The sequence below is a fragment of the Taudactylus pleione genome, unplaced genomic scaffold (genome assembly GCF_031769625.1).
Source record: "Taudactylus pleione unplaced genomic scaffold, aTauple2 ptg000223l, whole genome shotgun sequence".
NCBI classification, from domain to species: Eukaryota; Metazoa; Chordata; class Amphibia; order Anura; family Myobatrachidae; genus Taudactylus; species Taudactylus pleione.
Window position 1 is genome coordinate 1,710,263 of NW_028284625.1, and position 72,089 is coordinate 1,782,351.

Genomic DNA, 72,089 nt, shown 5'->3' on the forward strand with positions numbered 1-72,089 from the left:
ATATAGAGGCTAGCTTAGCTGCTTTAGTTGTGACATATTCACAAATTATATAATTCATAACACATTTATAAAGGTGTATGTACTTATTTTTTCTGTTTGTGTATGATGCAGCTAGTGATTGGTTGAGGAAGTACATGTGATACACGGAAGTGAAGTACTCCACTGCTGGAACAAGCACAAACAGCAATAAATCTCCTGTCAATTAACTCATTTAGTTTGTGATATATGATGATGCTCTGAGGATCCAGTCTGTATGCTACCTGTGTCCGCTGACATATCTCCTTTGACATGTCTTGAAAAAGACCCTTTGGGGCCGAAACATCAACTACTGTGTTAGTATATCAATAGGCATATTCTTTGTATTGGATGATCTGGTGAGTGCCCTCATTTGGCTGTGAATATGTGTGTAATATATATATATATATATATATATATATATACATACATACATATACACAGTATATATATTAGAGATGAGCGGGTTAGGATATCAGAGATCCTAACCCACCCAACCTTAGCAATCCGAGCTGAGATCTGAGTGGGCTTGGATTTTCCCGGGTTTCATATATCAAGGGGCTGCTGCCTCCTTCAGTGGTGCTCTCCACATATCTGTGCTGGTTAAGTGAGACCACTAACTAACTATGCTATTTTTAATGTCCCTGTACAGTTTGTGAAATACTTTTCATGTGGAAGCTTTGCAAAGGATTTTTTAACAGTCAATTGTTTTTTAAAGTACTAATAGTAGTCTTCCTGGTCCCCTTCTGGGATGCAAATCCTCTCCCAGCAGCAGCATGTATAGTGCTCAAGGATTCTTCTGGGGCAAGGACTGATGTGAATGATTTAAATATTTTTTTGTAAATGCCTCCCCTCCTCCCCTTCCATTTTCCCTCCCCATCTCCCTCATAAATTTACTTAATTAAATTAAATTTACTACCAATCAACCCTTTCTGTCCCTGCCTTCAACTACATACATAATCCAACTCCCTTAGGCCTCTCTTGAATATTAAATATATTTGATCCTGATGTACCATGTTGGAAGTTGAACTGCCACGTGTTTATGCCACCCACTGCAGCCGCTTAGCTTAGTCAGCCAGCTAGCTTGGTGCAAATTTTGGGTGTAAACTGGATGAAAGCAATCGGTCTACTAATAAGGGAATAGGGTTAAGGGATGATAGGACACACCAAGCCTAATATCGATGCAGAATTACCCTGATTATAGTCAATATAAATCTCAATTTCATATCAAATACAGGGGTGCGACTCATGGATATATCATAACCATACTCAAAAACAGAAAAAAGAATCCCCATATGAGTGCACAAATTCTCGCAATGATAAACATAAAATATGGTAATTGCATTTTTTACACAATCTATATAACTTTATTATATATTTTTATTACTATTTTTTTACACAACTCAATATATTTGTTTTTTGTCACTTAATAGTTTAGCACCACATTTACTGGGCACCATTTCACTTTGATAAATTAATATATACAGTCAGGTCCATAAATATTGGGACATTGACAGAATTTTCAGATTTTGGCCTCTATTCACAACCACAATGGTTTTGAAATGAAACAAACAAGATGTGCTTTAACTGCAGACTTTCAGATTTAATTTGAGGGTAATTACATCCAAATTGGGTGAACGGTGTAGGAATTACAATGGTTTCAATATGTGCCTCCCACTTTTTAAGGGGCCAAAAGTAATTGGACTATCAACTCAAAAGCTATTTCATGGACAGGTGTGGGCTATTCCCTCATTATTTCATTATCAATTAAGCAGGTAAAAGGTCTGGAGTTGATTCTAGGTGTCACATTTGCATTTGGAATCAGTTGATGTCGACTCTCAATATGACATCCAAAGAGCTGTCACTATCAGTGAAGCAAGCCATCATTAGGCTGAAAAATCAAAACAAACCCATCAGAGAGATAGCAAAAACATTAGGTGTGGCCAAATCAACTGTTTGGAACATTCTTAAAAAGAAAGAATGCACCGGAGAGCTCAGCAACACCAAAGGACCCGGAAGACCACGGAAAACAACTGTGGTGGATGACAGAAGAATTATTTCCCTGGTGAAGAAAAACCCCTTCACAACAGTTGGCCAAATCAAGAACACTCTCCAGGAGGTAGATGTATATGTGTCAAAGTCAACAATCAAGAGAAGACTTCACAAGAGTGAGAGGGTTCACGACAAGATGCAAACCATTGGTGAGCTACAAAAACAGGAAGACCAGATTAGAGTTTGCCAAACAACATCTAAAAAAGCCATTACAGTTCTGGAACAACATCCTATGGACAGATGAGACAAAGATCAACTTGTACCAGAGTGATGGGAAGAGAAGAGTACGAAGAAGGAAAGGAACTGCTCATGATCCAAAACATACCACCTCATCAGTGAAGCATGATGGTGGTAGTGTCATGGCGTGGGCATTTATGGCTACCAATGGAACTGGTTCCCTTGTATTTATTGATGATGTGACTGCTGACAAAAACAGCAGAATGAATTCTGAAGTGTTTCGGGCAATATTATATGCTTATATTCAGTTCAATGCTTCAGAGCTCATTGGACAGCGCTTCACAGTGCAGATGGACAATGACCCGAAGCATACTGCAAAAGTAACCAAAGAGTTTGTTAAGGCTAAAAAGTGGAATGTTATGCAATGGCCAAGTCAATTCCCTTACCTGAATCCATTTGAGCATGCATTTCACTTGATGAAGGCAAAACTGAAGGGAAAATGCCCCAAGAACAAGCAGGAACTGAAGACATTTGCAGTAGAGGCCTGGCAGAGCATCACCAGGGATGAAACCCAGCGTCTGGTGATGTCTATGCGTTCCAGACTTCAGGCCGTATTTGCCTGCAAAGGATTTGCAACAAAGTATTAAAAAGTGAATGTTAGATTTAGGATTGTTAAGTTTGTCCCATTACTTTTGGCCCTTTAAAAAGTGGGAGGCACATGTAGAAACCGTTGTAATTCCTACACCGTTCACCTGATTTGGATGTAATTACCATCAAATTAAATCTGAAAGTCTGCAGTTAAATCACATCTTGTTTGTTTCATTTCAAAGCCATTGTGGTGGTGAATAGAGGCCAAAATATGAAAATTCTGTCAATGTCCCAATATTTATTGACCCGACTGTATATACACATATACAAGTTGGAGTGAATATACACGTTAATCATTATATGGTATACATTTTAGTTACATCAATTTATTTATTAATTAGAGTAAATACACTTTTATTATTATATGGTATACACTTTTAATCACTATAAGGAACATCAGCAATATTAATTGGGTGAGAATAGTTACTAGCACGTATGGAGACATTATGAGAATGTATATACACATATTATACTATTATTTGATTATAATAGAATAAACATATCACAACAAATGTAGTATTATATACATTTATTGTTTTTTTATAAAATAATTTGTATACATTATAGTTATTTATTTATATGAGGAGATAGCAGATTATGTGGACCTTTATTTGGCTATGGGAATTTTAGGTTAATTATATATGTACTTTGATAATACTATATCTAAACTTGTAACATTTTCCCATTTAAATGGATACATAGGGCCAAATGTAATATGGTGGGAGTTTAGAAAAGTGAGAGTTTCTGACACTTTTTAAACTTTGCCAATGTAATAGAGTCCAAAAACAAAGTAACAGAGCGAACTTGCATGTTTTTTCAGACTTAAAAAACTCTCACAATTTAAAATCTCATTCAGATGTTTTCCCATTTTGAAGATAAAACTCAATCTATGTGAGAGTTTACTGCTAAACTCTCACATTTTCTAAACTCTCACCCTATTACATTTGGCCCATAGTATCCAGATTCACAACAGAGATATATTCCCCCATTCTATTGGAGGTATAACATGTCAATCATCTTGATTGACACTGGTATTTAAGGTGTGTCTTGATGGCTGCTTCAGTCTGCCTTGTGAGAAAGCACTGCGAAACATGCCTCAGGCATTCATTGTGCCAGTCTGATATGTTGTTGAAATAAGCTGTGTGTTAGATATGAGTCAAATGTGCAGTAGAGAGACAACATTGTGTCCCGGTCAGTACTCTTAGCGGCTGACAAGAGTGGAGCTGTAAGCCACACGATGCTGCAGAGTCAATGCTGGCAACAGCTGACAGCTGCCCGCCGCTATTTAGCACGCTGTAGCCCAGCATCAATTTCAAAGGACTATAGCTCTGTTACATCTAAGTGAATGTTAAACACTTCCACAGGGGATAATATGTTAGCATTTAAGAGATTTATTATGTATTTGTTATACTCACATATCCTATGTGTAGAACTCTAGACCAATGGTGTGAAATAGTATTAACACTGGAGGATTTAGCCTGTGTGAACAGTGCGGATTAACACTTGATGGCACAGGGTATATAAATAACGAGAAGACACAATATATGGAGACTCTTGTCATAAGCATATGTATACAATGCTTTAGAGTATAACCTGAATATATTCTCCATTTGGTATTAAAGGGACACTGTTGTATCATTATATGGTTGCCTATTTAAATATTTACAAGAATAAAAGGCTCATACCTGTATATTGGAATATACTGTTGAACTCAACTCACATTTTGTATATATCCATGTGATATTTGACTTCTATAAGATAATTATACATACATAACAGCACACTATAAAGTGTATATATATTGGAGACATAATGACTGAGCACCAATTAGTATTTTAAACTCTTTATTTCTTATTCTTTGTTTATATTTTGTTGTGTTTTAACTGTACCACCTACATGGTTATTAAAATAAATATTAATAAAAGTTATATTTTATGTTTACTATTGCGAGAATTTGTGCACTTGTATGGGAATTATTTTTGCTGTTTTTGAGTATGGATGAAAACAATATAGTGAGCTGTGAGGTAATCAAAATTTACTTTAAATGAGTGTAAATAAATGTTATTGAGGTTATTAATACTGTAGGAACCAAAAACAGACCCATTTTATGTGATTTTAGCTGTTTTTATGATTTTTTAAGAAAAAATCCAGATCCAAAACTACGAAACAAAAACACAGAACGGAGGTTTTGGCAAAACCAATCCAGATCCAAAACAAGGGTAGATACAGATCCGAAACCAAAACATGGGGGTCAGTGCACATCTCTAATATATACGGGGTATATATATATATATATATATATTCCCTAAAACCTGGCACTCAAATCCTTCTTGTGTATATCCTGCCTGGGTGCCCTCCCCGCTGTGTAGTAGCCAACAGCCACAACTCAGGTATGTGTATCGTTTTCACCGGCGGCACTCACAGGACTTAGTTACAGCGATGATAAATAAGGAGACACTACTCCATAGATACGATTAACGTTTCAGTTGTTTTATCAACTTTCATCAGAATTAAACCAAGCAATACAAAAAAGCTTACCTTTGTAGTGATACCCCATCACCAACATGCGTTGACCGCGTCCTCCCGGGTCCGGGCGCCACCAGATGACGTCACCAGCTGGCAAAGCGTGCTCCCTGGTGCCTCACATTCCCAGGAGGTTGCCAGGCAACCAATCATATACAAACACTATAAAGTGACAGATCTAAGAAAAATAAGTAGATCATAACAATTAGGCAGATATGGACAATCTTATATGAAACATCGATGGTATGTACAAATAAACGATCACTAACAGGACTATCCTATTAAAACATTAACCCATAAAGTCATAAGAGATATATATATATATATATATATATATATATATATATATATATATATATATATATATATATATACTGGACACCAGGTTATTTATAAGGCACAATTAATGCACCACATGTCTCAATGTTCTAATAGGCAAGGACTGTGCTTGATATAATATCCCTAAGGTATATATCAACAAATATAGATAATGCAATATACCTAAGACTTGTATCAAAAGATAATAACATATAATGATATTAACTATTGTGCATACCCTAAAACAATAAATCACAATTATATCCATAATACTGACATCTGATTGTATCCTGGAAAGAAACAGTACATCAATTTACAAAAAACTGTTTAAATTCAACTGCTCATTCAGCCCGTGGGGTGCTACAGTATTCAGGTGGTGTAGCCACCTTGCCTCCATTTTGAGGAGTAATTTATCTCTGTCACCACCTCTAATCTGTTTAGGCACCTGGTCTATCATCTTGTATCTTAAAGACGAAAGGTTATGTTTATACTGTTTAAAATGCTATGCCACAGGCTGTTCCTGCTCCCGTCCCCCCAGGGCCAAAATGTATTGATGATCTATGTAGGGCCATGCATTCTCTGAATTGCCGTGTGGTCTTCTCAATATATAGAAGACCACATGGGCACTGAATGAAATAAATAACATGTACTTAGACAGGTTAATATATGTCTAACAGCAATGCGTCTGCCGGTATGTGGATGTACAAACGAGTCACCACTCTCCAGGTGGCCACAAGTTGTACACCCTGTACACTTGTAGCACCCTGGTTTACGTGAAAGAAAATTTTCTGTCACTGGCTTCTTGATGCCTATTACATCATTATGAACAAGGTAATCCCTCAGATTTATATTCCGGGAATAACTTGGTAGCAATTTGTACTCTTTAAATATCGGTAAATCAGGATCAGTCGTTGGCTGTTTGCTGTCCGGGTGGCCATGGAACTTGATGCATTAAAACGTTGGACAATCGGAATTCTTTTTCCCAATTTCTTGTTAGCATTAGGCAACAAAGTATCGCTCCGTGGTATTTTCAGTACTTTGTTCTTAACTTTAATCAAATACTCATAATCATAACCCCTTGCTTGGAACTGTTCAATCATAGAGTCCATTTCCTTGACTGTCTCATCCAGGTTATCAGATATCCTATGTATGCGCAAGAGTTGTGAATAAGGCAAACCTCTTATTGTCGCTGGAGGATGTTGACTGGAGGAATGCAAAATCGTATTTCTATCTGTTGGTTTCTTGTATAAGCTCTTGCATATAGATCTTCCCTCCAATGTCACAAGTACATCTAAGTAATTTACTTGACTTTCACTGATGTTCATCGTAAATTTGATAGCATCATCTAACGTGTTGATGTGGGAAACTATATGTTCTAACTATGTTTTAGTCCCACTCCAAATTAAAAACACGTCACCTATGTACCTTGTATAATAGATGATTTTGGAGGCAATAGTGGGGTCAGAGAAGAAGAGAACTTGTTCTACTTCAAACATATAAGCATTCACCAGGGCTGGTGCCACGCATGAGCCCATGGCACAGCCCTGTACTTGCAGATACCATTTTCCGTCGAATAGAAAATAATTTCTCGTTAATGTTAATTTTAGAAGTTGCAGAAAAAAAGATAATTCTGGACCCACATATTCGTTACTTACTGACAGTAACCTATATATTGCCTCTAGCCCTTTTTCGTGGGGAATATTCGTATATAAGCTCATGATGTCAAGTGTACCGAGGATACATCCCTCCGGCAATAGAGGCAGATGTTGTAGGTTACAAATAAAGGTGGTAGCATCCTTTAAGTAGGTTTTTTGGGCCTGAACGACTGGTTGAAAATATGAATCTAAATATTGGGAAACATTATAGCACACTGAATTGCGGGCCGAGACGATAGGGCGACCAGGGGGCTGTATGGGATGTTTATGAATTTTGGGTAATGTATATAATACTGTGGCAATTGGATGATTCTGGAATAATGCCCTATGTATATAGTTAGAAATAATCTTATCCTCCTCTGCTTGCTTCAATAGAGTTTCCAATTCCTTATTGAATTGTGCAGTTGGATCCAGTTCAAAAGTCTATAGACTTGTCTGTCATTCAGTTGGCGATATATTTCAGCCTTATACTTTATCAGGTCCTGGACCACTATTCCGCCCCCTTTATCAGTGGGGCGGATAACTATATTGGTGTCTTTGCCCAATTTTAGATATTAGCCCTTTAGACATGATATATTCGTTTTTTTGGTTTTTTAGGGTGTTTTTTGTTTATGTATTTATTCTCTTATTAGGTTTATTTAGGTTTATTTAGTTTAAGTATTTGTTATTTATGACATCTTTAGTTGAATCACTCACCTTAGAGACATTACATATGTGTGCTTCAGGGGGTGGCTATCGCTTTGTGTTGTGGCTTTCTATTACATTGGCCTTTTGACTAGTGTGCTAGGATGTAGAAAGCACGATTAGGTCACAGTGACACCGCATGCGCAGGATGCGGATGATTTATGGGCATACACCGTTGTGACTGGGTCTCAGCCTAGTGGTGGAACGCAAAGGTGAAATGCATGACGTCACAAGGGAAGTTAGGGAACCCTGGTGTGGTCCGGCTGTAACGCACGCAGTGTCTGTTTAGCACTGCAACACAGGTGGTGCCCAGATTGCCTCGTGGAGCATGGATTTGAGTGTCGTGAGGTGAGTGATTCATTTGGTTTACATCAGAAGCGACATTTGGAGTGATTATGCTGCAGGTCTTTAACGGCCCTGGATGGGACCGAGGTCGACAGACCACTTGAGTATATGTTGGGCTCTGTGCTGAAAAATCATCTTTTATGCAAATTTATGATATTGAAATCATGTTTCATTGTGGTGTTGTCATCTGACTGGCACTTTACCAACATGTGCCAGGAGTTAAACATTTCTTTCACTGGGTAGTGATGAAGATGTACTGTTTGTTAGAACAATTAAAAGGATTGCATTTTTCCTACAAGTGTTTTGTTTGAAGAGTGTGCCCTCTGGTACTGGACTTATATTAATGGCCGCAGGTGTTCTGTGATCCCTTGGAGTGAGCACCTTACTGATGGAAATTAATGGAGGTGTGCATTCATTTTAGTGGATATACAGTAAGGTCCATAAATATTGGGACATTGACAGAACTTTCAGATTTTGGCCTCTATTCACCACCACAATGGTTTTGAAATGAAACAAACAAGATGTGCTTTTACTGCAGACTTTTAGATTTAATTGGACTGTAATTACATCCAAATCAGGTGAACGGTGTAGGAATTACAACAGTTTCAATATGTGCCTCCCACTTTTTAAGGGGCCAAAAGTAATGGGACTATCAACTGAAAAGCTATTTCATGGACAGGTGTGGGCTATTCCCTCGTTATTTCATTATCAATCAAGCAGGTAAAAGGTCTGGAGTTGATTCTAGGTGTGACATTTGCATTTGGAATCAGTTGCTGTCAACTCTCAATATCAGATCCAAAGAGCTGTCACTATCAATGAAGCAAGCCATCATTAGGCTGAAAAATCAAAACAAACCCATCAGAGAGATAGCAAAAACATTAGGTGTGGCCAAATCAACTGTTTGGAACAGTCTTAAAAAGAAAGAACGCACCGGAGAGCTCAGCAACACCAAAAGACATGGAATACCACGGAAAACAACTGTGGTGGATGACAAAAGAATTATTTCCCTGGTGAAGAAAAACCCCTTCACAACAGTTGGCCAAATCAAGAACACTCTCCAGGAGGTCAACAATCAAGAGAAGACTTCACAAGACTGAATATAGAGGGTTTACCTCAAGATGTAAACCATTGGTGAGCCACAAAATCAGGAAGACCAGATTAGAGTTTGCCAAACAACATCTAAAAAAGCCATTACAGTTCTGGAACAACATCCTATGGACAGATGAGACAAAGATCAACTTGTACCAGAGTGATGGGAAGAGAAGAGTACGAAGAAGGAAAGGAACTGCTCATGATCCAAAATATACCACCTCATCAGTGAAGCATGGTGGTGGTAGTGTCATGGCATGGGCATGTATGGCTACCAATGGAACTGGATCCCTTGTATTTATTGATGATGTGACTGCTGACAAAAGCAGCAGAATGAATTCTGAAGTGTTTCGGGCAATATTATATGCTTATATTCAGTTCAATGCTTCAGAGCTCATTGGACGGCGCTTCACAGTGCAGATGGACAATGACCCGAAGCATACTGCAAAAGTAACCAAAGAGTTTGTTAAGGCTAAAAAGTGGAATGTTATGCAATGGCCAAGTCAATTCCCTTACCTGAATCCATTTGAGCATGCATTTCACTTGATGAAGGCAAAACTGAAGGGAAAATGCCCCAAGAACAAGCAGGAACTGAAGACATTTGCAGTAGAGGCCTGGCAGAGCATCACCAGGGATGAAACCCAGCGTCTGGTGATGTCTATGCGTTCCAGACTTCAGGCTGTAATTGCCTGCAAAGGATTTGCAACAAAGTATTAAAAAGTGAAAGTTAGAGTTAGGATTGTTTAGTTTGTCCCATTACTTTTGGCCCCTTAAAAAGTGGGAGGCACATGTAGAAACCGTTGTAATTCCTACACCGTTCACCTGATTAGGATGTAATTACCCTCAAATTAAATCTGAAAGTCTGCAGGTAAAGCACATCTTGTTTGTTTCATTTCAAAGCCATTGTGGTGGTGAATAGAGGCCAAAATATTAAAATTCTGTCAATGTCCCAATATTTATGGACCTGACTGTATATGTGTATATATATATATATATATATATATATATACACATATACACACACATGGAGTGCACATAATATATGGCAGACCACCCAAGGGTCGGAGACCCTAGTTGTGAATTTATCAGACTATGAATTGAGCAACAGTGAAGTGAAAGTATTGTCTAAGGGATTCTCTTTTTTACCTACATACAACCAAGATCGGTTACAATGGGAAGTAGAGAAATACCATCTCCATAGACAATTGAAATGAAAAGAATGCTTTGCAAAAAAATCCATCACCACCTTCGATTCAGAATGAGGTGCCCGCACAGGTTAAAAAATTATTACCTAAATCTTCTTTTGTACCACAGTCACATAATTCGTCAATATGCACTTTTATGAGACTTCTTCATAATGGAACGGACAGTCATATTTCACATCTTGCTGGGAAACACAATAATTTGACTATTCAGGAATAGAGAGCACTAGATAATTTGGCGTCCAACAGGGATTTGATATTTAGACCGCAGATAAAGGCGGTGCCTTGGTTATTCAGAACATCCAAGACTACAAGGAAGAAATTGAAAAACAGCTGGCCGATTCAGCCACCTATAGCCAATTACCACGTGATCCATCAAAACTCAATAAGCAATAACTCATTGATATCTTGGATATTGCAGTACAAAGGAATATGATTTAAAATGTAGTTAAGGAGGCATTGGTTCCATCATGCCCTATAGTACCACTGCTGTACACTATTCCTAAGATTCACAAATATCTTGAACAACCACTGGAACGTCCTATTATAGCTGCTAGGAACTCATTGTTCCAACCAGTAGCTTTATTCCTGGACTCACATCTACAACCCTGCATTCAGTCCAACCCCAGATTTTTGCTCAGTACAACTAGCCTTCTTAGGAAATTAAATGCATTATCTAGTTTTGATTCAGATATAATTATATGTAGTATCGATATACAGAGTTTATACACTGTGATCCCACATGATGTGGGTTTATCTGCTGTTGCTAAATACCTATCTGGGCATCCTGAATATAAAGGTCCGAATATTGAGCTTTGCATTGAAATGTTACATTTGGTTTTGTTTTGACAAAAAATTTATTTTACTATGATGGCCCCTGCCTACTCAAACATTTTTATGTTTGAAGTAGAACAAGACATCTGCTAAGGAAATGTATATAGGAAAGGTATATATATTGTTAGACTGTATTGTTAGACTGTATAAGCCCAATTAAAGAGTCAGTGCTTTGATAATTGCTGGTTATTGTAGTGCCACATGAGTAAATATTTTGACACTATTGAAAACACAATGTGGCACAAGTAAACTAGGGAAATTTGTTCCTGTGTGTATTGTGAAAAAACAAATCAATTGCAAGATTTTTTAAGCCCTCTTTAATAGGAAGGTTTTTTTTGGTGTGTTGCGCCTCTTTAGAAAGTAATACACAGTGGCTTCTGACAGTTAGATTATATAAGCATCAAAATAGTTGCTGGCTGGTGTATGATAAGAGAGGCCCAATTTCGCTGCTCAGTCAGCTCACACAGAAAGATAGAAGATATCCTCCAAGCCTTAACTAATGTAGCTGCAGCACAACAGGCTCAGCAAACTCAGTTGCTAGCAGTCACTGAGGCCCAGGTGGAGAGCAACAAACTGTTGTGGGTAGAGCTCAGTCAGCTGTGACTGGGTGAATCCAGTCCTGCTGTGAAGAAGATCATACTATTAGATGATGTTGAGGCATTTCTGTTGTCCTTTGAGAGGACAGCAACCCAGCTTAAATGGCCAGTAAAGGAGTGGGTGGCATAATTGGATCCTTATTTGATGGGCAAAGCCCAATGGGCCTATGTGGAAATGCTCAAAGCCCAGGCAGTGAATATCAGCAGCTAGATGCTGCAAATCTAAAAAGAGTTGGGGTGACAGTGCCTGGGAAATCACAGCATTTCTATGAATGGCGATATAGACCTGGGTCCGCATTATGTGCTCAGCTAGCTGATCTGGTGAAGTTAAGCCATTAGAGCCTGGATGAAACCCGCAGGACATGATCCTGGAAATCCTGGCAATTGACCATGGTGTGTGGAACATAAAGCTGCATAGAGTCATTTTAGGAGGTTACGGTAGCCTTTGACCGATATTACTCCCCAGGAAATATTGCCCAGACAGTGAGAAGGTTGTCAGGCCATTATTCAGAAAAGAATCAGCCCAAGGTGTTGGCACAGACCAGAGAGTAACCCCAGACGGGTGCTTTAAAGTGTGGCGAACCAAGGCACTTTCAGAGGAATTGTCCAAATTGGCAGTAACTGATGGATTTTTCAGTGGGGCGATGGGGCCCCACATTCCCTGTCTGTGTGACCATGTCCATATCCCTGGATAGCCCCTTGCTTTTTTTGAGTGCCAGTCCTGATAGATCAACAGGCCGTGTTGGCCTTGATGTATTTGGGCAGTGAAGTCAACCTGGTGTCTAGCACTCTGGTTCCAGAAAGACTGATGGACCAACTGCAAGCCTGTGTGTCCATGGGGACAATGAGAAATATGACCATGAGGTGACAAATGGTGCAAGTGATAGCAGCAATAGCACCAAGGTTGCTGTATTCCCTTATTCTGGGGAAATACTTAGACCTGTTCTCAGAGATCATACTCAACCGGACCGGTCTGGATATGCCGGCAACTGAATTACTGGCACACCTGCAAACCCAGGGCAGGCTGAGGACAGGGATTAGACAGTCACAGCACAGATGCCCTACTTAACCACCAGCCAAGAGAAGCAGAATAGCAGCCCTCCGACTCTGGACATGGCTGGAGGCCATTGCAACAAACAGAAGGGCTGGGCCAGGACCTCTGGCCACTGCTGTGGTGCATGCCCATTCTTCCCAGACACCTACAGTAGCAGGTCAATAGGCTGAGGTGGAGGGACTGGAGTAGCAGCAAGAACTCCTGTGTTACTATCCTCAGCATGATAGTGAGCAATGGTCTGAGGTGATTGCTTGGGGCTGGGCATTGTGGCCACAAAAATGTAAAGAGAAATAGATGCAATAGAAGAAAAAACATTTAAAATAACAAAGGGTTGACAGACAAAGACAGGAAGGATTAAAATAATGAGAAAGAAAAGCAAAGAGAGGTAGAATACAAAGCAATGCAATAATAGTCATAACGCAGATTTCCAGCACAGCCCTCATCAGATTCTAAAGTCAGCCCTCATCAGATCCCAGTCTCCCAAAGTCCTAAAATATGCCTAAATTCTACGGGTTCCCGACTATAGATAGATAGTAATTAGCTAGACAATGTCTAGATACTGTAGACACCAGATGTTAGACAGTCAATAGTTAGAAAAGGATAAAAGTTCGACATGGAAAAAAGTCAGATACACTAAAGTTAGACATGTAAAAATGTCGACAGGTACAAAAGGTCAACAGGGTCAGAAGTTCGACATGACAGTTGACACATTTTTTTCTTTTTTTAGGATTAGGGTTAGGGTTAGGGGCTAGGGTTAGACACTTACCCCCACAGTTAGGGTTAGGCACTTACCCAGACAGTTAGGGTTAGGCACCAGGATGGAGGGTTAGGGTTAGGCACCAAGGGGAGGGTAAGGGTAAAGATTAGGGCTAAAAAAATGAAAAAAATTGTCGACCATTTTTTTGTCGATCATTTCCATGTTTAATTTTTGACCCTTTCGACCTTTTGTACTTGTCAAAATTTTTACATGTCTAAGTTTAGTGTGTCTTACTTTTGTCTTTGTCTAACTTTTTTCCCTGTCTAAGTATTGACTGTCTAACATCTGGTGTCTATCTATACATTGTCTAACTAATTACTGTCTATCTCTTATACCACACCTGACTGCAGTTATATTTGCATGTGAAATGCTACATGTAGAACAGAGGGTCACAAACTCTGCCATTTACAGTATAAATTATTGAGCACTGGTGACTTAATTAACACCTCAGTCAATTTGATTTAATCATCTAGCTCAAGCATAGATATATTCAAAACCTGGACTGCAATGGCAGAGTTTGTGACCCTCTGTTCTACATGTAGCATCTCATATGGAGATATAACTGCAGTCACACATAGAATAAACTCATGCCACATATCATTTTAATCAGCAGAAGCTGTATGTACATCCTATTCATAGTGCTTTGCTAATAAGGGGAAAATGTTGCACGAAAGGTGACTACTGAGTCGATACACGTCATGGCGCTCCTAGAAGGGCTGTATAACATGTAAGGAGGCTAGATATATGTAGACACATCTTTATATGGAAAAACATGTACAGTTTATATATACAAAATATAGATGTAAATTAATTATTAAAATAAGCATGCTTCATCTTCACAACTGGCAAACAATTCCACACTGCACAGATGGAATAGAACATTAATGTGCCTCTGAAGACAGTCCTGTTGTCAATTACCTGTCATTATAATTTCAAGTATAAAACTTTTATAACCTAGGGTCCAAGAGTCAAAGCTGGCTGAAAATTAAGTTTTACTCATAGTTTAGTTTAGTTCATACATCATGCAAATAATTTTCAAAAGAGGCACTTCCAAACATTGTAATGAGATATATATATATATATATATATATATATATATGTTTATGCAAGTCTGTCAGCAATCAAATTTGTGTTATATGTCCACATTTTTTTCTAATATGTAAATACTCTTATTCGATAACACAGAATGTGTAATGAGACCTGTAGTGCAAAGAGAATATAAGTTTGTGTACATATCTGTATAGTATATATCTGTATAGGTCACTTTACTAGTGTGAAAGGGACCTCCCAACATGTAGGTGCAATGAATCATCGCTGTTGGGGTAAGGCAATGCTAAGACCCAGGTTGTGCCCAATATAATTGATTTAAAGAGCTCGAGAGTGTTGGTGACAGTAAAAAACAGCATGTATATATGTGATTTCAGTGTGTAGGGAAAGAATTAAGGAGCTGCAGCTTGTGGCCATTTCATATGCAGAACTGAAAAAAGCAATGCAACTAGGGAAAATGTGTCAGATACTGTACTGCAATTCATTTTACAAAAAAAACATAGAAAGACCATAAAAGAGAATGTTTGTGTTTGAACAGTTTCTTACACAACATGCTTGCTGACTGTAAGGTTTGTAGATATAATTCTCTTTAAACTGTCTGAATACCATGTTGTGCTTCAGGAGAATTCTTTAATTGAATGTCAAAGAACTAAAAGAAGAGATAAGACCACATAGCTGCTGCATTAGAGCAGTACTTGATGTAGAAACATGAACACTATTACCATCAGGCTCTTGGTTTCCAGATTCTTGACTATTTTGCTAAATTGATGAATGATGACTAGATGTCCATGCAGTAAAGGAACACAAAAATACTGGCTGCAAAGAGACACAGATAAGTCTATAATAGTTTAATTTGATATTTGGTGCAAACCCACTTGTATGAGCACTTTGCTCTTTTCAGTCATTTACTAAAATACTACACCTAATAGGCACCTCTCCTACCTTTTAGAACATTTTTTTCTAAAAGGACAATTGGTCATTTTGAAGATTTGCTACAGTACAACCCATCATTAAGTGAAGGTGTAGAGTATTTTTTAAACTATCATTGGAAAATCTGTACCAATGTCAACATTGAAACTATACTATTTATGGTTCCTCTGTTGTATATTTGAGAATAGAATGACAGATTGATCTGGTAGGTATTGTATTTGTTTATAACTCTTTGTCATTACAATTATACCATATATTTAATTGACTATATAAACCACATCCACAGTAGACAAACTACACCTGCAGGGTTTTTGTCATGGCCATTTTTTGCTCACTTATATTTACCCCCAAGGCCAAAATTTGCAGCCAGCCCCTTCTAAACTGCACTTCAACAGCACTATTCCTGGAGTACAACAGCCATACAGTCTCCTAGGTTCAGGGGAAAAACAGGGGAAAAGTCCTATAAGACCCCATTGCTAACAGTGGTGAGTTGCATACACTCTTAAGTTATGAACAATTTGATATTAAAGAAAAATGCAGTAGGCAATCAAAAAATTCTGAAACACACCCACACCTAAATTGTACTACATTACTTCCTCCATTAGTGTTTACACCCATCAGATTTCCATCAACGAAGAGCTTTGATCTCAGAAGTTGAAAACCTCAATGATGCCGCAGTAGTCGCAGCCTAAATCCTCAAGGAATGGGTGCCATACTTACTAGGGGATAAGCCAAGTGACAGGATACACTGCTGAAAAATCTATTTGAATAGATACACCATGAATGGAGATCCATCAAGGTGTTTCAACCATGCGCCTTCCATGGGAGGCCTTAACAAAATATATTCCTTTGTCAAACTCACCAGACAGTGATGGGCATCTGAGCAAGGTACCAAGGATTCTCATCTACCCCAACCCACCTGATCGATTTTGGAGTGGTGAATCTAGCAGAGAACCGTCTTAGAAACAAAACCAAAAGATTTTTACAAAGGGGGTTCATCACACTGATATGACATCACCAGCTAGCCAATGTGAAAAGCCCCACGAATGGCTTTCATAATGGAGAGCCAAAACAAAACTGACTGGCAATGAGAAGAACAAGTAGACAGAACATTAAACAATAAATGATCCAACAACGCCAATGAAATAAAATGCCTGCTATCAGCAGGAGCCGGGGGCAAATGTGCCCAGCCTTAAAGGGCTTTATGGACCAAACAACTTTTAGTGAAATCACAATGCACAAATGCATAAAACAAGAGATACCCAGCAAGCTTGTGCGCAATGACAGCACAAGATTTACCAGCATTATAGAGCTTCCAAATTAAAAACAATTGCTGCATTGCCTTACCTCTATCCTGCTTATGCAAAATAAGGTCCTCTCTCATTGGTTCCATGCAGAGCAATACATCCTAAACATTTCTGGATCAATAGACTACTTAGTTACTTTTGCTCTACTCATTGTTTATAGGTTATATGGCCTGAATGGAGATATTAACTGACTAAAACTGCTGCTTAGGACAGTTGTCTAAACTTATCCCATTGAAAACATAAAAGCACATCTTCAGTGGAGTTATCAAAACCTAGAACATGCTGCAACACAAAGCAGATGTTAAGAGTCAAGCAACAAAACATGAGATACCCCAATAAGAACAAAACAGGAATGGATGAATAACACTGACTACCAATGACATGACCCATCCCCTGATTATCACACCAAAACACCATGTTTCAATCCTGCAATTCTTCACCTATAATTCAATGGCCACTATGATAGAGAACAACTCCAAAAGCAAATCATTCCTGGTAATCCATCTTGCAATGCAATCGGATGACCAGAAAGGCCATCAAGGAATTTTGCACATAAGTGGAGTACCCCATGGAGCCTGCTGCATCAATAAAGGGGCACTAATGGAAGCACTATATAAGGGGAACTAATGGGGGCACTATATATTTGGCATTTCTGGGGAACTATATAAGGGGCACTACTGGGGGCACTGCATAAGGGGTACTACTGGGGGCACTGTATTAGGGGCAATATATATTGGGCACTACTGGGGGCACTGCATAAGGGGTAATACTGGGGGCACTGTATATTGTGGCACTACTGGGGGTACTGTATAAGGGGCACTATTGGGGACACTATATAAGGGGCACTATAGGGGCACTATATAAGGGGCACTTTATATGGGGCATTACTGGGGGCACTATATATTGGGCACTATTAGGGGCACTACTGGTGGCACTGTATAAGGGGCACTATATATTGGGCACTGCTGGAGGCACTGCATAAGGGGCACTACATAATGGGAACTACAACATGGGGCATTTCATAAGGGGCACTCAGAGCCGGCCCTATGCATTTGCTTAGGCATTAGGAATTCCTGGGGGCATTCCACGCTCTGCTGGCTGCTGCAGAGATTGATAGGAGCTCAGCTCTCTGATCAGGCCAGTGGAGGGGGTGTTGAGGTTAATTCCTCCTCTTTGTACTCTTCAGGATTCATGCAATTTACAAGGAAGTACATTGTTCTTCAGCAACCTCCTCGAGGGCCCCCCAGCACCAGCAGTGTCTGACTACAGCTTCCTGGCTGAACAGTGAGTGGAGTGCAGTACTGCTGGGGAAACTTTAATGCTGCTGATTCTGCTTTTGTGATGCAGTGTATCCACTACCCTCATTTAACCCCTCACTACCTGGGGAAATGGGCATGCATTTCAGTCACTGTGCCAGCTGTTGCAACCAGCAACAAATTACATTATACAGGTACCAGCAACAACTTATATTGTCATGTATGAGAATAGGAGGCTGTGTGCAGGATGTCAGAGGTCTGTTATGTGTGTCGGTCTGGAAAGACCACACAGTGCAAGGTGGGTTAATAGAACTGCACTCTAAGGGGGTGCAGAGGGGGTTAAATGTATTGTAGCAGAACTGTCAGATCTTCTTGACAGTGACAGCTGTATATATGGGCAGAGGGGAGATCAGAGAATGCTGCAAGGAATGGACACTCACCTACACATGCACAATGTTCCAAAAGCTGCTTGAATCCCCAGTTTGTTGTACTTCTATGGCTGACATTACTGTAGTCCTATGTCAGGGTGCAGAGGAGGGCTCTCTGTCATGTGCTATAATAATGTGCACTGTGTGTGCTGTATGGTAGGTGCAGAGCCTTTAGTGCCAGCTGCAGGACAATGAGCCATGAGGTTCTGCAGATATGACTTTTCCTGGTGTTTTTGGACTGCTGCAAGGACTGATCTGGTCCCCATTCTCAGAGGCTTCTCCAGCACCAAGAATGTCCCTGTTCTTAGTTAAAGGTGCATATGTATGTACTGTGTCACGGCATGTGTATTATGGAGCATGTGTATGTACTGTGACATTAAACAAATAGAGACATCACACATTTTAAATGTTAATTTCAGCATTGTGAAGCAGGGGGCGGGGCCACGATGATGCAATTCAGCGCAAATCGCATCACCGCCCTCTCCTCCTAGCTGCGAGGGTTTTTATCATTACTGCAGAGTGGGCTGGGCGGGAGGCTTGATATCTGCTAGAGGGCACCAGACAAAATTTTGCCTAGGACACCAGATTAGCTGGGGCCGGCTCTGGGGGCACTACTACTGGGGACACTGCATAAGGGGCACTAATGGGGGTACTGCAAAATGTGCACTACAACAGGGGGCATTGCATAAGGGGCACTACTACTGGGGGCACTGCATAAGGGGCACTACTACAGGAGGCATTGCCTAAGGGACACTGCTACTGGGGACATTGCATAAGGGACACTACTACAGTGGGCATTGCATGAGGAGCAATACTACTGGGGGCATTGCATAAGGGGCACTACTACTTGGGCACTGCATAAGGGGCATTGCCTAAGGGGTACTGCTACTGGGGACATTGCATGATGGGTGCGGCCACTGGGGGTATTGCATAAGGGGCATTACTAATGGGGGCAATAAGATTTATATGGAATGGAATGTTCCCAGAGTGATGAGAAATGGTGATGTGTCATGTTGACATGCCCCCAATTTCAGTGGCCACGACCCTTGTGGTAAGTGGCCACACCCACTTTTCCGGCACACACACACACACACACATGGGGATGCTCCATTTTTCATCTTGCCCTGGGCTACAAATACCCTAGTTACGCCACTGAACATAGGCTGTGACAACCAAAATCACACACCATTAAATTCAGACAAAAAAGACATCTCAAAACTGTAGGTACAGTACCTTCAGATTGCATGACTAAATAAAATGTGGCAGCAAAGAACATCAGGTGTCACATGTTTCAGTCTGCAACAGTAAACCCTGCCCATAAGTTTGACTCTTTTTTTTCAAACAGAAACTTACAACAGTTCGAGACTATCAATACCAATGCTGGTAAAAGACACACAAATGCAAAGCATAAGTCAGATTCCACATTAACCTTCATTAACAGCACTCTTGGGCCAGCAGATTTTGCCATTGCCAAGGCCGCATCAAAGGACTGATAGCAGACCCTGGAAAGTGACTCTGAGATGGCATCATTAACTGACATGCCAGGTGGGTGAGTAAGGGGCTGAATGAGACAATATTCCCAGGCAACTTCTTAGTCACTACACTAACAGGGGAAACAAACCAAAAGCAGCAATGGAGGTTCAGTAAAGGGCCCAATCAAGCTCCCCAAATTAACCTCCTTCATCACATTGTCTTTACCAATCTGGGGCATCTCCACCACTGACCGTAAGTTCCTAGGGGAACCCACTGACACTGTATTCCTACCAATTCCACAAGGCACCCACTCAAACTGAAGACAAGAGGGTTTGGCTGCGGTGCAGGTTCTTGAAAAATTGGAGCAATACATGACTGGATGTGCAACCCCACAATGCAAGCAGATGTGTTGAAACCAAAACTGGGACCCAGAAGAGCAACTGCTGTTGTTAAAGGAATAACAAGGTCTTTAATTCTGGTCACCCCAATGAAGGCTGTGAGGACAAAGTTAAATGCACAGCTGGATCCTCAGCTGCAGATGCAGAAGCAGGCTGAGTAATGTCCAACCAAACCTAAACATCTTACAAGCCATGTGCCACTGTATGGACTCTAAACTGCATATAACATAACTCCTCATTTTTGCACTTCAATCTGTCCTCTTGGATGAATGGAAAAGACCATGATCCAGGTGCAAGTAATACACCACAATCATGGCCTCTGTCAGTCTTGTCTTGAGGTAACAGATAGCAAAGAATCCATTTAACCAATTCACATATGAATGGTGCACATCTTCTACACCACATTTCTTCTTCAGCACAGCCATGTTACTGTAGCACAGTGCGAGACCAACAGCACTAGTTTGCACATGTTTACTGATGCTTATGGGTCTCTGTGTTTCTGAGCTTATCTGGAAAGGGAGTTGTGTGCTGAGCTGTGGCCTGGAACACTTCTGGGCTGACCGCTAATTTGCTGCTAGTGGTGATGGAGCTTTAGTGGGATACCTTCATAATAAAATTTGTTTTTCGTGTGTGTTAATTTACAGTAGGTGTGTCAACAATCAGAAGTGAACATCATTTCTGGCATTGTGTCTTTTCTGCCTTTTTGTTCTGCATTTCCTTAAGGCAAACACTGGTTTATCAGTTTGTAATTTTCCTGGCATAGATAGCTGTATTGTACAGTAGGTGTGTTGTCTCACTGTCAGTGGGTGAGCTTTAGATCACTGGTGCCTGGGGCTAGCCCACATGGCTTAACTTGTCCTCCTTCTGTGTGGAAGATACCTTCTGTGTGGAAGATAAACAAGCCAGCTTAGAGTGACTGGTGACTTTGTAATGGGCACCATTCAAATGACAGACCTACCTGCTGTAGCTGCTTGGAGAGAATGGGAACAATTTTTGTGGTCGAAGAAGTCAGCCCACAGGGAGCAATGCCTTAGTGGTTTTGTGTAAGTTTGCTATAGAGGTGGCCAATCCAGGGTGTGGACTGCAACAGGACTGGTAGCCATTGCTTATTTCTCTAGAAAATATATTGATAAAGATACCATTAAATGGTACCTCATTTTAAAGGCTATGAAGGGTTGAGTGCGGGTGGAGAAAAGGTGGCCTGTCGATCTTGGTCTTCTCAAATCACTTATATGAATTCTTCAGCCTGTAGCTTCCAGTGAATTTGAGGTGGTTTTGATTAGGGTTGTGATCTTTATGGAGATCTTCGGGGCACTCATGGTCAGTGAGCGAGTGTCATCGTCTAAGTCAAATGTGGTGGTTAAATATGGTTCTTTGTGTTAGATTTATCAGACCAAAACAGACCAGTAAAGCTGTGGGTACTGTGTTACCCTACTCCAGAGGTCCAACAAGGTAATGTTTTGAATAGCTTTGTTGCATTGCTACTTGGCATGGCATTCACTGCATTGCTTTCATTGCCTGGTGCATGCCAACTGGTAACCCTTTTCTAAATTCTAATACTCAACAGTGCTTAAGTGCGGCCTCTGGAATTGGGACTGGACCCCTCTTTGTATGGCACGTATTACTTTTGGATAGGTACTGCTACTGCTAATTGCACGTCATGTTCTTGGCATGCTGTGGCTGAAATTCAGGAGCTTGGTTGCTGGTTATCCATGGTGTAAAAGTGTTATTTGCATGTAGCAGTACAGCCTTAATATGTGCTCCCTGTGGGACAGATCCAGACTTTTATTATCATTATTGTGTTTTATGTTGTCCTCATCTGATCTGAGTCTCAATACTAGCAGTCATGGACACCACTGACAGATATGAAGTGTATGGTAATGAGAAACATTGTGACTGCAATGATGTTAATAAATATGTTTATTTATAAAAAAAAATGTAAATTGACAATGGATACTTAAAAGTATATTTTGCTCCACATAACCTATCTTGGGGGTGGTATTGCAGTGTAGGTACCTCAATCACCTTCTCACTGTGGGGGATAAGATGCTGTTTTAGGGATCATCATTCTATAAGGTGTATGATCTTGTCAAATCCATATGTTCCCCTAGTAGTATTCTATGAAACAATCAGTGAAGCATGTATACTTGAGGGTCAATGATAAACGGATCAAGGTGGTGTCCTGCCCATATACTCACCAATGTCTTTGTGTTGATCAATCTAGAATGTATCCAGTGAGTGGGTCCCAATTCTGGTGCAGTATATTACTGTCTCTTTAATCAAGGGTAATGATGATCCTTATGCTGTGCGTATCTCCCTGGAATAGTGCATTGTGTTAATGTCCCATGCAGGTTGACCACCTGGCATCCTGGAGAGGCTTCTTCTGCATATGTCTGTAACTCTCCTCCTTAAACTTGAATCCGGAGGTCCAGGTATAATATATATGTGGGTAATGACTGCATCTGTTCACAGTGCTGTTCTGTGACAGATCAATGGCTGAAAGTCTAGCAGTGTGTACTCCTGCTTCTGTGCTGCTCTGGTCAAACCGAGCATTATGGTTGTCCACAGTAGTTATAGGTCATTGTCAATTGTGCTGCACTGACCAGGTGATATGCACGAGGGCTGTAGAGAAAAGAAGCCCCATTCCTGATGAGCACCTTGCTGTTGTCTTGTTCCAGGCTTACTACCTCGAAGTTCAGCAGAGGAGCAGCATGCAGGCTTGTGTGTTGATTGCTACACTTTACAATTATAGTCCTTAACAGAACCCAGCTGGACTCAGCCTCAGGCTAGAGATGACATAACACCTCTCAGGTGTTACCACTAACTTCCAGCACAGATGACTCATGTATCGCCTATCAGTCAGTCACTATAAGAATCTACTCATGCACTCCTCCAGTGCCTGAGTAGAAATGTTTTACTACATACTGTAGGTACTCCTGCTTCTGCTGCAAAATGATACTCTCCAGTATAGTTTCCTTCCAGTGTTGTAAAAACTCCAGTGTTCCATTTCCTTGACTGCAAGACATCCTTAGTGACATTTCCATCAGAGTCTTCATACCAGCTTAGTATTTTGTTGCTTTCATGGTGGGAACCAAGTGCACTGGGCTGCAACCTGGACCTTCACTGAGTAAAGTCTGTAGCCTGGCGAAGTCCAATGGGGGTTTTAGACACTGCACCAGGATATTTGATTGCACCAATCCCACCTGCTTTTATTTATCTGCTGTTTGTGTGTATATTCTGTTACACTTGATGCCTGTTTTGAGCTCCATTGTTATTGCAATATACTTTGTGCATGTCATTGCATGCTACACACTGTTCCCACATTGCCAACACATTTGTGTATCTAGTGTACATGTATCTTGTTACATACTACGTGCTGTCCAAACAGTGCCAACACTTCCATATACCCTGTTGCACACTAGACACTATACAAACAGTGCCAATGCATCCGTGTAATCCCAAGGCTTCACAATAAGTTTATTCTGATTACAGGTATGGCTTCAGACTCTTCAGAGTTGTTGTCTGTGGGTCATTTCTTTGTTTATTGGGTCTCTCAGTCTTAATTATTGGAAAAAGTGGCCTCTTGACTGTGGTGACATTGGTTATGGTAGATAAGTATCTGTGGTTTATACTTTGTTGTTAGAGGCTGTTATGTGCTGGGGTGTAGCAGGTTGTGTGGATAAGGGTACTGGAATTGACCTTATTTTATGAATTATGGCATATTTGGTTGATTTTCATGCCATTTGTATCATTTGGTCTGACATTGTGCAATGACAAGTTTGGAAGTGTCCACACACCAACACTATGGTTGATCATAGGAAGCTCTATGTGTTCAATGTGAATTAGAGGGTGTGTCGTATAATAGTATTTTGCAAAATGGTTGAAAAAATTATTGAAATACTTTATATATGTGGTATATTTCATCTTTGAAAAATTATGTGTGTGTGTGAAATTGGGTAATGAGTGAAATGGCAGTCATCAAAAATACAATATGAAAACAAAACATTTTTTTAAAAACTCTTAAAACCTACTTCTAAAAGTATAAAACAAATGACTGGAGGCAAAAAAAAATAGTTATAAATAGTTACTAGGAAATATACCATAGGTATATAATGTTATAGCTCTTTTTGTGGGGTGGTGAGATTCCTGCTGCTGTTGTGCAATGCCTCAGGAGTCTATCCCTACCTTACCCTAATAGATGCCTACTCGCCACCGTTAGTAGTATAGCTGGTACTTCTGCAACTGCCTGGTCATAATGAACATTACTGATTACACAGCAAAAACAGAAAGACTCCTTTCAGATGAGACCACTTACAAAAGACTGCAAAGAGATCCCACAGAGACTTTCAAAAGAGAACTTACAGAGCACTTACAAGAGGGATATAGTATAGGCATTTTAACTAGAGCAGACTTTGATTTCCTGAATAAAACATCCTTGTGGATCCCTGTATTCTATCAAATCCTGAAGATATATAAAGACCTGAGGAACTCGCCGGGACACCCGATAGTGTCTGGAATAGCTTTGATCATGTCAAATCTCTCAGGTTATGTGGACTTTTTTCTCCAGCCTCTGGTGGTACAACAAAATTTTTAGAAAAGACACCACAGTAGTATTGCATCCGCTAGCCAATATACAATGGAAATACTTTTTTTGCTTGTGACATCAAGTCACTATACGCATGTGTTAGACATGCAGACGTATGTGCCCATACACACCATTACCTATGCCACCAATCGAACCTTCCCAACAGCCAAGTGAACTTCATCATAAGCAGTATTGAATATATACTGGTACAAAGGCCGATTCTACAAGCAGCTTATCGGGTCCGTGATGGGTAGTCGCTTTGCTCCGAGTTACGCAAGCTTGTTTGTGTCAAAATGGGAAGATGATCATATCTGGAGCAATATTCCCTACAAAAAAATGTACATCTTTGGATTAGATATATAGATGATGTGCTACTCATTTAGGACGGAAGTGAAGATGATTTGAGAAAGTTCCTGTCACAAATCAAATGAAATAATCTCAACCTAGAATTTAACTCGACTTACAATAAAGAAAGTATAAACTTCCTAGATCTTGACATTTTTATAGATCAAGGCAGGACTGAAACGAAAACGTACATCAAACACGTAGATTGTAACAATTATTTATTGGCTTCCAGCAACCATCACCCTCAATGGATCAACAACATACCAGGGAAACAATTCCAACAACTCATGAGTAATTGATCCAGGGAGATCTTGATTTTGCAGTACAGAGTGAAAACTTAAAACTACTCTTTGATGAAAGGAGCTACAACAACAAACTCTTTGAGAAGAGTCTTGTGACAACTAAGAAGAAAAATAGGGAGGATTTGATCAAATATACAGTACAGTAAGAAAAGAAAAAGTGATAAAACTGCAAACATTTCATTAATCACTAAATATAATAGTAACACAATAATGGTTTGAAAGAATCTTTAAAAATCACTGGAACATTTTAAGAACTGATCCCCTTCTTGAAAAAAATCATCTCAAATAAGCCAACCATGGTACAGGAGTGCACAAACCCTACAAACCACACTAACATTGAGCTATATACCAATTGAGAGAAGTGGTGAAAATACATGCAACAAATGATTCTATTATTGCAATAACTGTAAGGGATGCAAAAACCAGGATACAGTAACTACCACAGCAATGAAAAACTTCCAATTAGAAGTAACCACTAGAGAATATACAGTGAAAAAGCATCTGACCTGCAACACTGAAGGGGTGATCTATTTGCTGCAATGTATTTGTGGCCTTTAATACGTGGGATGTACAAAAAGAAAACTAAAAACATGTGTTGGGGAACATATTAACAATATAAGAAAGGGATTACGAATGCATAGTGTTTCCGATCATTTCTTTTCACATCACGAAAGATGTCTACTGTAAGTGTGCTGATATATTAAACCTAAACTGAGCTCTATAGAGCAGGGGAGACATTTGTCTTTGCAGAACTGCAGAAAAGAAACAATATTGGGATCTGCATGTACCAGACAAATATGAACTATTGGTGAATATTGTTTATTTTTTGTTATCCCACTGAGGTGATGTGGAACCACTGAGCGCCTGCTTGTTGCAAAAATCTTCCTTATTATATAATTTCAATGTATATGTGGATGTACACCTATTTTACATCACCTCTGCATGGTGGTTTTAATTGCGCACTGTTTCAGAATTCTGTTTAAACTGGTTCATAGAAAAAGTGGAACCAAACTGGAGAGGAGACTACATAGAACAAATTTCAAGAAAAGAAACACGATGGATTCATAAATTAAAAACCCTCCATCCAAGAGTTTTGAATGTGGACTTCAATGATTTTTTTACACCTTTTAAGGATTTTTAATTATTTTTTATTCTTCAGATTATTTATTGCTACTTTTTATCATCAATCAAAAAATTACATCCCTGAACAAATGTGATTTCATTGCATCCCTTTCTTACACTGAAAGTCATTATTTAAGCAGATACTAAATAACATCTGATATATTTCTGAACACTGCATACACAACACATCACACACTTACCATATGGCATCATTTTTATTGTTATTTTTAGACTTTATATATATTTTTTATTTATATTCTTTTTTTAAATATTTTTTATAATAATTTTTAATATATTTTCTAATATTCCGCAGTTTTAGTACTTTCAATAATTTGTAACCATTTGCTGGCAATGTACCTTACCACTACACATAATCCTTTTAATTTATGTACACATGTTTTTAAATGAACCAAATAAAGTTGACCTGTTAATTAATTAATTAAGGATCAGTTTTGCACACACTCTGGGAACCCATTAAACCTAACGCAGCTTTAGACAGCTGCCTATGGGTGCCGGCCACTAGAGGGCGCCACTAAATCAGCCTACCACTAGCATGAAGAATGTCTCTGAGCGAGATATCCTCCATCTATATACATCATGCTGCTAGAAACTGCTCGGGTTAGCAGGTGCAGTCACTGCTCTCTGTCTCGCTAGGCTGGGCTGCCAGGCTGCCTGTCACTCTTCACACAGACAGCGGCAGCCAAACCTCATCAGCACAGTTCCTGTCCCCTGCAGTTTTCTCAACTCCCCTTCCCTCACTAACAGGCAGCCAGGCATAGAGTAGCTCCGCCCCCTAGAAGAGACAGACTGAGACAACGAGGAGCCTGTGCTGGGAGAAGAGCTGCAGTTGCTGAAGAGTGACATCCTGGTTTTAAGTGCCATGTACCTGTGTCAGAAATGTAAACTGACAGCTTCAATTTTCTTTTTTTTGCTAATGTATGTTTTGAACTGTGCCACTCCCTCCCTGAAGCTGGTTATCTATCTATTTATCCCATGTCTATCTGTCCTCTGTCTGTCTCATGTCTCTATAATGTGTTCCTATCCCAAGTCTGTCGGTCCCATCTCTGTCTGATGTTTATCTCATGTCTGTCTGTCCTGTCTCTCTCATGTCTATCTATCTCATGTCTGTCTGTCTCATGTCTCTCTCATGTCTGTCTGTCCCATGTCTGTATGTCATCTGTCTGTCCCATTTCTGTCTGTATGTTGTCTGTCAGTCCCATGTCTGTCCGTCCATCCATCTGATATCTTTCTATCTATTTATCTATCTATCCCATACCTTTCATCCCTCCATTTATCCATCCATCCGCTTTGCAATTTGGCTGCAATTTGTGTTTTTTGAGTCTACATATTTGTTTCGCAAATGCAGTATGACTTGCAATAGAGTACTGGAGCTGGAGTAGATATGTTCGGGAGGGACTGGGTGGAGGGTTTGGGGGAAGCAGGGGTGGAATAGTGAAACTTTGCCTAGGGCACCTTAAAACCTTGCACCGGCCCTGCCCCAGGGTATATACAGGAAGTGCTTTGGACTTACAGGCTTCCTTGATAAAGTCCATACAGGGATGAAACTAGTTGGAGCCAGCATCTATTTAAAAGCACAAAGCCACAGGCAGGTCTGGAAATGCACAGTGCTAAGTGCTAAATGGATCGCCCGAACACTGTTGAAAACTCTTGTACTGTGGCCCTGATTTCAGACCCGCAGTTGCGAGCGCTCAGCGCTTGTGACCGGGTCTGAATCAGGCCCACTATGCCATGTCATCCATCGCGCCAAAGACGGAGTGCACATGCACACTGCACAGCATCTTGTCTATTTAAGATACAAGCTACACGGAGAGAACCGATGTAGTTGCAGAAGTACCAGCTATACTACTAACAGATGTGAGAAGGCATCTATTAGGGTATGGTAGGGATAGTCTCCTAAGGCATTGCACTACAGTAGCAGGAAACTCACCACCCCGCAAAAAGAGCTATAACATTATTATTAATTATTATTATTATTATTATTAATTCAGTCTTTTGCCTCCACTCAATTTTTTATACTTTTAGAAGTAGGTTTTAAGAGTTTAAAAAAAAAATATTGTATTTTTGATGACTGCCATTTCACTCATTACCCAGTTTCTCACACACATCTTTTTACACACATGAAATGTTCCACATATACATTCTTTCAATTATTTTTTCAACCATTTTGTGACATACAGTACTATTTTATGTCACACCCTTTAATTCACGTTATACACACAGCGCTTCCCTACTACCTATATTGTTCACTTCCTATTTATAACAAGTAAGGAAGCCGCTGAAAACATTAAAGGTGCACTATTATTATTTCTATAGGTTAGGAGAGGTGAATGTCTCTGTTGGGAAGTTTGTTCTGGGGTATGGCAGAGCAGTGGTTCAGCATCCCTTAATCCATTTTGATTATCCCCACCATTCTGATGGGGTGCACTTTAGTGAGACTGGTATAACCCTTTTTTTGGGTTCCTTGCTCTTGGGCTTGGAGTGGTGTTTTATGTTTTCTGTGTCTTCTCAGGTGGTGGGCTGTGGTTTAGTTAACCTGTCTTTGGTGGAAAAGCATTGCTTCACAATTGCTTATTAGGTCACAAGTGGTAGTTGTGGGGCATCTCCCTACTGTAGGGTGAGTGGTCTCTGCCCCAGTGGGGGGAATCTTGGCTTCTCCTTGGAGGTTGGTCCCAGGAGTACTAAGCCAATTAAAGGGGGCTTGATCAATCTCAGTTTGCATTAAATGGTGGTTTATAAGGACTCACCAATCGGTATTACCACTAAAAGTGGGTGTTTCAATCCTTGCACATTCAGCCGCACAGATGTACACAAAGGAAGGCGTTTGTAGCGGTATTTGCATAAACTTAGACCGTGACTTTCCTCACAGATGCACATACACAAGCATAGGAGGCCATAGTCATACGGGGAAACTTTTCATGCCATAGGGCTGGTGCAAGTTTTGATGGAGTGACCATTGGACTGTATAAGGATGCACCAATTAGTATAACAGCGTGCACGGATGCTAAAAGTGGGTGCCTCAGTCCTTGCACATTCAGTTGCATGAATGTACACAAGGGAAGGAGTTTGTTTGTAGGCCATTTGTCATCAGCATGTACAAGAATGCTGGAAAAATGCAGAATAAATATTTAGTAATGTAAATTGTGTGTGTTTCTAGTAGGTTTCTAGAAAGTGTTATCATATGAATGGTCACCTCAGGAAATATAGGTAAGACTGCATTATTAATAGCTCCAAAATGATGTACAAACATTAAAGTTCTTTTATCTGGCTTCAGGAAGGTTACAATATCTTACTCCTTCATTGTCCTCACAAACCATTTTAAATTAATCAAATTTACTTCTGTAGCAATTATCTTACATTATTTACAATTATTAACATTTTTCCAGCAAACAAACTGCAGTATTTTAAAGCTTGGCCTTGACAGGCAGTAAAAGTCCATTGCTAAATACTGCAGCTGTAGCCTGCTGAGCTTGCTGATTTGTGATCCCTGAATATCTTACAGATACATCATATATTTTTTTTTAAATAGACTGCTGTTTATTATCCTTTATTATCCTCTGCTTTGTTTACAAGCATTTTCTTTAAACCTATTTATACATCTTGTAAAAGCATCATTTACTGCATTTAACTCATGGTCTTTGAAGGTTGCAAGTTATCTCTGTAGGGGTCTTTCTGAGACCAATGTGTCTTACCACAAAGTGTCTCTCTAGTTTCAGACTTCAAAGCATCTCTTATCAAATGATTAATATCTACAGTTAGGATTATACTGTAGCATGAGAAGACTCTATATGCCTCTTTTCTGAAGCAAAAAAATCTAATATAACTAGTTATACATTACAAATTTAAACAATCTCTCTCTCTCTCTCTTATATATAATATAATTTTTATATATTATTATTATTATTATTACCAGTTATTTATATAGCGCACACATATTCCGCAGCGCTATACAGAGAATATTTGGCCATTCACATCAGTCCCTGCCCCCAGTGGAGCTTACACTCTATATTCCCTATCACACACACACATATACACACTAGGGGTAATTTTGCTAGGAGCTAATTAACCTACCAGTATATTTTTGGAGTGTGGGAGGAGACCGGAGTACCCAGAGGAAACCCACGCAAGCACAGGGAGAATATACAAACTCCACACAGTTAGGGCCGTAGTGGGTATCGAACCAACGACCTCAGTGCTGTGAGGCAGTAATGCTAACCATTACACCATCTGTGCTGCCCATATAAATATTATATATAATATTTTTTTTAATAATGACAGTCAGTAATTGATTGTTTGTCATTTTATCTCTCTCCACTTGATCTCTCTCCAAGCTTATGTTTTTGGCTTTAAAAGATTAACCAAGGTTTGGTTTAATAAGGGTACTGACATTAAGTTGAAAATGGTACTTTATATCAGATTGCAGTCTAGTATTGGCCATTACTCACCTCAGTGCTGGTGTACCCCGACTCCTGAGCAGTCAGACGCCACGCGTGGTGGCGAGTGAGGTGTTGAAGATTATACCTGGGGTCTGCTGGGACAGCCATGTGCTCACTTTGTGATGTGGTTATGACATGTTTAGCCCTTTACCCAATGGTTGCTTTCAGCTGACACTATCCTCCAATGGACTGCTACCTTAGGGTATTTAACCAGGCTCTGGACAACAGGAAGTTGCCTGTACAACGTCGCTACTTCCACTGAAAGCTTGCGTTTGCAGCATTCCAGGTCCCAAGCTCTATTGCTTCTAGTGACTTGTTCCTAGTGTTTATCCCCTCTGTGTGTACTCAGTATGTCTTCTGAGTACAATCTCCCAGAGTCATCTCCTGATGAGTTTGTGCTAGTTCTGCATCTGAAGCCACAGTCTGTGTACTTAGTACGTCAGCCAAGTACCATCTCATAATACAATTTTCTTGTGCCAGTTCTGCTTCTAAAGCAACAGTGTCATTCTCCAGTGTCAGCCTTGTGTCTGGTTCAACAGAGTGTATACTCAATACATCATTCCATTGCAAACTTCCAGTATCTTTTTTGTTTGCTTTCCCTATGATAGTGTTCTTGCATTTCCCACTTGTGCCGGATATCTGACCAAAGGGCCGCGACCTGCTTGCTGGGTGCAGCATAAACTCAAATCCCATTTTGTGGGGTCACCGTTGATAACACCTCCCAGTAAGTTAGACTCCGCATCTTTGGTCAAGTCTAGTCAACATCCGATACTGGTAGATGAGGAAGTCATTCAACCAGGCCCCTCACCTCCTGTTCCTTTCCCAACCTGGGTCCATGTCTTCCAATGCCTCAACAGAGGATCAGCATAGCCTGAGCATGACAATTTGTACAGGCCCTATGGAAGCCACTGGATCGCAGGGTGCAGTGGCGTTACAAGATCTCATCTCTCACATCAAGAATCAGGAGGCAGCACAACACCAGGTTGCTCAATATCTCCAGGAACTCTCTGGTCAATTACTCTCCATTCAGTTGACTCTGGCAACTATACTTCCTACTACTTCTGGATCTGCTTCTGTAAATCCTCCAGTATCAGTAACTCAAAGATCTAAAATGCAATTGGTCTCTCCTGAGCATTTTGATGGATCCCCAGATGATGCCGGGGCTTCATCATTCAGTGCGAGATACAGATAGAGTGCCTACCATTGAATTTCCCCACTCCATGGTCAAAGGTGGCATACATCATCTCCTTACTATCTGGGACAGGCTTGGACTGGGTCTCCCCAATATGGGAGCAAGCTGATTCTCTCATCTCTAATTATGAATGTTTTATTTGTTCATTCAAGACAATTTTTGATGAGTCAGGCCGGACTGCCTCAGCCTCCTCTGATCTCCATTGAGTTCAACAAGGGACACATACTGTACAATGGGCCAGTATTTGGTTCAATTCCAGGCTATCACCTCCAAGTTAAAGTGGAATGATGAGGTGCTTAGGGCAGCATTTCTTCATGGATTATCAAGGTGTTCCTGAGTCCTTATTGGAAGTAATTTCATTATGTGTTAAGATAGACTTGCACCACAGAGAATGGCAGGTTAGTAAGGGGCGTGAAGATCATTTGAAGGATCAATTTCTGCTAGCTGCACATTCTTCCTCTCTTGCACCAACTAAAGAGGAACCTTATGCAGATCAACAGGTCTCGTTTGACTCCGGCTAAGCAGACCCACTGATTGCAGAACAAGCTTTGCCTCTACTTTGCGGCCCCTGATCATATTCTTAAAGTCTTTCCTCTCCTCTCGGGAAATGAGACCCTAACTGGCTCTGGGAGCATCCTGAATCTCTGACATGTAAACCAGGAATTTCAGCTCTTCCTTTTCCAAGCAAGTGGGCTCTTTCTGGGGTAGATGGCAATATAATCCTTGGAGACGTGTATATATATATATATATATATATATATATATACACACACACACACACATACACACATATACATGGCATAAAGCTTGGCACTCCTCCTCAGTCAGTGATTTCGGGTGCCCTCCGCAAGTAACAAAAAACTGTAGTGTAGAAAGTGGTAGCAGCGGCACTCCTTAGTAATAAATCAATAAACAGATCAAGTTCTAAACTTCTTTACTTCAACGTTTCAATCTTTTGGATTTTCGTCCTGACGAAAATCCAAAAGATTGAAACATTGAAGTAAAGAAGTAAAGGTCCACCATGGTCCTAGCTTGGGGATCCAAATGTTTTCACCAGTGCCTTCCTTGTTTTGTTCCAGTATGAACCCAAGTTTCTACTGAATCTGCCCCGAAGCTTCCTTCATCTGATTAATTAATTTCTAAACCAGATTCTCGTTTGCCAAGACCATATCAAGATTTTGCTGATGATTTTTGTGAACAACCTGCTGACAAATTGCTGCCTCATCACCCTTGGGACTGTGGCATTGATCTTGCATAGACTACCATGGGCTGAATCAAATCACCGTGAAAAATAGATATCCTTTTGCACTCATCTCAGAGCTTTTTGACAAGGTTTGTGGAGAATCCATTTTCACTAAATTGGATCTCCATGGAGCCTACAATTTAATCCATATCACAGCAGGGGACACGTGAAAAACTACTTTCAATATGCGAGATGGCCATTATAAATACTTGGCGATTCCTTTTGGCTTGTGTAATGTGCCAGTATTTCAGAGTTATGTCAATGAAATCTTCTGAAATGTCCTTTACAAATTTGTTGTAGTCTATCTGGACAACATTTTAATTTTTTCAGAGAACCTGCAATCCCATTGCCTACATGTCAGAGAGGTTTTGTCCCATCTTTGAAGTCATCATCCGTATGGGAAAATCTCTAAATGCCTTTTTGAACAGTCCTCCGTGCCATTTTTGGGGCACATCATATCGCAAAATTCCCTTCAAATGGATTCAGACAAGCCAAGAGCCATCCAAGTCTGTCCCCAGCCGCACTTCTTGAAAGCCATCTAACAGTATATTGACTTCTCTAATTATTATTATAGAAGATTAATTTAAACTTTTCTAGGATTTTGATTGATTTTCCCCGGCTGAGAAGAACTATGCCATAGGGGATCAAGAATTGTTGGCTATGAGATTGGAACTAGAGGAATGGAGACACCTTTTGGAAGGCGCTAAATTTCCTATTACTATCATCACTGATCATAAGAATATTCTTTATCTCAAGACATCTCATCGTTTGAATGCCAGACAAGCTCGCTGGTCTTTTTTTTTCTGGTTTGATTATAAAGTTCAATTTCATCCTGTTATACAAAACAAAAAGGCTGATTTACTCTCCCGATCCCTTCTGATTTTACAAGAAAAACAACCACCTCAAGTTTGTCCTATTCTGGATCCTTGTATCTTTGCTCACATCCAGTTGCTTCCTCCTCCTACTCCGCCTCCTCCTGTTGGCAAGATCTTTGTAGCACCTTAGTTACAAAATAAATTATTAACCAGTACTCATGCCTCCTTGTTTGCTGGTCACTCGGGCATCCTCAAATCTTTTACATTTTTTCAGCGCTCCTACTGGTGGTCCACTATGAAGGAAGACATCAGGAATTTTATGGTTTTCTGTGCCAAGTGAATCCATGCTCAACAAAGTTATTAGCCAATTGCCTTTGCCTATTCCTGATGTTCCTTGGACTCATCTCATTGAGAATGTAAGCTCTTGCTAGCAGGGCCCTACAGCCTCTTGTGCTTCTCCTTATTTTTTTTTTCATTTACTTCTTACTCACCACTAGGACACCTAATACTTTGTGCTTATGCTCTGTTGCTTAATTGGGTGTTATGGCCACCAATTTATCAATGTATATTATCCATGTCCTTGACCTTCATTGTATTGTATTTTACTGTAAGTCACTTTTTTTGGTTATGTACCTTGTATGGCATTGTGGAACACTTGTGGTGCCATATAAATAAATAATAATAATAATAATAATAATAATAATAATAATAATAATAATAATATTAATAATAATCTGTTGATGGATTTTATCTCTGAACTACCACCCTCCAAAAGTCATAATACTACCTGGGTGGTAGTGGACTGATTTTCAAAAATGGCCCATTTTATTCCCTTGTTTTGACTTCCTTCTGCTCCACAGTTGGCCAAAATGTTTATTTGTGATATCTTCTGTCTTCATGGACTACCCAAGGATATAGTGTCAGATCGAGGTGTGCAATTTGTGGCCAAATTCTGGAGGGCTTTATGTGCCTCTTGTGGAATTAAACTGAAGTTTTCCTCTGCCTATCACCCACAGACAAATGGCCAAGTTGAGAGGATGCATCAGGAATTGGAAACATTTCTTAGACTTTTAATTTCTTCTTCTCAAGATCACTGGCTTGATTTTTTGCCATGGGCAGAGTTTTTCCACAATTTTAGGTACCACTCCTTCAAATTCTATTTTTGCAGTAAATGGAAGACATATGTGTGTTTCAGATTTCCAAAGTTTACCTGACGTCACTAATCTTGTGGAATCATTGTCTGATACATGGAAAAATACTCACTCCTCCTTGAAAAAAGCTTCTAGTAATTACAAACAATTTGCTGATCAAAAACATCTTGCTGTTCCTCTTCTGAAGATTGGAGATAGGGTGTCGGTGTCAAATAAGCACATTCAAATGAAGGTAACAAGCATGAAATTTGCTCCATGCTTCATTGGACCGTATCGTATTCTTAAAATTATCAATCTGGTGGTGTATAAACTGGAGCTACCTCCTCAATTGTAGATTTCCAACACATTTCATATTTCTCTTCTACGATCATTAATTCTTAATCAATTCCAGTGTTCTCCACCCAAGAGTCCTCATGTTCAGACTCAATTGGGAGTCGAATTTGAAATTGAGAAGATCCTTGACTCTCTGATTGAATCATCTTCAGTATCTCATTGAATTTGAAGGAGTATGGACCTGAAGAACGAGCATGGATCAAGGGGTCTGATGTCCATGCTCCACAGCTTGTTTGAGCTTTTCATAAGCAGTTTCCTGATAAGCCTTGTAGGTGAAAGAGTCCACCCTGAAAGGAAGGGGTTACTGTTAGGTTATGGCTTGGATCAGCTGTTACCTCAGCACTGGCTTCTTTTGACTTCACGAGGGGTCAGATGCCAGGTGCGGTGGCGAGTGACGCGCTGAAGATTTACCTGCGGTATGCTAGGACTTCCATGTGCTCGTTCCATGATGTGGTTTTTGCGGTTACCATCATGGACGCAGCCATGACAGTCTATATCCTAATTAGCCATTCACCCAATGGTAGCTGTCAGCTGACACTATCCTCCAATGGACTGCTACCTTGGGGTATTTAACTGGGCCCTGGACAACAGGAAGTTGCCTGTACAATGTCATTACTTATCCACAGTGTGTGTACTCAGTAAGTCTTCACAGTTCTGCACAGTGTGTGTACTTAGTACATCATCCAAGTACCATCTCATCATACCATTCTTCTGTGCCAGTTCTGCATCTGAAGCCACAGTGTGTGTACTTAGTTTGTCATCCAAGTACCATCTCATAATATCTGTCTGAATCCACAGCACAAGCCCAAATCCCACTTGGAGGGGTCACTGGTGAACACCTTCCAGTAAGTTAGACTCCACGTATTTGGTCAGGCCTAGCCAACAGCCAGTACTATTGGATGAGGAAGTAATTTATCCAGGCCCCTCGCCTCCTGTTCCTTTCCCAACCTGGGTCCACGTCTTCCAATACCTCGGCAGAGGATCAGCATGCCTGATTGTGACACTTTATCTCTCATCACTTTATCTCTCTCCAAGCTTTAAAAAATCTTCCCCATTATAACATGTATAATAAATATGACAGTTGATGCTATAGGGGTAAACATTATCCAAAGACCATACCTGCTTAATCAGGAGTCAAAATAGTTCATATGTTCAAAAAGTCTCTTTGTTAACATGGAATTTTCCAATAAACATATGTACAGTAAGTAAGGTACCAGAAAAAAACAGTTTTTAGAGTTAAGCATTGGACAGAGTGAAACTATTAGCATAGAGATTTTTGGACTGATTTATTAATACTTGTAATTTACCCCTCAAAATAAACCACATATTGTGGCAGTAGGGAATATTTTTGGGGAAGAATGTAGGAAACATGCACTGCTGGCACACAGGCTGTTCTGGCAATCAGTAAGAGTTTAAGTGATCTCTTATGTAATAACTTTACTTCTGGGTAATGACTTGTCCCAAAAACTATGTATGTGCAGCTATCTGCCTGTGTGGGTCCACTGCAAACGTTGTAATGGCATCATGTACTCAAGCCTTCCTATGTAAATAGGATAAGATGTGAAATGGCATTTCTACAGTACAGTATGTAACAAGACATATTCAATTCTAGACATTGAACACCCGCAATGGTTTATACATTTCAAAAGTAAAAACCTATTGTGCAAGATACAGGAGGGATTTATATGTCGGGGTTATTTAACACATCCTGTTTTGGTGTGCATTCTAGAATGGCAGGAATCAAATCACTTTCTGTTCATCTGCTGTTGCTCCTGCAATTTTTATATTTTCTGTCTGAATCTAACATATATTCTGCCATTAGAGGATCCAAGCTGTTATCCAAAGAGGATGAAGAGCTGCCTGGGAGAAGAAGAATTTACCTGGATGAATGGGAAGCCATCTGTTTCTGTCCAGAAAAGGCTGCTCTCCCTGGAGCCACCATGGAAGTTGTCAGCATCGATGTAGCCCATGCCAGAAAATGTTCAATAATCCCCAGGGTCCCCAGCATTGAGAACAATCTGAGAATATCCACTATTCTTTCAGAGTGGTAAACCAATTGGAACTTATGTGCCATATTTTGAAATTGTTACCTCAGGTGAGTCAGTCGCATATACCACACCATTGGCAATGTCTTACATTAGATGTTGTAAGTAGAATGGATTCATTTTGTCACTGGATATATATCAGAAAGAGAAAATACACTGCTTGACAAAAGAAGAAATAAGATGTTAGCCTGAATCCAAGAGCAACGGGAGAAGAGTCACTGAAAGAAAAAGAGATCTGCTGGCCAGAAGAATTTTTTTGATAAAAAACAGGTGAAGCCACTAAGAGGCAAGTTAGTAATTTGGGGCCTTCCTGTAATTATTAGGTAAGGCCTTGAACACTTTTCATAGCCAAGGGGCACCACTAGCAACAGGGAGCCCATAGAAACAACACTAGCACCAGGAAGGTCATAACAGACTATGGGCCATATTCGATTAGGTGCTAAAAGTTGTATTTGGCTAAAAGCGTTTGCAGGTGCGAACATTTCATGCATAAGTGTGTATCGCGCTATACAGTTGCCGGAGTATTTGATTGTGCAAAAACTCCATTGACAGAAACCAGCAAAAAGTTTCCACATCTCAGAACAGGTGATAAAATGTGCAAAATCCCTATTTTTGGCTAAAAATGTGAGGACTTGGTTCAGAACCCTTTTGACCACAAAATTCTTTTTAAATTAGCTTAATTCCCCTTAATAATGACATGTCATTTTTGGGGTGAAAATTTAAAAAAAGTGTTGGAAAATGGGTTTAAAGTGGAATGTAAGCTCTTATGAGCAGGGCCCTCTACCCTCTTGTGCTTTTCCCTACTTTAGTTTCATCTACTTCTTACTCACCACTAGGGCACCTAACACTTGTGTCAGGGTTCAGCCTAGGGTCAGCCATCTCTTACCTCCGCACTGGCTTCCCCTGACTTCTCAAACGGTCAGTTGTCTGGTGCAGTGATGGGCAAGGTGCTGAGCATTCTGCCTTAGGTGCTTGCGGACTTCCATGGTCAGCTGTGTGTGTCGGGGATCGGAGTTCCCAGCATGGGCACCGCCATGACAGTTCCTTTCATGTGACAGTATCCAAACCAATGGTAGCATGGTTTAGGTCAGCTGATGCTGTGCTCCAATCATCTGCTACCCCTGGGTATATATCTGGCTCCAGAACTCCAGGAAGTTCCCTGATCAACAATTGTTACTCCTAGTGTGCTAGTAGAGTCCTTGTTCCAGGTTCCCTTGGTTTTCCAGTGTTTCCTCAAGCTACAGTGCAACCAACATCCCTGCCTGTGTATTATTACCAGTGTCTCCCGGAGCAGCAATGCTAATAACATCTTTGCCTGTGCTTCACTTCCAGTGACAGTGCTATTACATCTCTGCCTGTGTGTGTGTTATATATGGCATTTATTTAGGCAAAAGTGTGTCTATATGCCATTACCTGTGATTCCCTCGAGTGCCACCCCGTGGTGCAAAAGTGCATTCACACACGCCACTACCTGTGAATCCCTCGAGTGCCACCCCATGGTGCAAAAGTGCGCTGCATGCATTCACCTGTGATTTCCTTGAGTGCCACCCCGTGGTGCAAAAGTGCGTCCACATACCACTACCTGTGAATCTCTCGAGTGCCACCTCATGGTGCAAAAGTGCATCTGCCCACCGTTACCTGTGATTTCGTCGAGAGCCACCCCGTGGTGCAAAGGTGCGTTCACACACTATTTCCAGTGTCTCTCTCAAGTGCCAATTCTAGGGTACCTCTCAAGTACCACCTTCAGGAGAAACTCCTTGTGTAATAGTGCCTTTGTTAGGCACTTCCCCTGGGCCACTGATATTTGAGTCTCTATTCTCACAGTGCTTGGATACCTGGTCAAAGGACCGTGACCTGTCTGCAGAGTGCAGCTAATTGCATATCCCACTTGCTCTGTTACTTATCTGGTTGTTATGGTCGCTAAAGTAGCAATATATTATCCATGTCCTGGTCCTGTGTTGTATTGTTCTGTAAATCGCTTGTCAACAATTTGTTTATGTACATTGTAAGACCCTGCAGAACACTTGTGGCGCCATATAAATAAATTATAATAATAATAATAATAATACTGGGTCAGGTATTTTGGGGAGCGGGATGGTAGGGACAGGTGTTTTCAGGATTGGAGGTGGCTGCAGCAGGTGTACATTTAGAAACTATAGGTATGTCCACTGCACTGGAACCTAGATAATAAACTTTATTGTTTCACCTCTCATCGAACACATCACGATATAACAGTAAATAAAACTAATTCTAGAGTCCAATAGAGAGTGGTGCTACCAAAGATTACATGTAGATAAATTGAATTAGACCAGGGAATGGGGGAAGCGGAAAATAATCTTGGACTAGGTGCACTCGGGCAATATATCAGATATTAAAATGTAACTTTTATTGGATCATATGGTAAAAATTCTCAATTTATTTTTATTAGCACATGTGAAGTTAGCAAAATAAAACAGAAATAGAAAAGAATGTGTAAAGAAATAAACAAGTGATTAAAATGTGATTCCACTGGTGTTTATATTTGTTAGCATCCCAAATGTTTCTGTGCTGTCACCATATCATAACAACTAATTATTAAAAATATGCTGTTCTTGGTATATTTTGTGCAGCTTGTTTGAAGTAATCCAGTATTATAACTGTTGCAGAAATTCCTCCTATAATCGCAACAATGTTGTACTAAAATCGTTCCATAGATTGCAGAGTGTATTGTACTGTTACATATGCATGATGTTCATGTGTCTGATAACTAGTGCCACAGTGGTCAAAAAGAAAATTCCACTGGCATCCTATGTCCTAAATATGAACACCTAACAAGATGCTGATATAAACCTTATACCACAATTAATAATAGATGGTTATCAGTATCGATTGAAATTCTCTTATATGGTAAATCAATCCAGTATCCTGTTGAAATATAGATGATATTACGCAGCTCCTACAATTGCTGCAGTCAGGGACCTGACATTCAGCCGGATCAGCGTGTCATCATATATGGGTATCACAGTATGGCTATACAGTTTACTGGTCTAAGGGAAAGTATCCCCGTGTGGTATGTACATTGATAGCAGCAATCGTTGCTAACACTATGCAGGATATAGGTAAAAATAGTATCCCGCAGGCATACATATAATTAGTTGTTATTATATGGTGACAGCACAGAAACATTTGGGATGCTAAAAAATATAAGCACCAGCGGAATCACATTTTAATCACTTGTTTATTTCTTTACTCATATGTATATTTAACCTTTTTTCTAAAACAGCATTTTATAGGTCAAAAATATACTAGCACCCATTTTAATGTACCCCCCAAAAAATAGCTTTTTATCATTTTTCCAGACTTCTGCAAATATGCATATAACAGCCATTTAACTTAATTTAAGAACCCAAAGTAGTTATATTAGGGCTATTAATACATTTCTATATTGATTTCCTGTGTCAGTTAGGCTTTTTATGGGGTACAGACTGATTTCCTCAAAATGTGCTATACTATTCACTAGTTTCACCATGCATAATTATCACACATATGTATTTTTTCGTGTTTTGTAATTGGATAGAGTGAAAAGTGGGAGTGCGCATTGCAAAAATATTGCATCAAAACTGGCGAATACTGTCTTGATAAAAGGCCTATGCCAGGCCGAAAGACGTTGACAACACCACGAGTGTGATACAGCCTTTTTTTTGATCCATCAGGTTCGCATTTGTTTTTATCTGTACCTTTTTAGATTTTTGTATTGTTGTTTGGACGGACTTTGCTCATTGTCCTACATGTTTTTCTATATACAGTATATGAAAGAACATATGCAGTTTATCCTTTTTAAGTGTAAATATGTGCCCTTCTTTTGGTAGGATTCTGGCCCAATTGTAGGGATTTTTTTCTTTTAATAAAATTAAATTTTTTTAATCACCTGGACTCTATAGAAAAAAAATCTTATTTTTGGGCAACATACTCAACTAAGTTTAAAAGAATGTAGAGTAGAATCCATTGAGGTCAATAAAAGAAACTATTACGGGCTTGAAAACATCTATACTTACCGTGAGTGGGGTATGCTGCCTACACATATGAATTATTTAAAGAAACCTTGATGTGCCTATACTATCATCCTTTAATAGTGAGTGGGGTACGCTATCCTTTTGTCTTTGGTTGAAAAATCTCTGGTGTGGGTTTTACATCACTTTTACACAGAGGTGGATAAGGAAAAGAAACATTTTGATGTGTGAATATGCACAATAGAGTATGAGTTGGGGTACGCCTACACCTATTTCTTTAGATGAATCTTTCTTATTTCAAGAAACTCTGATTTTGACTTTTCATTATGTATAAAACAATTGTACTAGACATTTAATATTTTTTTCTGTTTTATGACCCCTCCTCTTTTAATACATACCTGCCTGGACACCTGTTTTTCAACACAAGAAGGTTATTCAATCAGTGTCAGGAGGCAGAGTGTATACTTTTGTATTTTTGAAGAGACTCAGCACAACTTGTACATTTTCTGCTGAAGTATTGTATAGTCAGCTATTTTATTGCTATTCTCATGTATATTCAACTGTGGATTTTTGTGTTGTACATATAATCACACATCTCAGAGGTGATGCCCTGAACTTGTTACCTTTATTTCAAAGCAGAAACAGCCCATTTATTTAAGATTCAGTAACCTTGATTCACAGAATTGGAACAATTACCACTGACCTTATTCCACTAGCAGCTGCAGTTTCCAGCCAAATTATTAAACAGACTGTGTGCCCATCTAAGTGGAAGAAAAATAGGAGACTTTCTAGTTCCTGCTCATAAAATACAGTGCAGTACAGAATCACAGCAGTTTACTTCCATACAACCATTTGCTGCCTATATATACAACTCCTACAGTCATGATCACATCCATTCATTGGCTTCAAATCCAGCAGCCACAGTACCTGGCTCAATTTTTAACAGGCTGTCCACTCATCTATAGAAAATACAATATAGATAAATTACTTTATAGTTCCTAATCATAAACACCAGTGTCTAAATCACAACAATCTGTCAGCTACCGTACTTCTACTTGCTATGAGCTGCCGTCACGGCTCATTACTGACGTAGGTCCCTGCCGTCACTAGGCAGCCGGGATGCCACGTCTCCCCGGCTGCAATGATGGATGATCCTGCTGGTAGCTAGGCAGCTGTAGGGGATTGTGGGCCCGGCCGAAACTAGCAGCCGGGATGCCGGCTCTCCGTGCAGCTCAGCAGCTACATGTAATTATTAATCAGGGGGCTGGTCTCACTGGCTGCGTGATATTGGTGCAGGTTCTTCTTAAAAGGAAGCCAGCCCTGCACACTAATGCTGGTCATAGCTTATCCTGCTGTGTAAACCTTTAGTCTGGATCTTTATTCCTATGTTCTGGTGTCTTCCCTGCATGTGCCCTGTCTGGTCTGTGTGGAGACCCCCAGTCTGATTGTAACCTGGACCCTGTCTCCACAACCGTGAGTCATTGTATATTTTAGCCTCTGCATTTCTTTATTCAATTATCATCTGAACGCCATTATATCCTAATCCTGTTCCTAAGGGTTTATAAACTATAATCCCAAATGTCCATAAAAGACAGTCAGCACACCATGTTTATATGCAAAAACAAACATTTCCATCCACAGCAAAAAAGTGCAAGTAAAGTGCATCAGTATAGCAATCGATACTTATCATGTTGGCAAATTGACTGAGAATCATCAGCCCGACGAGTCGTCTCGGTGCTCACAGGCACCTTCTTCCAAGGGCAACGCTCTGATAGTGAGGCTGCAACAGCCTCAAATACTCACCTGGAAGCTCGTCATTCATTCACATCTCCCACCTTTACCTGATTACTCACCTGTCTCCGTAATGTGCTGTCTCTCGGTTGCCCGCATAGTACCGCCGGAGGCTGCACGCCCAGAATCTACTGTGTGCGGCCCAATGACCGGAAGACTTAGCCAGGCATGGAATGCACACTTATACCTAGCTAGTTAGTTACAACAGGATACATTATTCCTTTTTATTCGTCTAGCACTTTATTGCTACAAACACACTAAACTGACTTAAGGGGGGTATCCACTAGACGATAAAGTTGAACGATTGAACGATAATAATAAAATCGTTCGATAATCGTTAAAACATCGTTTGAACATCGTTTGCAAATCGTGCAGTAATTGTTTCTAACGATGTACGATGCGCGCTCCCGCTGGTCGTTTGATCATCTCCTCCATCAACTGAACATGCAGGTCAATTTCACTTATTGCTTACAAATCGTTTACACATCGTTCATGCTGAACGATCAAACGATGAACCACTGTCTGCCCACTATAGCTGAAAGCTCTCAATCACAGATTAAAACAACATAGTTTATTGTTAGATCTTTTGCAAATCGTTTGCAAATCTTTTGCAAATCCTTTGCAAATCTTTTGCAAATCCTTTGCAAATTGTTCAGAGTGGAAGATCATATTTCAAGGGAAACTTCAAGGGAAAATCGTTAAGAGGTTGGACAGGGATAAAATCGTCTAGTGGATGCCCCCCTTTAATATATTGGTGTGTGTATCTGACATAGGGGTATCCACTAGACGATAAAGTTGAACGATTTAACGATAATGATAAAATCATTCGATAATCGTTCAAACATCGTTTGAACATCGTTTGCAAATCGTGCAGTAATTGTTTCTAACGATGTACGATGCGCGCTCCCGCTGGTCGTTTGATCGTCTCCTCCATCGACTGAACATGCAGGTCAATTTCACTTGATTGCTTACAAATCGTTTACACATCGTTTACACATCGTTCACACTGAACGATCAAAGGATGAACCACTGTCTGCCCACTATAGCTGAAAGCTCTCAATCACAGATTAAAACAACATAGTTTATTGTTAAGGGGGGTATCCACTAGACGATAAAGTTGAACGATTGAACGATAATGACAAAATCGTTCGATAATCGTTCAAACATCGTTTGAACATCGTTTGCAAATCGTGCAGTAATTGTTTCTAACGATGTACGATGCGCGCTCCCGCTGGTCGTTTGATCGTCTCCTCCATCGACTGAACATGCAGGTCAATTTCACTTGATTGCTTACAAATCGTTTACACATCGTTTACACATCGTTTACACATAGTTCATGCTGAACGATCAAACGATGAACCACTGTCTGCCCACTATAGCTGAAAGCTCTCAATTACAGATTAAAACAACATAGTTTATTGTTAGATCTTTTGCAAATCGTTTGCAGATCTTTTGCAAATCCTTTGCAAATCTTTTGCAAATCCTTTGCAAATTGTTCAGAGTGGAAGATCATATTTCAAGGGAAACTTCAAGGGAAAATCGTTAAGAGGTTGGACAGGGATAAAATCGTCTAGTGGATGCCCCCCATTAGATCTTTTGCAAATCGTTTGCAAATCTTTTGCAAATCTTTTGCAAATTGTTCAGAGTGGAAGATCATATTTCAAGGGAAACTTCAAGGGAAAATCGTTAAGAGTTTGGACAGGGATAAAATCGTCTAGTGGATGCCCCCCAATAGTTTGGAAATATGGTAGGGAGTGACGAGCAGCCAGAGCAATATTGTGATTACAAACCCAATAACCAAATATAAACATATATTAACTGAAATGCATACACTAAACAATAGAAAAATATCCATATCAAATACTGTTACCTTAAAGAAAACATGCAAAATGTAGTTTTTAATTTAAACCAATGGGAGAAACAGTTTGTAAATTATAACTCCATCTACTTTCTCTCTGAAGCAGGCATTCATTGCGACCACCCCCACTCTTCAAAGGTGGTATATAATCAATTGGCATCACTTTTAAAACCAATGGACTATGCCCCATTTCCACATAATGTCTCGCTACAGGAGGGGTATTACCATCCACGACTTGAAAAGCCTTTTTTATAGAAGAATGGTGTAGTGCAACTCGTTCTTTAAGCATACAAATAGTCTTTCCAATGTAAATCCTTTCACAAGGACATTTCAACATATATATTACAAATTTGCTTTCGCATGTTAGGCGATATTTAATTTTGTATGTACATTTCATTCTTGAGTCCTCAAAATGATCAACAGTCATGAGGAATCTGCAATTCACACAGCCAGAGTATCGAAATACTCTACATCTAGGAGTTAGCCAATTTAAAGGCTCCTTCCTCCCAACATCAGATTTAGTAACAATGGCCCTCATTCAGAGCCGTTCGCTATTTGCGGTCGTTCGTTTAAAAACAAGGGGTGGCTATTCAAATGATCCGTACGCACATTGTAGTCTGTTCACACCTCTAAGTCTGAACGAGCGAGCAAAACATACGCTCGTTTATTTGTTAAAAACGCCCCCTGGCCGCTCGCATCCTACGTCATGTCCGCTATTTATTAGATTCATCGAGTACATCGACCAGCGTATGAACTGCTCGCTATTCTTGTGGTTGGTGTTTGCTACCACAAATTTGCGAGCAGTTCTGGCTATAAAATAACCCAGTGACGTGAACAATGACGCTGCTGTTTTAAATATTCACACCCATAAAACGCCCGTTTTGACCTTTAAGCACGCCTGCGTTCGGATCTCCACTCCCCATTTTCTAGCACCTTCCCTTGTTACCACCCACATACGCCTCATTCTGTCATTCAAAATAGCAGGCACTCGCTATATTGCGTACCAACGATTTTTGGCCGCACTGACTGGTTCGCGCATGCGTACTAAAAACCGTACGCATGCGCAGATGTGCAAACATCGCTCGGAACGAGCGTACTGCCGCTAACGAGCGGCTCTGAATGAGGGCCAATGTCTTTAATGTATTTGCTTCTTCTATAGCAAAATAGTGGTGGTTCCTTACATATGTTACCCAATATTGGGTCAGTCTGAACAACATGCCATTGTCATAATATTGCACGCTTTAATATATTGGAACTGATGGAGTATGTGGTTGAAAAAATGATACGATCGGGCTGCTTTTTTTCTTTTTTTGACAATAGTGCTGTTCTCTCCAATGACATACTGTACATTTATTGATCGCCTCCTGAACTTCAGAGAGGGCTTAACCTCTCTGTAAAAAATTGTCACCCATTTCTCTTAGGGCAGATGGTAACTTCTTTTTATCTGAAGTAATGCGTGCTACTCATATTAATGGGGAAAATGGAATTCCTTTTTTCAAGGGAAGGGGATGAAAGCTGTCCGCTGCTAATAAAGTATTCTTATCTGTTTTCTTGCAATATACAGATGTTTCAAGTTGTCCTTCACGAAACTGGATATTGACGTTTAGATCAGTAATTAATGATAGACGCACTGAAGGAAAAGGTGAATCTAATGGTACTTTCTATGGTGTTTAATTCGTCAAAAAATTGTAGGAGGATCTCTTCTCCTCCAGTCCAGACTATAATAAGGTCATCTATAAATCTAACATAAAATAAAATGTATTTTGCAAATGGATGAGACATATTATGTTTTTTTCCATAAGCCTGCATATATAAATTTGCGTATGCCTGGGCTATATGAGTATTTGAGGCTGTTACTGCCTCAGTATCAGAGCGCTGCCTTTGGAAGAAGGAGCCTGTGAGCATGGAAATGACTGTCGTCGGGCTGCTGATTCTCAATCAGTATGCCAACATGATAAGTATCGGTTGCTGTACTGATGCACTTTATTTGCAGATTTGCACTGTTTTGCTCTGGCTGTAAATGTTCATTATTGGTTGATGGATTTCACCATAAGTGGTTGTTCTTGAGATAAAATTTGTTTAGTGCAAATAAACAAGGTGTGCTGACCGCCTTTTATGGACATTTGGGATTATTCATGCGATATGATCATGCACCCGCTGTGGATTTCGACAATTTGAGTGTGCAAGCTTGTGTGTAATATGTGTGTGTGTGTATGTGTGTGTATATATATATATATATATATATATATATATATTTATATATATATATATGACTAGCACTGATCTGCAGCTATCCAGTGGGTGATTTCAGCATTTATGACCTATTTGTATTGTGCCTGGTAAATACTACTCTAGCAAATTATCCTACAATCACCAGAGTAATGTATAAGTTCCTGCTGTCCTGAGTGTTAAGACCTGATGGCATCTTAAGTACTGGTGAGTATGCTCTACTCTAAGGGAACGATGGGCGGCTGTTATAGGCATATAACCTCTGTAGTGTGGCTCTAGGGGTCTTATACAAATACTCTTGTGTTTCATAACACTACTATGCCACTTCTTGACCATTATTGTCTTTATATTTACCAGCCTTTATGTCTAAAGCTTAATTTTTGTCCAGATCCTTTTTGATTGCTACCTGCTCCTGTCCATGCCATCCTGAGGGCTAATTCTGAGTTGTTAAGTCCCTGAAGCCTAATTTACTGCCTTATGCTGATTACTATTTTCATATGGCAAATGGGATTCCTGCAGCCTCAAGCGGGAAGCCACTTTGCCCATTTTTGTTTCCATCTACAGCCGCAACTGTCATAATTAATATTGGCAATTGCACCAGCCCCATGGTAGGTGCAAGAGATCTGTCTGAAACAGCCTTTCCTTCACAGTATCAATGAATAGCATGAAAGAATGACTACATACCCACAACACTCTCATTGTGACTAACAGCTCCAAGTGATTGCATTGTTTTTGTACAGTTCATGCCTCAAAATATCCATTTTACAGAAAGACAGTTCCGGTAAAGATCTGTTCTCTCATAATAGAATGGAGATATGTAAAATTGCATAAATTTGCATCACCAGATGTGTTGTATGAAAAAAATTGCTATTTGCACCTCTGCAAAGAAATTCAGACTGACACTGTCATTCTCCCTTCCTCTGCAGGGAGAACATTGAGCGGGAATAGTATATGTATTACACTCTGTTTCTTAATCTTTTCTATGCCTTTTCTTGTCCACATTTTTCCTTGCTGTAATATTTACATGTTTTGGGCTCTGGGTGCTGTCATTTGGTATCCAATGTTCTTGTAACAAATACGAAACAGCAGTAACTCACCCCCCATTGGTGAATTTTTTCCCACTGGTTATTTACTTACACTTATATCTTACTGCAGGAAGGATAACAATACATTTAATAGATTATGGATAGATTATTGTTATCTACACATTCATGCTTTACACTTTACATATATTTTCACTGTTTGTATATATTCTCAGATGTGAGATCATTTCATTAACATATTGTCACAATTTACCACATTGCAACCTGGAGAACTATTCATTTGCAACAAAATATCTTGTGTACTCTGAAGGTGCCCATGCACGGTGCAATTTTTTTACACAATTTGGCCATTTTCAATCAATTGTAACAACCAATCATGTAAAAAGTGGCGTTTTCCTTGACGAATACGATGCCGATGCTCATCTCTATTGTCGTGTATTGGCATCGTAGATCAACTGATCCTGCATTAAGATTTTGACATATTGTTCTGTTTGTGCACACAGAACAAAGTAACGCATGTTAGAGATGCATGTAGCATGGATCAGGGAGATCCATGCTACATGCTTCTGTGTCATTGACACAGAAGCATGGACGGGATCAGTGAGACCCATATGTGCTGCTGTATATTTCAATGACACAGATGCACGCACAGACCAAAAGATCCATGCTACATTCGTCTGTGTCATTGACACACTGCATAGATGGGATCAGAGAGACCCGTCTGTGCTGTTGCAGTGAAAAAAAAAAACCTGTGTAAAAAAGAAAAAAATGGCATCCCCCCCAAAAAAAGCTACCAGCCCCTGGCTTTTAGTGACCCAGTGCTGGTTGTGCTTAAAAACAGGGGACAAACTATGTAGGGGTCCCCTGTACTTATACAAAACCAGCACCGGACAAGTCAGAGCCTTCTCTGGTTGCCAAAATACAGACGACAAACTCTGTAAGGGGTCCCCCGTATTTTGCGCATCCAGCACTGGGCTCTGATCCAGGTCTAGTTCTGGAAATACAGGGGGAAAAATGAGTAGGGTCCCCCTGTATTATCCAGCACCAGACTTTTTCTAGCAGGGGGCTAATGCCAAAGCCAGGGAAGCCCTTTCACCGAGCCCCCCAGCTGAAGCATTAAACCTGACTAGTCAGCCCAGTCCAGGATATCTGGAGAGCTGGGGACCCCCAATAAAGCAGTTCCCCTCTCCGGGGCACCCAAGGCCTAGGTTGATAGCCTAGGGTTATCCCTGTGCGGTGGGTCCAGGGTTGATTATGTAGTTTAGTGCATTTAAAAGTGTTGAAAATATTGTCTTTTGCTTTTGAACTGCAGGTCCCAGCAAGCCTCCTGCCGCATGCTGGTACTTGGAGAACCACAAGTACCAGCATGCGGGGCATTACAGGCCCTCTGATACCTGTAGTTCCACAGCAAAAGCAATATTAAAATAAACACAGGACACACACACCATACAAAGTATAAGTTTATTAAACATACATGCACTCACACATGCATGCATACTCACATATGTATCCCTGTAGTCATCGGTTCTCTTGACCATGTAGATAATCCATAGGGTACCTGTTAAAAAAATATCCATACTCACCTTCTCCTATGCAAAATACGGGTCCTCTTCATTCCAAAGTAGGCAAGCCCGGACTTTGCAAAATAAAAACACGCATTTCGCAGACCCACGAACTTTAGTACTGTACTATAAGGATAGTACTTCCCGAATGAGAGCTCAGTGCTTGGATTTCATTAGGGAAACCCCGCCACTGAATGCTCATTGGCTGAGAGAGGTGAGCCTTCTGCCTCTCAGCCAATGAGCAGTTCTCACCATTGATGTCAATGGTGAGAACCGCAAAGGTAACTTAAGGTTACTTTTGTGGCTCTCACCATTGACTTTAATGGTGGCAACCATTCATTGGCTGAGAGGCAGAAGGTGGGAGGCTTTCTGGGACCTGCAGTTCCACAGCAAAAGAAAATATTTACAACACTTTCAATTGCACTGCACTACATAACCAAGCTGGCACCCACTGCCTAGGGGAGCCAGGGATAGCCCCGGGCTATCAGCCTACACCTGTGGTGCCCTGAAGAGCTGGATCCCTTTATTTGGGGGGCGGGTCCCCATCTCCCCTGGGATTCCTGGCCTGGGCTTACTAGTGGTCAGGGTTAATGCTTTTGCTGAGGGAGCCAGTGAAAGGGCTCCCCTGGCTGTGGCATTAGTCCCCCCACTAGAAAAAGTCCTGTGCTGGTTCTGAATATTACAGGGGGACCCTAATAAATTTTTCTTCCTTTATTTCCAGAACCAGGACCGGATCAGAGCCCAGTGCTGGTTGCACAAAATACGGGGGACCCCTATATTGTTTGTCCCTAGTTTTTTGGCATCCAGTTCTGGTTCTGACTTGCCCAGTGCTGGTTGTTCTTAAGTACAGGGGACCGCTACTTCATTTGTCCCCTGTATTTAAGCACAACCAGCACTGGGTCACTAAAAGCCCAGGGCTAGTTGCACTTTTGAGGGGTGGACAGTGTGTAAGGGGCACTACTGTGGGCATTGTGTAAAAGGGGCACTACTGTGTGTCATAACATAAATAAGAGAAACTACTTTATGGTGTAATGTGAATCAGGGGCACTATGTAAACAAGTACTCTGCTGGCCTTAACACACTGAATGGGTGGGAGGGCCCAAGGACCATTCCATCTTGTACTACCTTTCATTTCTGCCACTGCTGTGTGGCAATGTTTCATAGATGTGCTTTAAACTGTGGTGTTTGTGCCGCTGCTCTGTTGCTTAGTAACCAGTCAGCTCACTGCAACCTTGGGCCAATAATGGTGAAAACAATATTACTTTTTATATTAATTACAATATTAATTATAAACTGTGAGGTGGTCTAAATTGACTGTAAATGACTGCAAATTAATGTTCTTGAGGTTAATAACACTCTAGGAAGAAAAAAATACCCAATTTATGTGATTTTAGCTTTTTTTATCAATTTTTGTAAAAAATCCAAATCCAAAGCCAGTCACCACAGTTTGGCAAATCCAAATCCAAAGCTGGGCGATGCATTAGAACCATATTCAAATCCAGCAAAAATGGTCCAGCGCCCATCCCTAAAAATAACAAATAAAAGTCAACATTTTAGTGTTGACATTTTAAATTTAGGCCTTTTGACTGTTTTGGCCATTGAACCCTGTCGATCTAAATACATGTATACAGTATGATGGTCAACCTTATGACCATGTCAACCTTTTTATTGTCGACATTCATTTCCAGTTAACTTTGTGGTGCCAAACCTTTATACCACACCTGTGCACGATATATGTAATGGATCAAAAGGAGATGTCCTTTCACTGGCTAAAATAATAGCTATGCCTTGTATCATTTAATGCCTACTCCTGGTGGAATGATGTTGAATCCTCCCTCTGGAAATCCTGTGTTTACAACTGCCCCCAAATCATATAGTTTGGGCACAATAAGCATCAGATATTAATTAAGCAATAATCCAGTCAGAAGAGGCTAGCTGGTGACGGCAACTATCATCATTAACTCTGTGCATTTTCTTATACACTCATAAGTAATATAAGTGATATGACTAATGACTGGCATCTGTGCATCTGCTTGCAGTTCTCCCTAAGTTAAAATGATGTAAATATAGTATTACTGTGTTCAGATTGTGCTTGATTTCCCCCTCTCTTCTTGATTCTTCTTTTCCAAGCACACACATTTGTCAAATAATCATACAGTAAGTACATAGGTGTTTTATTTGTATTATATGCACCATACAAATCTGCAAAAGCACAACTCAGCATCAGATCAATCTGTCAGATCATGTCCATAACATATTTTGTCTTCAAAATACCATTGCAAAAAAAAATGTAGGTCCAAATTTATATTTAGCAGTAGCCCAAATCTTAACTTGATTATATCAATGAAATCACTGTAGTAGTCCAGGGGGAAGTCAGCTATTACATCAATATAGGTTGATTTAGGTTTTTCTACAAACTGATTTTTAGCTATTACTGGTACAACAGTACAACTCCTGTGCATCATGGTGACCACTAATATGTATGCAGGTTTGGTTATCAGCACATACGTGTAAACGGTTATTTAGCAACACTACTGAATGGTGCACGTCTGATCAGACATATGTTTTCCTTGTCTAACCAGCTTCAAAATATTTGAAAGGTAGTGTTGTGGACTGGGATTTTTGCGGATCCGGGGTGGAAACAGAAGTGGAAGCAGGAACAGATTTAATTTGGAAAGTTGGTTGTTTTCTATGTATATTAGTATATATGAAAATATATATAGTAACTAGAGTCCCAATGTAAATAAACGTAGAACCGGGTTATGTGGATGATAGGTAACTGTAGTGGGAAAGATGAAGTCAATGGCCCTCATTCAGAGGCGGTCGCAAGAAGCGATCGCTCTCTCTGAATGAGGGCGGCTGCTTCTTTTTGTAGTGTGGCCTCCTGGTCACTAGGTAAGCTGTGGGTTACCACCCATAGCTTAGCGACCAACCAGGTTGATGGTCGCGATGGTCAAGACCATCGCGACCATCTGGGCTTGCGACGAGACCCTAAGGTTGGGTCTCGGCAACCGCAAGCCCCAGGGAGCTTCCTGCTCTGATCGAGCAGGAAGCTCCCCACTGACATCACTGCTGATGTCAGTGTGGCTGCCCACAAAATGGCAGGCGTTCACTTGGGAACGCCTCCATTTGTGTAGCCACACACCCGCCCCGCCTACAAAACGGGCCGAGCTGTCGATCAACATCAACAGCCGGCCCTTTTATAGTGAGCTCCGGAGCGAGAGAGTTTCTCTCTCAATCCGGGTCTTGTGCACGCGTAGTGCTGCCGCTGCACGTGCGCAGGGCCTTAACGTTGACCCAGTTGTGAGCGCTCGGTGCTTGCTAACGGGTCTGAATGAGGTCCAAATTCCAGAAAAGTGGCAGAGATGTTTGAAGTGAAATCCAGAAATGATGTAAATATGGCTGAATGAGATATCCAGATATCCTGTAGAATAACTTGAAATGATATATCCTGATATCTTGTAGAATGGCTGAACGAGGGGTTAATGACAGGTTCAGAACACAGGAGTGGGTAACCTGTGGGAGACAGGGCAGTCACAACCGGACTGGAGGCAGTGGAACTAGTCAGAGTGGTGCTTTGAGGTCTGTGGTAGCCTACTTAGTTTACAAGAGGCTAAGGTAGCACCAGAGCATGAACAAGGCTTAGGAGCACAGGGAACTCTCTCACAGCAAGCTGTGAAACACATTGCACTGGGAACTACAGGGAGCTCCAAACCCCCTTAAGTACCCAGCAGCAGAGCGTGAGTGGCTGGGAGAGATCACCTGATGCATCAGGATAGGCTCACTATGTTACATGCCCTGAGGCAAGATGGCCGTGCCCAGACACCTGCAGCATGGTGATGCTGATAGTCTTTCCCTGCCAGCAAGACCCACAGACATCAGACCCCCGCGCACACCCAGCGCCAGTCTCCAAGTACCAGCTCCCCCGCCGGAAGGGCCATGCCACAGTGTCCACACTGGTAAGCACCGCAGAGATACCCTGGGCATGACAGGTAAACTGAGACTGTATAAGCCTTATGCTACATAAGCTGATAGTCTTGGAACTGATAGGTGGATTAGTTATTTGTGTTAATATAGGTTATATCGACAGGTGTAGTTGGGGCTAGTTAATCTATTATAGTGCAGCAGGGGAGGGTTTTAGGGATTTATATAAGGGAGGGACAGGTTACTCAGTTCATGTTTTTAACAGGATTCCCACCTGCCCTTCCTGTTGTTGTGTTTATGTAGTATGGTGTTGTGAGTGGTGGTTATGTTTGTCTCTTCTTTTGATTTCAATATCAGCAAAGACAATATTCTTCTCAGTGACCAATATGGGGCACCTTCTTTTTGCAGGGTGCACAGTCTTTGCCAAAAAGAGGAACCTGGAATTCTCCATTAAGGTTGTTCCCCAGTAGTGCTCAGTTTGACTCAGGGGAATACAGCCACCCCCAAGTGATGGTGGATTAGATTTTGGCTAGAGGTGAGTTACATAATGCTTTTTATAGACACATTTTATTTTATATATACCAATTTTACTAAAAGCTGTGCCCCTAGTGGATCCCATTCCATGTTTCTTTTGTCTTTTTTTCTGGTTATTGGTTATTATATTTTTGGTAACAAATCCTAAGGATATAAGCAGTGGTGGCTCCAGAGGTGGGGCTGTAGCACAGTAGAAAATTAAAATAAGGGAGCCACACCAACCAACAGTGAGTCCTGGCCAACAATGTTTGGCAGTGTTTGGGGTGGCAATTATTGTGACTCCAGTATTTGAATTTTGGACTGTGCTGCAGCCCCACCTCTGGAGCTGTCACTGGTTATAAGACTATAAACTTAATTATACTGCAGCATAATGTTAGATTTTGAACCACTTATAATTCATTTCCATTTTTCTTTATTTAATCACCTTCTAATTTTAGATTGGATGCCTTTAAAGTATTGTTGGACTACAATGTCCAAAGTACTCTTCTAACCTTTGACTGGGTATGATAAATTGTAATTATTAAACACTATAGAATGCTTCCTGGCAATTAAATAGCTACAAGAACACTCTATGCTGTTTTATTAAACCTTCTCTCTAGGCAACTGCAGTTGATATTTCTAGTTGGATGTTTTATTGCTGTAATGTGTCACCAAGGCTCTGTCTGTCACATTTCATTATGAGATATAACAAGACTTGACTGATGCTTGTGGACAGAATAGGTTGGATAGGATATCACTGCTCGAATATAAATAAGAACTCAGTTTCCTTCATGTTTTCTCGTAGTGACTAGAACTTGTACCAATTTACACTCCAGGCAGAATACTATACATTTTATTACCTTCATGAATAAGAATTTCATTTGCACCCGGCTATTTGTACTTAAACATGAAAAGTATAGTTAATAGTGTTATGTATTCTTCAAACTGGAAACATATTTCCAAATGCTTGCAAAACATAATATGTGATTTAGTTCAAAACAACACATACAGTACTAGATATTTCATTTCACAGAATGCATTCACCCTTTTGTAACCACTAAAAGTCACAATATTTGCTTTTATTCTTATATTGTTTTCAAAGTGCATTCTACAGATATGCTATGCGGTTAAAAACTGTTAAAGATTAAAAGTTATATGATCATAAATTTAAAATACACTAACCAAAATGATACATTATACAATTTGAATTAAATATCTATCTACAGATGTAGCCAAACTTATCTATCCCACAATGCAAGCGCATCATGGCATTGATCGCACAACTAGTGTGCCTTCGTCTATGGCATACACATGCACGCCATAGACCTCAATGGGGTGAATGTCTGTCACAGCCCGGCGAGATCTGCATTCTGCCGCGATGTGTGTGCCCGTGCGCATGCAATGCGGCAATGATGTAGGTGGCTACATCTCTATCTATTTATCTATCTGTCTATCTATCATGTATAGGCCACTGTGCAAATTTTCTGCTAAATCCAGGTTGTAAAACAAATTCTCAACAGTGTTGTCCTTTGTCCCGATGTAAATTTAAAATGTTCATAATTTCTGCTTGCACAAGGGAATCCTGATTTAGAGAAGTAGCAAATAAGAATAGAAGGAGCAAAATATGAGCAACTTGTTTCTGGAATAGACCATTTTAAAATTAATGCAAATGTATTGTTTTATTTTTAATGCAGGAAAATACTCTCTGGTTTTCCATGCAGCGAACTTAATTTGGAATGTATAACGTGTGAATAATAACTACATATCGGTAAAGCTGGAGACTATAAAGACTAAAAATAGGTCACATGAAACAATGGAGCCCCAATGTTTCATTCAGACCTCGTGGGGACAAAGTGTCCAATCTAATTATCCAATTGGTCTCACCGATATGTAGTTATTATTCACAGGTGATACATTCCAATTTAAGTTTTGAGTTGTGTCCAGGTACATTGCTTATTAGGGGCGCTAGTCCGTTTGAATAAGTGCACACTCTATTATTCTGACTTTACAGTAAGATAGATCTCATTGAATGTCGTTTGCCATATTTCAATTTCGAAATTGTTGCTGTGTTCCTAGAGAATCGGCCTTAATTTCATGTGCTTGTAGATCAATGTTTTTTAAATGTATGTTTTTATATATTTTTGGGCTGTGTTATAGGGGTGTACGATGCGATTGGAGGATGCGCTGTCCTCTCTATGTTTTTAAGGGAAGATCACGATATACTGTATGCTGCATGGTGACACATATGTTGCTGCTATTTAGTCCTATTGTGTATCGGGGCTATCGTTAAACTGTTCATGTATTTTTTTCTCATTTTTCTTAATGATTTGTTTATACATCACCATGGATACTTGGGGTAGTGTGACGCAACTTCCGGTGTGACTGCCTTCGGGCGTTGGACACAAGGAGCGGAGGGTTCACTTGGGAGATCTATCTTACTGTAAAGTCAGAATAATAGAGTGTGCACTTATTCAAACTAGGGGTGTGCACCGGCCACTTTTCGTGTTTTGGTTTTGGATCTGGATCTTTCTTCGTGTTTTGGATCTGGATTGGTTTTGCCAAAACCACCCTTCCGTGTTTTGGGTTCTGGGTTTTGTGTTTTGGATCTGTATTTTTTTTTAAAAAAGCATAAAAACAGCTAAAATCACAGAATGTGTTGGTTTTTCTGCTCCTATGCTATTATTAACCTCAATAACCTTAATTTCCACAAATTTCCAGTCTATTCTGAACAACTCACACCTCACAATAGTGTTTTTATGTCCAAAAGGTCGCACCGAGGTAGCTGGATGACTATGCTAAGCGACACGAGTGGGCAGCACAAACACGTGACCCATGTAGGAGTGATACTGCAGTGGCATACAGGATGGCAGTTTGAAAAACTAGGCCCCAAACTGTACATAATGCAAATAAAAAAAAGAGGTGCAAGATGGAATTGTCCGTGGGCCCTCCCATCCACCCTTATGTTGTATAAACAGGACATGCACACTTTAACAAAGCAATCATTTCAGCGCCAGGGTCTGCCACACAACTGTGGCTGAAATGATTAGTTCGTTTGGGCCCCCACAAAACAAGCTGGCAATTAATCTGTCCCTGCACAAACTCGCTCTACGGAGGCAAGATGTTGTCCTCATCCTCCTCATTCACCGATTCCTCACCCTCTTCAGTGTTGTGTACATCCTCATCCTCACAGAGTATTAACTCGTCCCCACTGGAATCCACCACCACAGGTCCCTCTGTACGTTCTGGAGGCTGGTCTCCCTGGAAGAGTTGATAACTCATTTTTATGAACATCATCTTCTCCACATTTTGTGGAAGCAACCTCCTACGCCTTTCGCTGACAAGGTTCCCGGCTGCACTAAACACTCTTTCGGAGTACACACTGGAGGGGGGGCAACTCAGGTAAAATAGAGCCAGTTTGTACAGGGGCCTCCAAATTGCCTCTTTTTCCTGCCAGTACAGGTATGGACTGTCTGACATGCCTACTTGGATGCTGTCACCGATGTAATCCTCCACCATTCTGTCAATGGTGACAGTATCATATGTAGTGACAGTAGACATGTCAGAAATTGTTGCCAGGTCCTTCAGTCTGGACCAGATGTCCAAACTTGGTCCTGCCTGCCCTGCATCACCGCCAGCGGGTTGCTTAGGATAGCTAAGTTTTTTCCTGGCAGCCCCAGTTGCGGGAGAAAATGAAGAAGGAGCTGTTGACGTGTCACGTTCCGCTTCAGCTGACAGTGTGTTCACCAGCAGGTCTTTGCACCTCTGCAGGCTTGTGTCGGCCGGAAAGAGAGACACCACATAGGCTTTAAACCTAGGATCGAGCACGGTGGCCAAAATGTAGTGGTCTGATTTCAACAGATTGACCACCCTGGAATCCTTGCAAAGCGAATGAAGGGCTTCATCCACAAGTCCCACATGCCGAGCGGAATCGCTCCGTCTTAGCTCCTCCTTCACTTTCTCCAGCTGCTTCTGCAAAAGCCTGATGAGGGGAATGACCTGACTCAAGCTGGCAGTGTCTGAACTGACTTCACGTGTGGCAAGTTTGAAGGGCTGGAGAACCTTTCACAACATGGAAATCATTCTCCACTGTGCTTGAGTCAGGTGCATACCCCCTCCTTTTTCTTTGTCATAGGTGGATGTATAGGCTTGAATGGCCTTTTGCTGCTCCTCCATCCTCTGAAGCATATAGAGGGTTGAGTTCCAGCGCGTCACAACCTCTTGCTTCAGGTGATGGCGGGGCAGGTTCAAGAGTGTTTGCTGGCACTCTAGTCTTCGGCACGCAGTCGCTGAATGGCGAAAGTGTCCAGAAATTTTTTGGGCCACCCAAAGTGTCTCCTGCACGCCCCTGTCGCTTTTCAGAAAATTCTGCACCACCAAGTTTATTGTGTGAGCAAAACATGGGACATGCTGGAATTTGCCCAGATGTAATGCCCGCACAATATTGGTGGTGTTGTCAGATATCACAAATCCCCAGGAGAGTCTAAGTGGGGTAAGCCACTGGGCGATGATTTCCCTCAGTTTCTCTAAGAGGTTGTCGGCGGTGTGCCTCTTACTGAAACCGGTGATACACAGCGTAGCCTGCCTTGGAACGAGCTGGCATTTCTGAGATGCTGCTACTGGTGATGCTGCTGCTGTTGCTGTGTAAGGTGATACATCTACCCAGTGGGCTGTCACAGTCATATAGTCCTTAGTCTGCCCTGTTCCACTTATCCACATGTCCGTGGTTAAGTGGACATTGGGTACAACGGCATTTTTCAGGACACTGAGGACACTTTTTCTGACGTTTCTGTACAGTCTCGGTATCGCCTGCCTAGTGAAGTGGAATCTAGACTGGATTTGGAACCGGGGACACACTACCTCCATCAATTGTCTAAATCTCACTGCACTAATGGCGGATACCGGACGCACGTCTAACACCAACATAGCAGTCAAGGCCTCAGTTGTACGTTTTGCTTCAGGATGACTGCTGTCGTACTTCATCCTTCTCGCTAAGGACTGTTGGAGGGTCAATTGTTTAGTATAAGTAGTGTTGTTCCTACTTCCTCTCTGGTATGATGAACGACCCCCAGCAGCAGCAGCAGCAGCAGCAGCGGCAGCAGTAGGCGTAGCAATGCAGGATCCTCTGGAGGAATCCCGGATAGGAGAGTCAGTTATGCCAGTGACATGGCCTGCTGGACTACTTCCGATCCTGACTATGGAGGAAATTGATGAGGAGGGAGTTGACGGTGTGGTTTGCAGGCGCTTGGATACAACAGGACAACGGGATTTAGATGTCCCTGGACTGCTTACGGTCTTAGCCAAAGTTTCTGAACTTGACAGTAACTTTTTATGAACGCGCTGCAGGTGCCGTATAAGGGAGGATGTTCCTAGGTGGTTAACGTCCCTTCCCCTACTTATTCCACCTCTACATATGGTACATATGGCAAGACAGTTGTTGTCCAGATTTGGATAGAAATATTGCCAGACCAAAGAGGTGGAATGTTTGGTCTTCTGGCCAGGCATGACCGCGATGGGCTTTTTCATCCCACGTACAACAACTGTCTCCCCCGGAGCCTGATTTAAACAAACCACATCACCATCAGAATCCTCCTCGCCAACTTCCTCCTCAGCGCCAGCTACACCAGTATCCTCATCCTGTTGTACTTCAACAGTGACATCTTCAATTTGAATATCAGCAAGTGGACTGTGGGTGCTCCTTTCAGCACTTGCAGGGGGTGTGCAAATGGTGGAAAGAGCCACCTCTTCCCGTCCAGTGCTGGGAAGGTCAGGCATCGCAACTACCACCACACTTGGATTCTCCTTGGGGATTTGTGATATCTTCTTAGAATGCACAGTTCTTCGCTGTGATTTTGCCAACTTAACTCGTTTGATTTTTTTAGTGGGAGGAGGGCTTCCATCGTCATGTGAAGCTGAACCCCTAGTCATGAACATAGGGAAAGACCTTAGCCGTTCCTTGCCACTCCGTGTCGTAAATGGCATATTGGCAAGTTTACGTTTCTCTTCAGATGATTTAAATGTTTTTTTCAAGGTCATTTTCCTGAACTTTGTCATTTGGGATTGTATGTGCCCTCTACTATGACATTGGGCATCGGCCTTGGCAGACGACGTTGATGGCATGTTATCGTCTATGTCATGACTAGTGGCAGCAGCTTCAGCACTAGGAGGAAGTGGTTCTTCATCTTTACCTATTTTATTTTTATCGGAGAAAGTTTGGTCCTCCATTTATGTTATATTGATATATACGTGCGGCTAAGGCACACACAAACACAGAAAATATTTTTTTATTTTTGTTGGAGACTAGTGCACTTTGTGGGTTACACCACCCTTTAAGAAATGAGCTTGGCGCTGCTCCTTTGTTGATGCACGTGCAGCCACAGTGCACACAATTCACAAACACAGAAAATGTTTTTTTATTTTGTTTGGAGTGCCCTTTGGGGCTTACAGCACCCTTTAACGGACAAGCCAGCTGGCCTTTTACTTATGGGACACAGGCGCACGCTTGGCACTACTTTGTTGATGCACGTGCGGCTACTGCGCACACAATTCACAAACACAAAAAAAGATATTTTTTTATTTTGTTTGGAGTGTACTTTGGGGGCTACAGCACCCTTTAACGGACAAGCCAGCCGGCCCTTTACTTATGACACAGACGCACGCTTGGCACTACTTTGTTGATGCACGTGCGGCTACTGCGCACACAATTCACAAACACAGAAAATATTTTTTTATTTTGTTTGGAGTGTACTTTGGGGTTTACAGCACCCTTTAACGGACAAGCCAGCTGGCCCTTTACTTTTGACACAGGTGCACGCTTGGCACTACTTTGTTGATGCACGTGCGGCTACTGCGCACACAATTCACAAACAAAAAATATTTTTTTATTTTGTTTGGAGTGTACTTTGGGGTTTACAGCACACTTTAACGGACAAGCCAGCGGGCCTTTTACTTATGGGACACAGGCACACGCTTGGCGCTGCTCCTTTGTTGATGCACGTGCAGCCACAGTGCACACAATTCACAAACACAGAAAAAATATTTTTTTTTTTAGCACTTGGGGGGAGCACCCCTGATGGACAGAGCACCCCCTGGACAACACTACAGCACCCCTTTAGGACTGGGACACTGCACAGGACTTTGGAGTGGACACAGCCCCTATGGACAACTGACTGCACAACACAGTCCAGCCAGCCCCTATGGACTTTGAAGTAGTGGACACAGCCCCTATGGACAACAGCAGCACAGCGCAGCACAACACTAAACTGCACTACACTACACTACAACACTACACTACACAGCCCAGCCAGCCCTAACTCCCACCCTCCCTCTTCACTGTCCACAGCCGAGTGAGAAAATGGCCCCGATGCGGGTACCTTATATAGGATCCAAAACCCGCGAGACCAGGAAGGTGGGATGATGACGTTTTGCCTCGATTTCAGATCCGAGTCAGACGGGAAAAGTCGAGCCTGACTCAGATCGGCCTCAGATCGGGAGGGCTTGGGGGGATTCGGATTTCAGAAATCTGAACCCGCTCACCCCTATTTCAAAGGGACTAGCGTCCCTAATAAGCAATGTACCTGGACACAACTCAAAACTTAAATTGGAATGTATCACCTGTGAATAATAACTACATATCGGTGAGACCAATTGGATAATTAGATTGGATACTTTGTTCCCACAAGGTCTGAATGAAATCATGTTACATACATCTAAAAAACATATATAAAATTCGACCATATCTCACACAAGACACTGCAAAAACTATAATCCATGCACTAATTTCCCGCATTGACTATTGCAATAGTCTCCTTACTGGTCTTCCCAAAAACAGACTATCGCCATTACAATCCATTATGAATGCAGCTGCGAGACTTATCTTCCTTGCCAAACGTTCATCATCTGCTGCCCCGCTCTGTCAGTCCCTGCATTGGTTGCCAGTTTTCCACCGTATTCAATACAAAATACTGTTACTTACACATAAGGCCATTAACTGAATTACACCTACATACATCTCTTCACTCATCTCAAAATATCTCCCAACCCGACCTCTCCACTCAGCACAAGATCTGTGTCTCTCATCCCCACGCATTACTTGCTCCCATTTACGGTTACAGGACTTTCTTCGGGCTGCACCCACTCTATGGAATGCCTTACCATGCACAATAAGACTTACCTCTAGTCTTCAATCCTTCAAGCGTTCCCTGAAAACTCACCTCTTCAGAATAGCTTATCAGATTCCAGAACCAACCACATAACCTTCATAGCTTTCATGTCTTATTACATCCCCTCTCACAGTCCACACATAACCTCACATATTGTCTTTCCTTCACATACTCCTGACATTTGGCTGACATTCCTGTGTGACTGGATCATGCAGCCCACCAAGAAACTCTGCATTCTGGCCGGACCAAATTGCAATATATAGCACCTATCCTTGTGTATCAATGCCTATTTCCCTATAGATTGTAAGCTTGCAAGCAGGGGACTCTTACCTCTATGTCTGTCTGTTATTACCCTGTTTTGTTCTATAAATGTTTCCAATTGTAAAGCGCAACGGAATATGTTGCGCTATATAAGCAACTGTTAATAATAAATAATTGTGAAGTACTTGCTATTTAAATGTGGTAAGTGTTTGTGATTTTGTAATATGCTGGACAAAAGCGCTAATAAAGGCGCTGAAACGTTGCTGCTAATAACCTATGCTGTTTGAGTGAATTTTTTTTATCCGGAGTGCCGCCATTGGTCCAGTATATATATATACATATTAGGGATGAGTGGGTTCGGATTTCAGAAATCCGAACCCCCCCCCGAGCCCCCCCGATCCAAGGCGGGAACTGAGTCTGGCTCGGGTTTTCCCGCCTGACTCGGAACTGAAATCGAGGCAAAACATCATCATCCCACCTTCCGGATCTCGTGGGTTTTGGATTCTATAAAAGGTCCCCTGGTCGGCGCCATTTCTCACTCCGGCTGTGGACAGTGAAGAGGGAGGGTGGGAGCTAGGGCTGTCTGGGCTGTGTTGTGCTGCTGTTGTCCATAGGGGCTATGTTCACTCAGTTCATAGGGGCTGACTGGGCTGTGTTGTGCTGCTGTTGTCCATAGGGGCTGGCTGGGCTGTGTTGTGCTGCTGTTCTCCATAGGGGCTGGCTGGGCTGTGTTGTGCTGCTGTTCTCCATAGGGGCTGGCTGGGCTGTGTTGTGCTGATGTCATAGGTGCTGGCTGGGCTGTATTGTGCAGTCAGTTGTCTATAGGGGCTGTGTCCACTCCAAAGTCTTTAGGGGCTGGCCGGACTGTGTTGTGCAGTGTCCCATAAAGGATGTAGTCCTAAAGGGGTGCTGTAGTGATGTCCAGGGGGTGATCTGGCCATCAGGGGTGCTCCCCCAAAGTGCACTAGAAAAAAAAAATTCTATGTTTGTGAATTGTGTGTGCTGTAGCCGCACGTGCATCAACAAAGTAGCGCCAAGCATGCGCCTGTGTCATAAGTAAAGGGCCGGCTGGCTTGACCATTAAAGGGTGCTGTAACCCCCAAAGTGCACTCCAAACAAAATAAAAAATAATTTTCTGTGTTTGTGAATTGTGTGAACTGTGGCTGCACGTGCATCAACAAAGGAGCAGCGCCACGCATGCGCCTGTGTCCCATAAGTAAAGGGCAAGCGGGCTCATCTCTTAAAGGGTGGTGTAACCCCCAAAGTGCACTCCAACAAAAATAAAAAATTCTTCTTTTCTGTGTTGTGAATTGTTTGCGCACGTCCATCAACAAAGGAGCTGCGCCAAGCGTGCGCCTGTGTCCCATAAGTCTGTTAAAGGGTGGTGTAACCCCAAAGTGCGCTCCACAATAAATAAACAATTCTCCTTTTTTTTCTGTGTTTGTGTGCGAAATGTATGGGCAGTAGCCGCACGTGCATCAACACAGTAGCAGCGCCAAGCGTGCGCCTGTGTCATAAGTCAAGGGCTGGTTTGGACATCTGGTCCGGACTGAAGGACGTGCCAACAATTTCTGACATGTCTACTGTCACTGCATATGATACTGTCACCACTGACAGAATGGTGGAGGATTACATTGTTGACAGCATCCAAGTAGGAATGTCGGACAGTCCGTACCTCTACTGGCAGGAAAAAGAGGCAATTTGGAGGCCCCTGTACAAACTGGCTCTATTTTACCTGAGTTGCCCCCCTCGAGTGTGTACTCCGAAAGAGTGTTTAGTGCAGCCGGGAACCTTGTCAGCGAAAGGCGTAGGAGGTTGCTTCCACAAAATGTGGAGAAGATGATGTTCATCAAAATTAATTATCAACTCTTCCAGGGAGACCAGCCTCCAGAAGGTACAGAGGGACCTGTAGTGGTGGAATCCAGCAGGGACGAATTAATACTCTGTGAGGATGAGGATGTACACAACACTGAATATTGGAGCATATGCGCAATATTAGGAACGGTTGAACAAACCATAGTGTTTCAAAACATTTAAAATTGTGTCTTGCTTGCAATCCCTCTGGTATGAAAATAAGGGGATTGAGCTTGTCCCTTTAAATAGGCGAGGTGGCGACATGGAAAAAACATTATTAAAAAGAGAACCCTTTTGGTTATAACGCTAAATACCCTGTCACCAGTTGGTCTCAATTAAGGATATGAGATCACCCCCTTTATTGATTAGGGATTTTTATCTTTGAAGTAAAGGGCTGTTTAGATCTCGTTTCTTCTTTTTTATGATTTTTAACAGCATTTTTATCATTTGTTTGCATTTTATAAAAACAATTATTATTTTTTAATGTCTTTTGAATGTCTCTTTCATACTTTTGACAATATGTTTTGTATTATGTATTAATATTTAGCTGATTATGTTTTTTCAGTTTATGGGTGCAATCTACTGCGCCATACTGCGTGTTCAAACAAACATTATTCCTGAGTATACTCAGTATGTCCACCCTAATCAGGTGGCTGATACTAGCATGCAGGAGCGCATTAACTAATGTAGTATGCCTACAATACACGCGCTGACTTTATGGGCGTGTATTGTTTATGTTTTAAATACCGCCTAGTGGACAGGCTGATTGGCTTAGTGCTAGGATAAGACTGATTCCCAGCATCACTAAGGCCAACCGTCTGACGAAATGCGTTAGGGAGTGTCCTTAGTGACGCGATTGTGTACTGCCTGGCGTCTCCTCCAGCCACCATAGTCCCCGCTTCCATCGGCGGCTTCTAGCGTGAGGTGTTTGTCCCGGAAGGTTCCCTGGATGACGGTTGGTGATTGCCTGGGTCATATTGTTTCATGTCATGTGGTAATCAGCCCACAGAGTTTTTTCATTTGGTACAAGTACATCTCTTACTGTGACATTCAATTTTGCTTCATAATTATGTATTAAATCTTTTATGCACTTTGGAGCGCCCCACCTTGTTTTGTTTTGCCTCCATTAGAACTTTACCCCGTGGGATCTGGAATTCCATATACAAGAGGGAGCTGCGGTCCTCATCTTTTGGATATTGGTACTCTTACACCTTGCATGTTTTGCACGGTGTGGGTAAGCCGGACTACTTACTTTTATTGCATGACTCAGTGTGATCGCCTGCCAAACCATTTGTACTAATATATATATATATATATATATATATATATATATACAAACAGCTACATATAATGGTGGGTAAGATGCAATCAGGGAGATTGCTGCTATTTCAGGGGGTCTCCCTGGCAATCAGAGAGAGTTGGCAAGTATGGTTTAAATATATAACATGTATTATAAGGGCACAGTCGTGCACTTATATTGAGGCTGCATCTAAAAAAAATGGAAATCTCCATAGAGAATTCCAGAGGGGGGCTGGTGTTTAAGGGGCTACACCTCAAAAGCTATTAGAGGTACGGAGCTGAAGTTTGGCATGGCTGGGTAGAACTGTTGCTGGATGCTGCTATTTCAGGGCAAAAACATAAAACATGAGGATTTAGGAGTAATCTAAAGTTCCAACTGTCAGCTTTTTCTGACACTCTCAATTAGGACCACTTTTCTGCTGTTCTCTATGGGGGATTTTGGGAAGGCATAACTCAGGGTAGGGTGCAAATTTAGACTTAGGGTTTATTTTATTAGGTAGCTATTGTTCCTGGGTAGGTGCTTTTGGGGTTCAGGTAATTGAGAAAAATACAGTTTTTAAACTATTAGCAGATATATGCCACATTGTACAGAAAGGCAGTTTCAACTTGTTGCGCAGCCTCAGTAGGTAGCAGGTCACGCTATCACTCAGATTTCAATCATGCGGCTACACAGCAGCAGCGCCTCCCTGGCAGCTGTCCCGCCCATCAGCTTTAGTGCATGCCCTGCCTCCTGTGGTCACTGCTCCTTGCACTCTTCAGCTGTAACAGATGCCCTCTAGGGACAGATCGTGATTACCTGAAGGTGTGTTCCCATGCTGGTACTTTCTCCTTTGTGGTATATACATGGTGGAGTGATGCGGGACATAAAACAATGTGACAAAGGTGACAGCAAAAGCAACCCAGCACTGGGAAGTGACTGAGCCGTAATGGGCATCTTCTCCTACCAGCAGCAGAGCTGGCCTTTACACACACTGGGCACCATCTCCACTCCTGCCCCTGCTGGGTAGACCCAGCCTCCTCTCTCCCCCTGCAGTATAGACACAGCCTCCTCCATCCATCTCCACTCCTCCCTCCACGGTGAAGACACAGCCTCCTCCGACCATCTCCCCCACTCCCCCCGCAGTGTAGACCCAGCCTCCTCTGTCCATCTCCCCCCACAGTATAGGCACAGCCTCCTCCAGCCATCTCCCCCCTAGTATAGACACAGCCTTCTCCATCCATTTCTCTCCACAGTATAGGCACAGCCTCCTCCAACCATCTCCCCCCCATTATAGACAAAACTTCATCCGACCAACCCTCCCTCTAGTATAAACACAGCCTCCTCATCCATCTCCTCCCTTCCCCCACAATAAAGACACAGCCGCCTCCATCCATCTCCCCCCTCCCCCCACAGTGCTCAGCTTCCTGAGTGGGACAACATGAACCCCAGCATATTGGGAAGAAGTGGAGGATGCTCTGGTAAGGGAATGGGGGGGCAAGAATGCCTCTCTTCTACTATATCCCTGCCTCAACTGCCTATATATACTCCTGCACTCCTCTCTCCTCTGCTCCCCTGCATCCTCAGTGCCCCTGCCCCCACTACCTGCTCTATGCCCCTGCAACCCCTTCTCCTATGTGCCCCTGCCTTCTCTATGCTCCCATTACCTACTCTGACCTCTGCATTCCCCTCTCCTCTGTGTGCCTGCCCCCCCCTACCTCTACTAACCCCTGCATTCCCCTCTACTCTGTGTACCTGCCTGCACTACCCCCTATATACCCCTGAACCCCCTCTTGTTTGTGCACTTGCCTCCACTATGGCCCCCTCTGTGCCCCTGCCCCCACTACCTCCTCCCCTGTGCACCCCCTCTCCTCTGTGCTTCTGCCTCCTCTGTGGTCCACTCTCCTCTGGGATTCTGCTCCAGTATCTCCTCTATACCCTTGCACCCCTCTTTCCTCTTTGCTTCTGCCTCCTCTATGCCCCCCTCTCCTCTTTGCCCCTGCCTCCTCTTCCTCCTCTACTGTTCACCTCTATTGGCTCCTCTCCCCTGTTTGCCTGCCCCAATTACCTCCTCTATACCCCTGCACCCCACTCTCCTCTGTGCCCCTGACTCCCCTATGCCCCCTCTCATCTGTGCCCCTGCCCCCTTTACCCCCTTTATACCCCTGCAACTCCCTTTCCTCTGAGCCCCTACCCTCTATATATCTCTGCACTCCCCTCCTCTGTGGCCCTGCCTCCTCTATGGTCCCCTGTCCTCTGTGCCCCTGCCCCACAACCTCCTCTATATCCCTGCACCCCTCTCTCCTCTGTGCTCCTGCCTCCTCTATGCCCCCTCTTCTCTGTACTTCTGCCCCCATTTCTTACTCTATACCCCTGAAACCCCCTCTCTGTGCCCATGCCCCCAATACACCCTCTATATGCCTGCACCCCCCTCTCCTCTATGCCCCTATCCTCTATGGGCCCCTCTCCTCTGTGCCTCTGCCCCGCAACCTCCTCTATGCCCCTGCAATCTCTTTTCCTCTGTGCCCCTGCTTCCTCTATGTGCCTTGTCCTGTGCCCCTGCCCTCCACTACCTCCACTTTAACTCTGCACCCCCCTTTCCTATGTGCCCATGCCCCCCACTACCTCCTCTACACCTTGGCAACCTCCTCTTCTCTGTCCCCCAGCCTCATCTATGCCTCCCTCTCCTCTTTGCCTCTGCCACAACTACCTCCACCATACCCATGCTCCCCCTCTCCTCTGTGCCCATACCTCCTCTGTGCCCTCTCTCATCTGTGTCCCTGCCTCCACTACCTACTCTATACCCCTGCATCCTCCTTTCCTCTGTGCCCCTGCCTCCTCTATGTCCCTGCCCCTCTACCTCCTCCCCTGTGCACTCTCATATCCTCTGTGCTCCTGCCTACTCTATGTCCCTCTCCTCTGTGCCTCTGCCTCCACTACCTCCTCTATATGTAGGCACCCCCCTCTCCACTGTGCCCCAGTATATTTGCCCCCTCTCCTCTGTGCCCCTGCCCTTACTGTCTCCTCTTATGCACCCACCCTCTCATTGGTGCCACTTCCACATCTATGGCCACCTAAACTCTGTGCCCACACCCCCACTACCTCTTCTATTCCCCTATACCCCCTCTCCACTGTGCCCCTACATCCTCTGTATACCCTATAATCTATGCCCCTGTAACCCCTCTGTACCCCTGTGCCCCCTCTCTTCTGTGACACTGACTCCTCTATACCCCCTTTTCTCTGTGTCACTGCCCTACTACCTCCTCTATCCCCCTGCACCTCCTCTCCTTTGTGCTTGAGCCCTCACTACCTCCTCTAAAAAACAGAACACCCCTCTCTTCTATCTCTATGCCTCCTCTTTTGCCCACTCTCCTCTGTGCCCCTTCCCCCACTACCTCTTTTATAACCCTGCACACACCTTTCTGTGCCTCAGCTCCTACTACACCCTTTATATGCCTGCAACCCTCTCTCCTTTATGCCCCTGCTCTTCTATGGCCTCCTCTACTCTGTGTCCCTTACACACTACTTCCTCTATATACCTGCACTCCCTTCTCCTCTGTGTCACTGACATTTCAATGGCCCCCTTACCTCTTTGCCCCTGCCTTTATGTCCCCTCTCCTCTGTGCCCCTGCCCTCACTGTCTACTCCTCTGCACTCCTGCCTCCACTGTATCGCTGCCTCCTGTATGCGCCCCTCTCCTGTGTCCCAGCCCCCACTACCTCTAAATGCCTGCACACCCCTCACATCAGTGTCCCTGCCTCCACTACCTGCTCTATATTCCTGCAACCCCCTCTCCTTTGTGTCCCTGCCTCTCCCCCCCCCTGTCCTCTGTGCCCCTGCCCCCACTGCCTACTCATATGTGCACCCCCTCTCCTCTGTGCCCCTGTCTTCTCTATGCCCCCTCTCCTCTGTGTCCCTGCCCCCACTACCTCCTCTATACCCCTGCACCCCCTTCTCCTCTGTGCTCCTGCCCCCATTACCCCCTATATATACCTGCACCCCCTCTCCTCTATGGCCCCCACTCCTCTTTGTCCTTGCCCCCACTACCTCCTATATATGCCTGCAACCCCCTCTCCTTTGTGCTCCTTCCTAATATATGCCCCCTCTACCTATACCCCTGCACACCCCCTCCTCTGTGTCCCTGCCCCCACTACCCCCTCTATACCCCTGCACCCACTCACCACTGTGCCCCTGCCTCATCTATGGCCCCTTATCCTCTGTGCCCCTGCCTCCACTACCATCTCTATACCCCTGCACTCCCTCCCCTCTGTACCTCTGCTTCCACTACCTCTTATATACTGCCACACCCACTCTCCTCTGTGCCCCTGTCCCCACTACCTCCTCTATACTCAAGCACCTCCCTTCTTCTGTGCCCCTGACCCCACTACCCCCCTCTATACCCCTACACCTGTCTCCTCTGTGCCCCTGCCCCCATTAGCTCCTTTATACCCCTGCACACCCCTCCTCTGTGCTCTTACCCCTACCACCCCCCTCTATACCCCTACACCTGTCTCCTCTGTCCCCCTGCCTCTAATCCTCTGCAAACCCCCTCCTCCGCAGCTTGTGATGTCATTGTCCTGCCCTCTTCGATGGCTTTTATAAGCCAGTGAGGAGGCGGTATGGCAGTCAGACGGCCAGGGGAGAGCAAAAAAGAGCTCCTGAAGAAAGAACATGCAAGAAGTTCTAGTGGGCGGTGGCCATGCAAAGGAGCTGACACAGGCTACCGGCCACTTGTTGAAGAGCAAAACAGAAGCCCTGGGGTGGCGGTGGCCATGAAAAAGAGCCTAAAGGCCGCCGTCTCCTAGGTGAAGATCTGTTAAATAAAATATTACAATTTTAGAGTGTTTTGTGTTTATTTTAATATATTTTTTTTAAAGGTGGACTACAGGTGCCAGTGGGCCCTAATGCCCAGCATGCTGGTACTTGTGGGGGTTCTCCAAGTAGCAGCATGTAGGGGAGGCTAGCTGGGGGATGTGGTTCACCTGCAAAGGAAAATAGCAGTACATTATACACAATCAACCCGGCACCCACTGCCCAGGGGTGCTGGGGATAGCCCCAGGCTATCATCCCAGGCCTGGGGTGCCCTGGAGAGGGAGTCCCCTTTTTTGGGGGTGTCCCCAGCACTCCAGGGTTCCCTGGCCTGGACTGACTAGTGGTCAGGGTTAATGCTGTGGCTGGGGCCCCAGTGAAAGGGTTCCCCTGGCTGTTGCATTAGCTAGAAAAAGTCCGGTGCTGGTTCTGGACAATACAGGGCT